General features: G+C 58.7%; 5 protein-coding genes across 16 annotated transcripts; 4 read left to right on the top strand and 1 right to left on the bottom strand.

The window, feature by feature from the left end:
- The first annotated feature begins 157 nt into the window (after positions 1 to 157).
- On the top strand, positions 158 to 3,292 carry PLPP6 (phospholipid phosphatase 6). Its single transcript, XM_030953441.1, has 2 exons — positions 158 to 643; positions 2,348 to 3,292. Exons 1-2 carry the CDS (start codon positions 244 to 246, stop codon positions 2,716 to 2,718), a joined length of 771 nt encoding a protein of 256 aa, XP_030809301.1. The 5' UTR covers positions 158 to 243; the 3' UTR covers positions 2,719 to 3,292.
- Positions 3,293 to 5,875: 2,583 nt separating this feature from the next.
- Positions 5,876 to 10,176, top strand: LOC115906207 (dimethylaniline monooxygenase [N-oxide-forming] 5-like). Of its 2 annotated transcripts, none has more exons than XM_030953256.1 (9): positions 5,876 to 5,980; positions 6,414 to 6,571; positions 6,781 to 6,969; positions 7,046 to 7,208; positions 7,455 to 7,597; positions 7,939 to 8,138; positions 8,410 to 8,759; positions 8,989 to 9,061; positions 9,276 to 10,176. In XM_030953256.1, the coding sequence occupies exons 2-9, from the start codon at positions 6,440 to 6,442 to the stop codon at positions 9,619 to 9,621; spliced, it is 1,596 nt and encodes a 531-aa protein (XP_030809116.1). In that variant the 5' UTR covers positions 5,876 to 5,980; positions 6,414 to 6,439; the 3' UTR covers positions 9,622 to 10,176. The 2 variants fall into 2 exon arrangements, with proteins under 2 accessions (XP_030809116.1, XP_030809117.1); XM_030953257.1 differs by having other exon boundaries at positions 5,895 to 5,980; positions 6,351 to 6,571.
- A 488-nt stretch (positions 10,177 to 10,664) lies between these two features.
- Positions 10,665 to 15,064, top strand: LOC115906134 (dimethylaniline monooxygenase [N-oxide-forming] 5-like). Its single transcript, XM_030953074.1, has 8 exons — positions 10,665 to 10,854; positions 12,039 to 12,227; positions 12,304 to 12,466; positions 13,120 to 13,262; positions 13,500 to 13,699; positions 13,789 to 14,138; positions 14,543 to 14,615; positions 14,707 to 15,064. Exons 1-8 carry the CDS (start codon positions 10,720 to 10,722, stop codon positions 15,062 to 15,064), a joined length of 1,611 nt encoding a protein of 536 aa, XP_030808934.1. The 5' UTR covers positions 10,665 to 10,719.
- PRKAB2 (protein kinase AMP-activated non-catalytic subunit beta 2) lies at positions 15,029 to 23,655 on the top strand. Of its 5 annotated transcripts, XM_030953077.1 has the most exons (9): positions 15,707 to 15,724; positions 17,611 to 17,689; positions 18,585 to 18,762; positions 18,965 to 19,131; positions 19,977 to 20,070; positions 20,645 to 20,765; positions 21,923 to 22,056; positions 22,356 to 22,424; positions 22,774 to 23,655. In XM_030953077.1, exons 3-9 carry the CDS (start codon positions 18,601 to 18,603, stop codon positions 22,849 to 22,851), a joined length of 825 nt encoding a protein of 274 aa, XP_030808937.1. In that variant the 5' UTR covers positions 15,707 to 15,724; positions 17,611 to 17,689; positions 18,585 to 18,600; the 3' UTR covers positions 22,852 to 23,655. The 5 variants fall into 5 exon arrangements, with proteins under 5 accessions (XP_030808938.1, XP_030808939.1, XP_030808937.1 ...); XM_030953078.1 differs by lacking the exons at positions 15,707 to 15,724; positions 17,611 to 17,689 and adding an exon at positions 15,029 to 15,095; XM_030953079.1 differs by lacking the exon at positions 17,611 to 17,689 and having other exon boundaries at positions 15,674 to 15,724.
- Positions 23,656 to 23,861: 206 nt separating this feature from the next.
- LOC115906133 (myomegalin-like) lies at positions 23,862 to 60,740 on the bottom strand. 7 transcript variants are annotated; one of them, XM_030953073.1, is made up of 45 exons: positions 60,661 to 60,739; positions 54,142 to 54,200; positions 53,791 to 53,969; positions 53,237 to 53,347; positions 52,742 to 52,818; positions 51,247 to 51,370; positions 51,016 to 51,170; positions 50,619 to 50,736; positions 44,605 to 44,724; positions 43,014 to 43,133; positions 42,681 to 42,773; positions 42,345 to 42,560; positions 41,689 to 41,847; positions 41,203 to 41,316; positions 40,841 to 40,978; positions 40,378 to 40,557; positions 39,952 to 40,146; positions 39,503 to 39,646; positions 38,434 to 38,512; positions 37,817 to 37,905; positions 37,519 to 37,635; positions 36,925 to 37,062; positions 36,497 to 36,612; positions 35,733 to 35,860; positions 31,322 to 31,410; positions 31,056 to 31,204; positions 30,634 to 30,934; positions 30,374 to 30,542; positions 30,150 to 30,266; positions 29,597 to 30,071; positions 28,806 to 29,041; positions 28,532 to 28,583; positions 28,041 to 28,258; positions 27,718 to 27,912; positions 26,973 to 27,179; positions 26,693 to 26,818; positions 26,471 to 26,590; positions 26,205 to 26,382; positions 25,999 to 26,123; positions 25,689 to 25,790; positions 25,360 to 25,547; positions 24,970 to 25,113; positions 24,760 to 24,898; positions 24,612 to 24,658; positions 23,862 to 24,414 (listed from the first exon to the last, which is right to left on the bottom strand). In XM_030953073.1, the coding sequence occupies exons 1-45, from the start codon at positions 60,678 to 60,680 to the stop codon at positions 24,382 to 24,384; spliced, it is 6,399 nt and encodes a 2,132-aa protein (XP_030808933.1). In that variant the 5' UTR covers positions 60,681 to 60,739; the 3' UTR covers positions 23,862 to 24,381. The 7 variants fall into 7 exon arrangements, with proteins under 7 accessions (XP_030808933.1, XP_030808931.1, XP_030808932.1 ...); XM_030953071.1 differs by having other exon boundaries at positions 24,970 to 25,547; positions 60,661 to 60,740; XM_030953072.1 differs by lacking the exons at positions 50,619 to 50,736; positions 51,016 to 51,170; positions 51,247 to 51,370; ... (3 more) ...; positions 54,142 to 54,200; positions 60,661 to 60,739 and adding an exon at positions 48,123 to 49,510 and having other exon boundaries at positions 36,497 to 36,609.
- Between the last annotated feature and the right edge of the window lie 208 nt (positions 60,741 to 60,948).

Raw genomic sequence — 60,948 nt, forward strand, 5'->3', positions numbered from 1 at the left:
GCGTCACGGGCGGAAGCGGAACGGGAAGCGGAAGCGGCGCCGGGGCCGCCCGGTAGCGGGGGACGCGCCGAGCGGGGCAGCGCGCCCCCGGCGGGGCGGGAGCGCGGGGCGGGGATAACCGGCAGGGCGCGGGGGGGGAGAGGGAAGCGGCCCCGGGCAGGGGGACATGCAGGGCCCCGAGCGGGCCTGGCAGCGGGTGACCGGTGACCGGCGCCCGCCTCCCGCAGGCCGCCCGCCGTCGCCATGCCGAGCCCCCGGAGCGGCCGCGAGCGGCGCGCCGGCAGCGGCGGCCGCCTGGAGTTCCTGTCGCTGAGCCAGCGCGGGCCCGCCGCCCCCGACAGCCCGTCCCGCCGCAGGGAGCCCGCCGGCGCCGCCGCCGCCCCGCTGCCCGAGGAGGACTGCATGAAGCTGAACCCGTCCTTCGTGGGCATCGCCCTCAGCTCCCTGCTCGCCATCGACCTCTGGGCCTCCAAGCGCCTGGGGGTGTGCGCTGGGGAGGGCTCGGCCTGGGGCAGCGCCCGCCCCCTCATGAAGGTCATCGAGGTGTCGGGGCACGGCATCCCCTGGGTGCTCGGCACCTTCTACGGGCTCTGGCACACTGACAGCTCCGCGGCCAGGGAGGTGCTGCTCAACCTGCTCTTCGGTGAGGCGGGGGCCCGCCCCGGGGCTGGGGAGGGCGACCCGAGGGATGGGGCACAGCTGGGCAAGCCGAAGGCCCGAGAGCAGCGGCTGGTTTTGAGCAGCCTGTGCGGGCGCACCCGGAGTGACCCCGCGGCTTAAGGGCGCGGCGGCAGCGACACGAGTCACCCGGCACAGCTGGCACCTCGCACCGGCAAACTCCCGGCTGCAAACTGCTCCCGCGGTTACAAAACGCTCTCGGGGCTGAAGCCTCTCGGCTCCCCACGCCTGTCACAGCAGCACGCTCCAGGTGCAGTGTTGAGACACCAGGCCTTTCCCTGCAAATCTGCTCTGGCACACAGACCCTTGGCTTCCTGCCCGCAGGGCCTTCGTGGATTGTTCTGTTCCAGCCAGTGAGGAAACCTGGCTTCAAGCACGACTTTTAATCCTGCGTGCTGTAGTATTTCACACACACAGCCTAGGTCTGTTTAAGAGGATTAATTTTTGCATATTTAGAAACTGTTATAGCTCTAGGCCACCAGACCTTCTCTCTCTTGTTAGTCTTGTATTAAGTTGCAAATAATTAGGATCTCACACTTCAATTTTGAATCGAAATTTGCTTGGTGGGAAACATAGGTTTGTGCATCTTTCCCATCCAGCAGCACGTGGTTAAATTGGAGCCCCACAGCAGAGCTGGATGCCTCCAGCCGAACCTTTGCTCCAAGGAGAGCTGTCCCAGCACCTCAGTGCTCTGGGCAAGAGCCACCCGCCTCCCTGGGGATCTGTCCCTGGGTTGCAGCACCCCTGTGGGGAAGAAGGATTCCCTCGTGTCCAACTTGAATTCCCAGATCCTGTGTAGAAAGAGAAAAAGCAATTGATCTAGTTTTACGTCTGGAAAAAAAGAAAATTTGGTCTTAAATGATTAACCGAAGGAAATGAACTGAAGTGACCAAAAGATTTGGTGTCCAGAAATGTGTCTTAGGACAAACAGAAGTTGGTCTCTTACACAGCAAGAAGTAGCCCTGGCTGTGGGTGCTGTGCTAAGCTGAGCTAACAGGGATGGAGAAAGCACCCTCTGCCCTACATGAGAAGATGCTCTTGCCAAATACTGGCTGAACATTTATCACAGGGCTTTGCCTCCTCTGTGACAACAGCCTTTAGCCCTTGGGGCAAGCCACCATAACTTATCCTTGATTCATCTCTTGAGAACTAGAGCAGGGTTAACTTTCCCCCAGCAGCAGGGAGCAGGCAGACCCCAGGAGCCCTGGCAGGCCACCAGCCCTGAGCATTTCCCGCTGACCTGTGGCAAGGGGAGTGGGTTGATCATTCACCAGGCTGGTTTGGCCCTGGTCAGCAGGGCAGACAGCAGTGCAGAGTCAGCACTGCCAGGAAGGGAGCTCTGGGGACTTCATGCCTCTGCTGCCCTCAGATTAAGGAGCAGACTGGGCCTAGAGTCATGGAAGATCACATTCTGCACAGAGAGAAAAGCCCTGGGGTGCAGGCTGTGGCAGGCCAAGGGGCTGCTGGTGCAGGAGGGGTGTGTGCAAAGGAGCAGAATTTGAGGATGTGCTCCTGCTGCTGCAGAAGGCCAAGAGCAGCTGTGTGCTGTGCTCTCCCTGCCTGGGTCTTGCAGCCATGGGGAAAAACGTCACCTTCAGGCAGCTTTGACAGCCGATGGCCCTTGGCTGATGGTTCTGCTTTCAGTAACCCCTGTTGCTGTCTCTCCCAGCGTTGCTGCTGGACCTGGTGATGGTGTCGGTGGTGAAGGGGCTCGTCAAGCGGCCGCGGCCCACGCACAACAAGATGGACATGTTCGTCACCATCTCAGTGGACAAGTACTCCTTCCCCTCGGGCCACGCCACCAGGGCCGCTCTCGTGTGCCGCTTCGTGCTGCGCCACCTGGTCCTGGCCGTGCCGCTGCGCGTGCTCGTGGTGCTCTGGGCCCTCATCGTCAGCATCTCCCGCGTCATGCTGGGCAGGCACAACATGACGGACGTGCTCTTCGGGCTGCTGCTGGGCTACGCGCTCTACGGCGTGGTGGAGCACTGCTGGCTGTCCCCGGCCACCGCGCCCGCCCTCTTCGCGCTCTGGAGCCGCTGAGCGCCCGCGGCCTCGGCACACGGCAGGAGCCCTGTGCTGCCGTTCTGAGCACGCACGGGACGGGATTCTGGTGCTGAAGGGGCATCCTGAACCCCGTCAGTCCGGCCAAGACTTCCACACGAGCGGTGCTGCAGGCTCCAGGGCCTGCACTCAGATGTCTGGTGCTGTCCTGCCCTCCCGTGGGCTGCCAGGCGGGGGCTGTGCTGATTGTTCTCTGGTGACCAAAAGCAGTCTCTGCAGAGCCTGGGGAGGGCTCAGCACACCCAGCCGGCAGCTCGCTGCTCATACTGTGAATCTGCATGCTCTCGCTGGGCACCTGCAATGGCCCGTGGTGTACGTGGTAGCTGTGACTCTGCAGAGTTTCTCTGCAATCACCCCTGTATCTGTATCCTATAAATACACTGATCGTGCTGCTGTCACAAGCATACCCTGCACAGCCTGCTCTACAACACTTGCCTGGAGGGGACCCACAGGGCTCTTTCCTCAGACTTAGACAGAGCTTTGCCTCCCTAAGCAATCTCTTCCCTATTGCTCTCCATTTAAGTGCTGCACTAATGCTGCGTGTCGAGCACATGGCCCCCAGAGTCATTGGGAAAGGACAGTGGCACTGAAGGGTTGATCATTCAGTGGGCAGCAGTGAGCAGCCCCCAGCAGCAGCCTGCTCCTGAACCTCTTGTCCAGAGCTTCCCAGTTCCTTTTGCCCTCCACAGGGTTTTCAGTTTCTGAGGGGTTACAACGCACTCACAGCAATTCCTGATGAATAGCATATTCCAGGCTGCAGAGAGAGTCCTGCAGAGCCAGCCCCTTCCCAGAGCCCAGAAATACACCCAGCCCCAGGTCTGAGCCTTGCTTGCACCTCCTCCAGCAAGAGGCCCTGGCTCTGCCAACCCTGGCCACGGCTCCCTGTGCTCCAGGCAGGCTGGCTTTCCTCCCCTGGCACCACTGGCAGCCTGTTTTTCACAGAGGGCTGCTGGTCCTTGGCAGGAGGGGACCACAAGGAGCCTCTGTAATGAGCTGGGGCCAAGACTGAGCCAGAAAATCATAGAACACTTCAGCCAGGCAGGGAGTGAGGGCTCTAGACTGAGCTCACATAATCGGCTTCAACAGTGCTCCTGGCACGTGGGTAAAGGGACTGGGCCCAGGTGACGCTCTTTGTGGTCATTGAGGTCTATTAGTGCACTCAGGCCGTGGCAAGCACCAATTAAGTCATATTAAGAGCAGGTAGCGTTTAAGTGTGCTGTTCTCCTGGGTGGAGTGTGCACAGGAGCAGCCTGATGGCTGCTGGTGCAAGCACCCTGTCGCTGTCACTTGTACAGGGGCTGAAATGGAAGTGCTTGACATGACAAGGTTCCCCTGGAGATGAGCCCTGACCCACTGACAGGGTGAGACAGTGAAGCTTCCACGTCTGGGTTGGTGCTGCAATGACCAAAAAATAATCCCCTGGGTTGCAGTGCAGGCCTGGCAGCCGGCTGGGCCAGTCTGGCAATTGCAGAGCAGCACCAGGACACTCCGGCCAGCCCTCCTGCCCCAAGGCAGAGGACCTGCCCTGTGGTGGCTGTGGGAGCACAGGCAGGTGGCACACTCTGGGTGGACAGGGCTTGTTGTACATCTGTGGCTCCCACACACGTGTGTGCCAAAAAGTGGCTCTTGACTCACTTGCATGACACTCCATGAGGTCCTGGTAGCACCCACCATCACCACTGCACAACCCTGCTGGGTCACAGGCTGCCTGGCCACCCTCTCAGCTCTTCTGTGCTTCTCTGCAGCTCCACCAGAGAGACCTTTGCTCTCCTGTGCTTGTCCAGCCTGGGTGCAGCCACGATAGGACAGAGGAGCTTTCTGCTCCACTTGTCCCACGGCATTTCTGCCCGTTGTGGAAGCCCAGAGCAGACACTGTACAGCAGGCACTGCTGCACACAATCTGCATCCTGGGTGCTTGCCAGGTATCAGGAACTGTGAATTTCCACAGACATCAACCAACCAAATACCAACCTAAACCAAAATGGCATGGCATGCCCCTGCTGCCCAGCAGCACAGTTTGTACTGAGTCCAGCTACAGGGGGGTAAAGTCCAAGGCTATGCAGCCTCCTGCAGGGAGAAGGGCAAATTCAGAGGCAGCCTGCACAGAGGTTTCATAGCAACAGCAGAGCGGTGGAGAGCTCAGAGAGGTCCCCTGTACCTGTTGCCCTCGGGCAGTCTGTGCAGAGCTTGCAAGAGCCAGAAGCCAGCTGACAGCAGAGCAGGAAGAGTGGCACTGCCTGTGCTGCCAGCTCTCCATTCCTGTGCTGATCCCTTGCTTGGTAAGATGCTTTTGATGCTTTTTGACAGGCAGGCACAGAGCGTGGGTTGGCGGCTCAGCATCTCTGCCTCGGGCAGAGATCAGCCCTTGCTGGCAGCAAGGGACAGAAAGAGCTTTATTAAGCTTACTGCAGACATACTATGAGTTTATAAGGTTAAAACCACTTCAGCTGCAGAGCTTGGCCCCTCTGCCTTGCTCAGCTCTACAGCAAAGTTCTCTGCATATGGAAGAGCAAATTTCCCCTGCAGCCTCAGGGGCTGTCTGGCTGTGAGTGTGCCAGGAGCCAGCAGCAAGTCTGGATCCACATGGTCTGTGAGGCACAGCCTTTTCCTGGCTGGTCCCAGCACCCTCACACCAGGGACACCCCAGCTGCGTGGAGCTCCTCTCACCAGGGTTCCACTGGCGCCAAGGACTCTGCTAGCCCAGGGGTGAGCCGTGACTATGGGGACGCTGTGCCGACACTATGCCCAGCCCAGGGGCACAGGGGATGTGGGCGATCCAGTGCCGGCTGCCACTGGAGCAGCCAGAGTGGTGTGTCACCCCGGGTACCAGAGCGGTGTGACACCCCGGGTACCAGAAAGGCGCGTGGGCTGATCCCGGTAATCCTAGGGCCAAAGTTCAGGACAGCGCTTGTTTACCAAGCACGCAAGCACAAGGATGGGCTGCGTGTCCGTGTCCCCACGCAGCACATGCCCTGGGACGGCTCCTGCGGCCGCCGGCCGAGGCTGCGGCCCCGGCGCTGCCGGAACAGCCGTGCAGGCGGCCGGGAGCCAGCCGGGTCCGGCCTTCCTCTCCCGCGCCCGTGGGAGGAGTGACGGAGGGGGAGGCCCCGCTCCCGGACGCTGCGCACCACCGAGCCAGGCCGCGGGCCGGCCTCACGGGCCGGGGCAGCCCGGCGCAGAGCCTCGCACGGCGCAGTGCCCGCCGCCAGCCTTCCCTGGGCTGCTCGTCCCACGGCCGCAGGTCGGTGAAGGGGGTCCCCCGAGCTGCCGGCACCAGCGGGCACCGCGACCCACAACTGCAATCTCCGCGGGGAAGGGAGAGGGCAAAGGGCAGGCAGAGGGGCTGCCACCCACCCGGGCGGGAGCTGTCGGTCCCCACAGCAGGGCACAGCACTCAGGGCACCTCCATCGCCGGGACTTGGCATGGGCGCGGAGATTTTGTGGCTCCCTGGCACTCGGTAGGATTTCTTCTCCAGGCATCCAGAGGCAGCACCACAGTAGCTCAAAACCCAGCACTGGCCAGGTCCACTTGGCAGGGGACAGCAGTGGCTTTGCAACCCCAGACAAACTTTTGAGGGGCTGCCTCTGTTGCTTGGGACCGCTTTGAGCAGGGTCAAAGCCTTGCACAGTCGCAGCCCTGGCAGCTCAGGCCCGCAGTCCGACGCTGTCCGCAGGCAGAGAGCCGGCGCTGGAGCGCAGCATGGCAAAGAAGGTGGCCATCATCGGCGGGGGCAGCAGCGGGCTGTGCGCCATCAAAGCCTGCCTCCAGGAGGGGCTGCAGCCCGTCTGCTTCGAGAGGACCGGCGACATCGGAGGCCTCTGGAGGTTTGAGGTAAACCCTGCTGGCCTCGTGTCCTGCTTGGGGTCAGCACGGTGACCCTCAGGGGCCCGTGGTGGCTATTGGGGGGGCAGCCGGCTATAGGTGGGATCCTCTGAGTGAGACTGAGGGCAGGGGCTCCATGAAAAGCAGATCCTCATCAGCCCCAGCCATCCTTCCCCATCGTTCCCCGGGCAGCGCTGAGCTGAGCCCCCCTCCCACAGGAGCACCCCGAGGACGGCCGTGCCAGCATCTACCGCTCCGTCATCATCAACACCTCCAAGGAGATGATGTGCTTCAGCGACTTCCCCATCCCCGAGGACTTCCCCAACTACATGCACAACTCCAAGATCATGGAGTACTTCCGCATGTACGCCCAGCACTTCGACCTGCTCCGCCACATCCGCTTCAGGGTGAGGCCTGGGGCCCGAGGGGGAGGCGGCAGCGGGAGCGGGGCACAGGGTGCCTGACACCGCTGCCCTGTGCCAGACCAGCGTGTGCCGCGTGTCCAAGCGCCCCGACTTCGCCAGCAGCGGGCAGTGGGAGGTGGTGACGGAGAGCGAGGGCAAGCAGGAGGCGGCCGTTTTCGACGCCGTGCTGGTGTGCAGTGGGCACCACACCAACGCTCATCTCCCGCTCAGCTCCTTCCCAGGTACTGCCCTGTACGCTGGTGTGAGGAGACACCAGAGATGCTAGAAAGCTAATCCATGCCTGTCCCTATTCTCCCTGCTGCTTTCCCCCCTGGCCCCAACATTTCCCTGCCTTGCTTTGACTCCAGGAGAGCTCCTGTGCTCCCCAGGAGTGCTTTGGTGGGGTAATAGAGCGTCTCCAGTCTTTAGGGGCTGATCCTCCAACCTGGCACCAGGAAGCCAAGCATCCCTCCTTCTTCTGCTCACAGGAATTGAGAAGTTCAAGGGCCGCTACCTCCACAGCCGAGACTACAAGGATGCTCAGGCTTTCACAGACAAAAGGGTTGTTGTCATCGGGATTGGGAATTCGGGGTCAGACCTGGCTGTGGAGATCAGCCAAACAGCCCAGCAGGTAAGCAGGAGTAGGGTCTCAGCAGGCAGGATTGCCCCTGTGGGACACTGTCAGCTCTGCAGGGACACCAGGACCAAGGCACTTGCACAGCTGCTTCTCCATGCCAGAACTCGCTGTGTTTGGCAGTGCTGGCTCCTGCCAATCCCAGCTGCCAGGCAACTGAGACCTGGTCCCACTCCCCTGCGAGATGCCAGTCACCAGCTCCCTCTGCCCTCTGGGTCTTTACCCAGTGCTTGGGCAGCAAAAAGCAGAGTGATCCCAGGGCAAGGGCACGTCCCCTGCAGGGCAGCCCTCCCAGGACCACCACTGCCTTCAGGCAGCGATCCTTCTTCCTTGTCTAGGTGTTCCTCAGCACCCGCCGCGGTGCATGGATCTTCAACCGCGTTGGAGATCAGGGCTACCCCATCGACACCATCTTAACCACCCGCCTGAAGACATTCCTGCAGGGGCTGCTCAGCTCCTCCATCACATGTGACTACATGGAGAAGAAGCTGAATGCCAGGTTCGATCACTCACGTTACGGCCTCAAGCCAAAGCACAGGTATCACCAAACACTCCCCCTGCCCAGAAGGGATCGTCTGCCTCCTTCTGTGTCCTGCCCAGCTTGGCCATTCCCTGCTCCCTGTGCTTGGACTGGGTTATTATTTTGTTGTGCCCAGGCAGTGCTTGAGGGAGCCACCACTGCCCCTTCCAAGGACTCTTGGAGACAGCAGTGTAGGGGCAGCTGCCCCAGAGTAGGGAGCAGCAGCTGGAGCAGAACACGGAGCAGAGACACTCCCTTCCCAGCCCTAATGGCTTCTTGCACCTTCCAGGGTCTTTCAACAGCACCCCACTGTCAACGATGACCTGCCCAACCGCATCATTTCGGGCAGGGTGCGGGTGAAGCCAAACATCCAGGAGTTCACAGAGACATCTGCCATCTTTGAGGATGGCACCAGGGAAGATGTCGATGCCATAGTTTTTGCCACAGGATACAGCTTCTCCTTCCCGTTCCTCGAGGGCTGCGTGAAGGTGGTGGAGAACCAGATTCCCCTCTACAAATTCATGTTCCCCCCTGAGCTGGAGAAGCCGACGCTGGCTTTCATCGGCCTCATCCAGCCCCTAGGAGCCATCATGCCTATCTCAGAGCTCCAGAGTCGCTGGGCCACCCGTGTCTTCAAAGGTAAGTCAGGCAAACCTGCCCTGTGGATGCAGTCCTGGAGTGGGGGCAGTCAGTGAGATGTCAGTGAGATGGCCTCTTCTCTGAGAGGCACAGGCACATCCATACCCTGAGCTCCACAGGCTGCTCTTTTCCATCCCGTGGCACTTGGACATGCCCCAGGTGCGAGCCCACACACCACGGTGGTGCTGGCAGAGGCACAGCACCCAGGGCTGTGTCTCATCCTCCCCAGGGCTGAACGAGCTGCCCCTGCAGCACGACATGGAGGCTGACATTGAGGAGAAGAAAGAGGCAATGGCAAAGCGGTAAGATCCCTGCAGGGTGCCTTAGGCACAGCTGCTCATGGGCATCCGTCCTGTCCCATGGATGTGTCCTGGCACATTTGTGTGTGCCAATAGAGGCAGGGATGTGGTTGGCCACACTAGCCAAAGTCCAGTCTGTGCAATACAGCATTCCTGGTGTGCAGGGCACCTGCCAGCTCTGCTTCCAGCACCCACCTCCCTCCCTCGCTGCCCGCAGGTACGTGAAGAGCCAGCGGCACACCATCCAGGTGGATTACATCCCTTACATGGACGAGCTCGCCCGCCAGCTGGGGGTCAAGCCCAACCTGCTCTCCCTGTTCCTCACGGACCCCAGGCTGGCCATGGAGGTGGCCTTGGGTCCGTGCACGCCGTACCAGTACCGGCTGCGGGGCCCGGGCGCGTGGGCGGGTGCCAGGGAGGCCATCCTCACCCAGCAGCAGCGCATCCTCAAGCCCCTGCAGACACGGCCCGTGGAAGAGAGCACCTCAGCCCCTGCCATGCCCCTCATCTTCAAGCTGATCGGGGCCGTGGCCATCCTGGCAGCCATTTTTACTTACTTGTAGGTGCCCTGCAAGCACAGGAAGGGAGGCTTTTGTCCCGGGGTGACTCCCTAAACCAGGACAGCTTTGCAATGTGCTGTGGGACTGGCTGGCCACCCCTGCCCCTTGGCAGCCTCTGGTGGCAGAAACCTTCCTCCTGCCTGGCACGGCCCAGCTGTGACCACACCATGAACTAGGGATGCATAGAGCCTCCCCAGCTGCCAAAACAATGCTTGGGCTCCTGCTCTGCACCTCCCCTTGGGGGATGCTGTCATAGACAGAGGAGGAAACCTGCTCACTTCAGGCTAAATTCCAGTCCCTCTCAGCCAGCGCTCCGGGCTTTTCTGTCCCCTGTAACCCAGCCGTGCCAATTTTGCCACACACACACCAGAGCTAAGCAGCAAAGGCACAGCACATTTTCTAAGTGGATAAATGCAATAAACAGCCAAGTGTCTGTCCTGCTACTGACACCATCACAACCCTCTGTGTACTGTGGCAATGCTCATGGGTTTGAGATCAGCCTTGTAGCACTGGCCTATTACACCACAGGCTGACACGCACACACGTGCTCCACAGTGAGACAGCCTGTCCCAAGGTGTGTCCTGCCACAGTGGGTCCTGGTGGTCACGTGGCACAGCTCAGTGCCACCCTGGTCACCTGCACACAGCTCCTCCAGAAGGTGGCTGGGTGGGCTGGGGACCCAGAGTGGGTAAAGGGCGGGGGTCCTGTCCATCAGATGCCTCGACTGGTCATGCCAGTCCCCCCGCCCCATCCCCTAGGTTTGTCTTCCACGCCACAACCTGCTGAAATGTAAAGCATAGCCACATCTCTGCCCTGCCCAGGAAGTCCTGGGGCCCTGTTGGCATCATTAAATGCTTAAAGAACTTAATGCACCTCTTGCAGAGGGCAGGGCAGGCCAGGAGGTTTGGCAAGGAGGTAAGAGAAACCTGTAGATCGTGTCTGGAAGAACATCTTGTGACACCTTGGCCACCCACAGGAAATATAGGGACAGTCACCCTCAAAACGAGCAGCAGCGGGCAGCCTCCCTTGAGGGACACGCCTGCCTCTGCACCTCCTGGCCACAGCTTCTCCCACCCCCCTGCCACCACTGCACCGGGGGACATGGCTGCTCGCAGAGTGGCCATCATCGGTGCCGGCGCCTCCGGCCTGTGCGCCCTGAAATGCTGCCTGGATGAGGGGCTGGAGCCCACCTGCTTTGAGAGGAGCAAGGACATCGGGGGGCTCTGGCGCTTCGAGGTAAGCCCCGAGCAGCCAGGCTGCTCCTTGGCAGCAGCACAGACGGGCTTGGGATCGGTCCTTGGCAGGTAACCACGCACCGTTCCCCTGCTTTGCATGCGTGCGGCAGGCAGCTTTCCAAGGAAAACCAAGGAAAGTAAAAGGGATTTGGCAGCGTGGTGCCAGCTGGCATGCCAGGCACGTAGGACCCAGCTCCCGCTCACCAGCAGCAGGATGAAGCCTCCCCAAAGACTTCACTCCATGGCTTGCTCCCCCAGCGCAGATTTCCCCTTTCCCATTCCTCCCTTCCCAATCTCATCCACGTCTTCCTCTGCTGTTTTGCTCTTGGTCACTCCCAGCCCTTGCCTACCTATCTTGTCTTATCTGACCCCACTGTCTGTTCCTGTCCTGCCCAGCCCTTGCCTACCTATCTTGTCTTATCTGACCCCGCTGTCTGTCCCCATTCTGCCCAGCCCTTTCCTGGAATCATGGTTCCTCCTCTTTCTGCTTCTGTGCCACTTGCCCACACAGAGATCCCGTGTCCTGCCTTCTCTGTGCCTTGGCTCTCCCTGCCTTGGAGCAATCCTGGAGCTCATCTCTGCCCCCACCTAATGAAGCTCCTGATTTTAATCCCATGGACCCACCAACAAAATGACCAGTGTTCCCGCCGTGCCCTGATAGGCATGTGGGAGAGCCCTGGGGGGAAACAGGTGGCATCATGTCAGAGTGGGGTCTGGGGTGGATCTGTCACAGTCCACTAGTTCTACCTGTGATGGGTCAGGGACAGGGTTGGTGGAGCAGAACCAGAGCAGCAGCATCCAGCTGTCAAGGCACAGACCTGGTAAGCAGGAGCAACCACTCAGCAGGAAGCCCTGGAGCTGCCTCCACAACTGGTGAGACCTGATGTGGCAGCCAGGGCAACGGCACCACAGGAGCTTTGGGAATGCACTGCCTCATAGGGGCGAGGAGTGGAAGTGGGGAAACTGAGGCACAAGGCCACCATGACCCACTGCCACCACTGCCTGGCTCCTGCCAGTCCAGAGATACATCACTGTTTTTTCGGGGGAGGGTCTCAACCACAGGAGAGTTGCTGGGTGGAGGGATGGGTGCTACAACCACCTGTGGCTTAATCCTGCACCCACGGGGGAGGTGCCAGGCGACCCTTTGTTCCCCTGGCAGCGCTGAGCTGAGCCCCCCTCCCACAGGAGCACCCCGAGGACGGCCGTGCCAGCATCTACCGCTCCGTCATCATCAACACCTCCAAGGAGATGATGTGCTTCAGCGACTTCCCCATCCCTGAGGACTTCCCCAACTACATGCACAACTCCAAGATCATGGAGTACTTCCGCATGTACGCCCAGCACTTCGACCTGCTCCGCCACATCCGCTTCAGGGTGAGGCCTGGGGCCCGAGGGGGAGGCGGCAGCGGGAGCGGGGCACAGGGTGCCTGACACCGCTGCCCTGTGCCAGACCAGCGTGTGCCGCGTGTCCAAGCGCCCCGACTTCGCCAGCAGTGGGCAGTGGGAGGTGGTGACGGAGAGCGAGGGCAAGCAGGAGGCGGCCGTCTTCGACGCCGTGCTGGTGTGCAGTGGGCACCACACCAACGCTCATCTCCCGCTCAGCTCCTTCCCAGGTACTGCCCGTGGGCTGCTTGCCCGCTCCCTGGCATCCCTAAATGCCCCTGCAGGTTAACACACCAGGCGGGATTACAAGTGTCCAAAGCATCCTGCTGGCAGATGTCACCGGTGCCAGCGTGCTTCTCCCACCTGAGACAGGCTCTCTCCCCATGCTGCTGGCCAAGCACCTGCTGGGCCCTCCAGCTCCTCACCAAGGCTGGAGGGCTCAGCACAGGTGGTGGTCTTGCCTCTGGGTGCCAGGGGAAAATGCCTGGAGAGCTTTCAGCTGTGGACACCCTCTTTGTCTGGGGAACAGGCTGGAGCACACTGTCACCAGGGTCTGGCATGATGGCACAGACCCTCGTTGTTCCTCTACTGGCAATGGATAGCACCAGACAGCATCTGCAGCAGAATTTTGGGATGGAAGCATGGAATTCTCCAGTCCAAGCCCTGTTCCAAGCCAGGCTAGTCCCAAAGCCAGAGCAGGATGTTCAGGGCTAAACTATCTTCCATGCTGGTGATGCCACCACCTCTGGGCCCTACCCCAGGGCTGCATAACTCCGGTTGGTCACACTGGTGCTAGCTTGTCCCCAAAACACACCACCAGTCTGAACAGGGGCCAGCCACCCTCCTGCTCCACATCCCAGCATGGCTTCCCTCTCTCTTCCAGGGCTGGAGAAGTTTGAGGGCTGCTACCTGCACAGCCGGGACTACAAGAACCCTCAGCCTTTTTCTGGAAAACGGGTGGTCGTGGTTGGCATTGGGAATTCAGGCATCGATATCGCAGTGGAGCTGAGTCACACAGCCAAGCAGGTGTGCTGGGAGAGCCCACAGGGACGGGACCCCCGAGCGGGGGGATCATCACCCACCGTCCCCTGTGGGCTCCCAACCTCCAGCACCTGGCACAAGCACCCTGTCCCCTCTCTGTGGAGGTGGCTCCTGTGGTCCCAGTAGCTGTGCTGGCTTCCCTGTCCCTGGAGCACAGCAGGGACCCAGCCCAGTATGAGCATGCTGCCGTGCTACCATCTCTCTTCTTCACCTTCCTTCCAGGTTTTCCTCAGCACCAGGCGTGGGTCCTGGGTGCTGTACCGGGTGGCAGACAATGGGTACCCCTTTGATTTCAGCTACCTCAGTCGCTTCTTGCAGCTCGTCCAGAACCTGGTGCCTACAAGTATCCTGAATTTCTTCATGGAGTGGAAGCTGAATGCCCGCTTTGACCACACACTCTATGGCCTAAAGCCCAAGCACAGGTGAGCGCCCCAGCAGCACCCCAGGTACCTGCTCCAGCAATGCCCATTCCCCTGCCAGGACCTGAAAGAGGTCTGTCTGTGCCTTCCAGGATCCTTGACACGCACCCCACTGTCAACGATGACCTGCCCAACCGCATCATTTCGGGCAGGGTGCGGGTGAAGCCAAACATCCAGGAGTTCACAGAGACATCTGCCATCTTTGAGGATGGCACCAGGGAAGATGTCGATGCCATAGTTTTTGCCACAGGATACAGCTTCTCCTTCCCGTTCCTCGAGGGCTGCGTGAAGGTGGTGGAGAACCAGATTCCCCTCTACAAATTCATGTTCCCCCCTGAGCTGGAGAAGCCGACGCTGGCTTTCATCGGCCTCATCCAACCCTGGGGAGCCATCATGCCTATCTCAGAGCTCCAGAGTCGCTGGGCAACTCATGTCTTCAAAGGTAAGTCAGGGCAGTTTGGGGGATGCAGCTGGGCTCCCCCAGCCATGCCAAGACTGACTTACTGCTGGTGGCATTCCCTCACATGCTGCCTCTCCACACTCACCTTTTTATGCTCCTTTTGCTTCTTCATGAGGACAAAACCCCGCTTTGCATTTTCCCACGACTCTTGCACTGTTCTTCTCTTGTGGGGGTCACTAACTGGTCCTGTTGCCTGCAACCACATTCTCCCTTTCCTTTCCTGCTGTTACTTTCTTTGCCCCCGTCTTCCACTTTGCTCCTGACGTGGTGGTGGTGGCACGTCCCAAAAGCCCCACGTGCAAACAGGAGCCAGGCTGGGCTGCAGAGCCATCCAGACTATGGCAGGAGCACAGCCCACCCTCCAACTCCAGCCTCCTTTTGCCCAGGGCTGCAGGGCCTGCCGCCCCCCGCCGACATGCTGGCCGAAATCACACAAACCAAGCGGAGAATGGCTGAGCGGTAAGGCCCCGGCACAGCGCGGCGCTGCCACCCTTACCCCGGGTGCTGCCCGTGCCAAACCCTCCTGCTCTCCCTCCCTCGCTGCCCGCAGGTACGTGAAGAGCCAGCGGCACACCATCCAGGTGGATTACATCCCTTACATGGACGACCTCGCCCGCCAGCTGGGGGTCAAGCCCAACCTGCTCTCCCTGTTCCTCACGGACCCCAAGATAGCCATGGAGGTGGCCTTCGGTCCGTGCACGCCGTACCAGTACCGGCTGCGGGGCCCGGGCGCGTGGGCGGGAGCCCGGGCCGCCATCCTGAGCCAGCGGCAGCGCGTGGTCAGCGCCCTGCAGCCGCGGGCCGCCCGCCGCCCCGCCCGGCCCAGCGGCCTGCCGCACGTCCTCACGGCGCTCTTCAGCATCGGCATGATCGTGGCCACCCTCGTCTACGTCTCGCTGTCTGCTTAGCCTAAAGGGAAGGAGACAGCGGCTGCTGCTGGTAGTCTTCTCCTTTTCCTTTGGGCTTTCCCTCGCTAGCTGCGCCGGAGCACGGAGGGAGCCGTTCCTTGAAGGTGCAGCCTGGTCTGTTGCCCTTTCCTGCTGTGATACCACCGAGCCTGCTCACGGGCTCCTCTGGAACAGCTCCCTAAGTCCTGGCCCGGCAGCCCCACGAGCTCTATCTACGGGTTAGGTCACAGAGGTGGTGGAGAAACTGGGAACGTGCCCAAGCGGGGGCCTCGGGAAAAGGCAATAAAGCTTGCCGCCGTGCCGCGGGGACCGGACAGCACAGTGCCTGGCTGCGTCAGTGTGAGTTCCGTCCTGGGGGTCCCGCCGGCCCAGGGGCAGCACCCCGGCACCCCGCAGCCGCCGTCAGCCCCGCCCGCAGCAGACATGGCCGCCGGCGGCTGAGGCGGCGCGGCCCCGCCCTGCGCGCCCCGGCCAGCGGCGGGCCGGGCCGGCCGCCCGCAGCAAACATGGCGGGTGCCCGGCGGCGGGGCCGCGGGGCGGGGGCGGGGCGCGGCCGCGGAGCGCGGCGGGGGCGGGTCAGAGCGCCCCGCAGCGGCCGGCGGGGGGTGGCGCCATCTTGGACGGAGGCGGAGAGCGGGGCGGCGGCGGCAGCGGCGGCAGGTGGGGTCGGGCCGGGCCCGGGGACAGCGGGGCGGGTGTCACGGGTGGGTGTGAGGGTGTGAGGGTGGCGGCTCCCCGGGGCCGCTGCGGGAGGCGGTGGGTGAGGCGTGGCTGCGCGTCCCCGCGGTGTAGCGGTGTCCCGGACCCTGCAGCGGGCAGACCCAGTCTGTCAGCCCCTCGGGAGGGCCCGGCCCTGCCGGTGTGTCCCGCTCCTCCCCCGGGCCTCGGCAGACCCGCGGGTACCCGTGGGCCGAGCCCGCCGTGACAGCCCCGCCACCGCCCCCGCCGAGCACAGCCCCAGCCCCAGCCCTGCCTGCTCGGAGGCAGATTTTCCGCCCCCGCTTTCCCAGCTCATCCCCTTAACCTTACGGCGAGCTCAGGACTCAGCTCTGGTTCCCGTCTCCGAAAGAGAGAGAGTCCGGGCGGATCGGGCTTCCCCGGGTGGTGTCAGCCCGGCTCCGTCCCTCAGAGCCCCCGGGAATGAATGCCTGCCATACTCCCGGACAGACCCCATCCCTCCCTCAGAGCCCCCGGGAATGAATGCCTGCCATACTCCCGGACAGACCCCCCCCCCCCCCAGACCCCGAATGCCACTCCCGGAAGCCTCCCTCAGAGCCCCGGGAATGAATGCCTGCCATACTCCCGGACAGACCCCATCCCTCCCTCAGAGCCCCCGGGAATGAATGCCTGCCATACTCCCGGACAGACCCCATCCCTCCCTCAGAGCCCCCGGGAATGAATGCCTGCCATACTCCCGGACAGACCCCATCCATCCCTCAGAGCCCTGGGAATGAATGCCTGCCATACTCCCGGACAGACTCCATCCCATCCGTCCTGCAGAACCCCTTCGGGCTGCCTGCCAGTGCTTCCCAGCGCGGTCCCTGGCCGGGTGGGAGAGGCAGCAAGCGTGGCACATCCCGGGGAGGGGTATGGGTGTAATTCACATGTCGTTTTCCACATGAGGAGCTGGGGCTGGCTGGAGCCGAAGGGCCCTGGTGATGGGGCAGGCAGGCAGGCACCTTGCCGTGGGCTGCGCCTGGCTGGGGCTTGCTGCCAGACTGGGATGTACAGAGATGCCGTGGAGGTTTACTGGGGCTGTGGTGTGGGCAGCATTTCCACCCTTGACTTGGGTGTACCTGTGTCACACCATCTCCCAATGCTACAAGGGCTGGCCTGGATGCCGGAGGGTTTGAGCTGTAAAAGTTAATTCAGCAAAGCCAGGTATTGCAGGCTGTGCACAAAGACCTGTCCGGGCACAGGACAGGTGCCTGTGTGTGTGATGCAGGGGATGCAGATGGCACACGCCAGACAGGAACCTGGGATAAACCTCAGGGATTGTTTGGAGAGCGTGACCTGTAAGGGACAGAGGGACTGGAATCCTTTTAGAGAAGAGAAAGGGAAGCTTCCCATCTGGTAACACCTGCACGTCTCCCAGGTCTGTCCTGCTACAAGGGAAGTTGAGCCTTTCCCACCTTCCTCCCTGTAGATGAGAAGTAAGGGAGCCTCAGTGGAGATGCTGGAGAGGAAACTCCTCAGCAGCAGGTCTGGTGGTACGGGGCAGTTTTTGTTGGAGTTGTCTGAGCCCCTGCAGAGCAGCAGGGGGAAGATGTCAGAGAAGAGGTGTAGCTCATTTGACCTGGATCTTCAGGTGTACTTGATCTGCGCTGAGAGGGGTGAGGGTATGGCTTAGCTGCCCACTTGAGCTACCTTTTAGCCCTCAAGATTTAAGAAATACTGTAGTAATTGCTCCATAATGTTCTAAAGCCTGGCTTTGGCTGGCAGCCTCACTTGGCACTCTTCATATAACTTGATCTTTTAAACAAACCTCCAAATGTCACACGTGAGCACATGAAGCAAGGCTGGCTGTCCCCTTGCTTGCTCTGCAGATCCCACAGTAAGCTGAAAGCTGCAAAATAAGCCTGGAAGTGGCAAAAACCCCAGTCCATCTCAGCTCCTGGAAAGAGGGTAAGGCCTGAAGAGTCCTGTGTAGCTTGCAGTGGCTTTGTTGTTTGTCCCAAAAGGTATGTGGTTGTTCGTGGCTTGGTCAGTTCTGTTTTGCTTTCTCTGAGCTGGGTGAGATTGGGCATGGGGGCCATCTCCAGCTGCAGAGGGACGCTGAGGTGGCCAGGGCTGCCCTTCCCTCACCGTGTCCCTGCAGAGAGCTGGGCAGGTGCTGGCCAGGTGACAGCAAATGGTTCTGCTCACTGTGCTGTGCTGCAGCTGACACGGTGACTTGCCTGGTGAATCATAAGTGAATGCTGCTGAGAGCTGAGCTTTTTGCAGACACCACAGCATTAGCCCTGCTCCTTGGACAAGCTCCAGCCTGGGCGATTCCATTCGGACACTTTAAATGCTCCCCGTCGCCTTTGCAGGCACAAGGCTCTGCTCTTCTGCCTGTGAGCTCTCCAGGACTTGTTGGGGACTGTAAAACAGCTGCTACTTTCACTCCCTGGCTGTTTTCTTGCTGGGTTGTCTGTAGAGCCTGACTGCAGGACTGTGAAAGAGGCTCTGTTAACGCCAGGCAGTTGATTTGACAATAAAGGTTGGCTTTATTTTTCCCATCAGCTCTACTCTGTTGGCTGCCAGGGGCTGATGTGGGACACAGGTGAAGTCGTATTGGTTTTGGAGTCTTAACAATTACCAGCTTAACTAAAGTGATGGTTTTAAGGATGTGGCTATAATTAGGTCAAGCTGTTTGTTTGTTGCATTCCCATTCAGCTCCCAAACTTGGTAGTGGAAATTAACTTGGGACCTTTTTTAGGGTTGCTGTTTGTCTCCACTGGCAAAGAACATTTGGGAGACGGCTCTTTTGCTCCTCTCCTTGCTGCCAAGGCAGAGTGTTGTTGTGTGTCCCTGCCAGGGGCTGCTGAGGGGCCATGGGGAACACCACCAGCGAGCGGGTGTCAGGGGAGCGCCATGGCTCCAAGTCCCAGCGCTCCGACGGCTCCGGTGCCTCCCACCCCGCCAAGGAGCACCCGCACAAGATCATGGTGGGCAGCACCGACGACCCCAGCGTCTTCAGCTCCCACGACTCCAAGGTAGGGGCTGGCTGCTCCATTCCCCTCCTGCCCTCCAGAGCCTCGGCACACTGCCTGTGTGGGGCTGTGTTCCCAGCCATGCAGGCGTCTCTGGGGAGCTGGGGGCCTGGAGGAGCTCTGTGGTGCTCCTGTGTGTGGCTGGTAGAGGCCAGCTGTGGGAATGTGTTCATTCAGTCACCTCTCTCTGGTTTTCTTTGCCCAGATCCCTGGGGACAAGGAGTTTGTGTCGTGGCAGCCAGATCTGGAGGAGTCAGTGAAACCATCCCAACAGGCTCGTCCAACGGTCATACGCTGGGCTGATGGAGGCAAGGAGGTCTTCATCTCCGGATCCTTCAACAACTGGAGCACCAAGATCCCACTCATCAAGAGGTAGCCAGTCCCTCAAGTCATTTACTCTATGTTCATGTCTGCTCCAGAGCAGAGAACATTTTCCTTTGCTCTCTTGGCTTTGCTCTGTTCCCTCAAGCTGTGGTCTGAGGCAAATACACAGTCAGCTCCATCCCTGCGTGGTGCTGCAGGGACAGTGGGAAGTTGTGAAACAGGGACAGGACAGGATGGGCCACTTTGCGTGCCCAGCTGGATGTCCCACAGCAGCCAATGCTGGCAGCAGAGCCCTGCCCAGGTATGCAGCAGTCCTCTGGAAGCTGTCAGCTCTTCCCTTGGCTGCAGCATTACCCCATGCCTAGTTGTATGGCTGCCAGTGGGTGTTAGTTGTTTGTCCCTCACATATCTCCCTGCCCTAATGATGTTCTCACTGTTCTGCAGCACATCTGTGACTTACATGGAAGCTGATGTAGGACTCTAGCAGTTAATCTGGAATGAGTTTATCTCATTTTCAGATTTGATAAACAGAGCTGTCCCACTTGCTCCTGTCCTGCTGTGCCAGCACAGGGCAGGAGCTTTGCCCACGTGTTCTTCTTAGCCTGTCTTGCACAGGGTGTCTGTCACATCCACTTTCTTGGGGCACGGAGGGCTGGACTGCCCCTTGCAGCTGGGCTGCCAGGGGTTTGAGCCATGCAATGCTCAAAGGAGCATTGGAGTGCTCGTGCCTGCTGTGGCCATGCCTTGGGTCACTGATGAGGAGCAAGCCTGACCCTGCATGAAGGTGTTGAGGTAGAGGGGCTGGGCAGTGCTGGTTCCTGGGGCCCCATGGAAGAGCAGCATTCAGAGCATGAACAGGCTGATGCCTTTGCACATCTGTTCTCTCTGCACAGCCACAATGACTTTGTCGCTATCCTGGACCTTCCAGAAGGAGAGCACCAGTACAAATTTTTTGTGGATGGCCAGTGGGTTCACGATCCATCTGAGGTAATGCTCCAAGCTTTATTCCTCCAGATCTCGTCTTCTTCAGGGAACTAGACAGATGTAAGTTCAGCAGAGGGGGAACAGGGAGAGCAGAGACTGTCTCCTGAAACAAAAGGCACACCTCCATCCCCTGAGTCATTGCAGAGGCTGGTTCCTCTGGACATAGTCATGATTTATGAGGAAGCATTGGGAAAGGGCAGGGAAATGCCAGAAGACCCTCAAGTCCCACTGAGAATTGGCAATAGGAAGATGGGCCATGAGGTCAGCACTCACGTACAGGTTCTCTTCCAAACTGAATCATGGGGGAGCAGCATGGGAAGGACAACACACCTACCCATGGGCATGTAGCAGGATGGAGGATGGAAATAGGAGGTGATATAGGAGCCTGTGATAAAGGAAAATCCTCCCAGGGTAAACAGCAAAGGTCTGTAAGTGTAGGGCAGAGAGGGACACCAGCCTCCTGTGCTCGGAGGTGGTGTTGCAGCAAAGACAGCTTGGGCTGGGAGGATCTAGGAAGCACTGAATGTGCCTCAGTTGGAGCTGAACACAGGAAGATTCTCACTCCAGTTCTTTCCAGCCTGTGGTTACCAGCCAGATGGGGACGATAAACAACCTCATCCATGTCAAGAAGTCTGACTTTGAGGTGTTTGATGCGTTGAAGGTGGATTCCTTGGAAAGCTCAGAAACCTCAGGTCGGGGTGAGTTTTGTGGCATTAGAGCTTTGCATGTGCTATTTCCCACCTCCTCTGCTCTGAGACTCGCTGCTCTGGGTGCACAGATCCCCTGGGCAGAGCTGTGGCCTTCACTGGGGGTGTGAGCAGTGTTGGGCAGCGTGTCCTCCTCAGCCCACAGCTGAGGCCTCATCCCTCTGGAGGGGCTGTGTTGGTGTAACTTGTTCTGTGCTAGCACCATCCCAGGGCAGAGCTGCTGCAGTGCGTGGCTGAGAGAGCCATTTCGGACTGGGAAATGCCAGGAACATCAGCCCTTTCTGTCTGGTCAACTGTAAGTCATCTGATCCAGGGTACAAGCTAGGTGATAGCAGGATCCAGTTTATTTTCAGCAGCTACTCTTAGTTTTCATGCCAAGGTAATTTGTACCAGTGCTAGCACATTGCAGACCTCCCTGTCTGCTTGTGTTACAGCAGCAGGTTAGGTTACCACACAGGCACTGGTGGTGCTGGCTGTGTGAAATGCTGGCAGGAAGCTCAGTCGTGTGTGTGTCCCTGCTACAGCCCCATCTCAGGTACAGCCCAGCTCCATGTCCTTTCCCAGCTTCTCTCTGCTGGAGAGAAGCCAGCAAGCAGCAGCAGCCCAAGGAGATGGAGCCCTTCTGGGGGCTGGCTGTTCCCAAAGGTTCAGATCCCATGTGGCCATTCCAGCTTTCAGTGACCACGAGCTCCCGAGGTCCCTCTTGTGTTTGGAACAGCTGCTCAGTGTAGAGTTCCTGTTTGCCTTCCCTGGACCTCCATCAGGCAGTACCCAGAGCAGCCTGCTCCCTGTGCCCCTGCTGCTGAGGGCACAGCTCTGGAGCAAGCCAGCTGCTTCCTGCAGGGAGAGGGACCTGGCTGAACCGTGTGCTTGAGGGGTCTTGTGGTGGGTAACATGGGGTGCCTGTGTTGTGTCAGTGCATGTACCAGCTTACAGCCCTGCTTGGGATTGCCATGGGCTCACCCAGCTGCTTTTTCTGCTGTGAAAAGGCTGACCTGTTGCTATAGAATAGATCCCTGCCTGTGGCTTGTGGAGGATGCTTGTGCTTGAAAGACCTTGCTGAGTTCTCCTCAGCTTCTTAGGAGCTGCTTTGTGCTCGCCCATCCTGCTTCAGTCATTTCATGTCTCTGCCTTTGTCTTGTCTCTAGATTTATCCAGCTCCCCACCGGGACCTTACGGCCAGGAGATGTACGTGTACCGGCCCGAGGAGCGCTTCAAATCCCCGCCCATCCTCCCGCCCCACCTCCTCCAGGTCATCCTCAACAAGGACACCAACATCTCGGTGTGTACCAGCATACTGCGCACTGACAGAGCCACACTGGGGTCAGAAAGGGAGTCCTGTCTGCAGGGAGCCTGGGCCCCCTTTGGCTGGGGTCTAGCCCTTGGCATTTCCTAGGAAAAGTGTCACTTTTCCCGTTTGCCACACTGGTTTGGCCTCTGGTGCTTAGCTGAGCTCTGTGCCTGTTCAGAACAGCCAGAGGTGGTGGCAGCTCAGGCTGCCTGAGGCAGCAGCTCCCTGTGCAGGCAGGGGCGGGGGGATCAGGGCTCTGCCGTTCCCCTGTGACGCTCCTCTCCTCCTAGTGTGACCCAGCCCTGCTGCCTGAGCCCAACCACGTCATGCTCAATCACCTCTACGCGCTCTCCATCAAGGTAAGCACAGGTCCTGTGATGCTGCAGGTGAGGAGCTGCTGTGGCTCCCAGGAGCCTGCAGCACCTGCAGGGAGCAGAACCTACTCAGCTGGGGCTGCAGATGGGAGCTGGCTGCGTGGTGAGGGGTGGCACACACGGGGGCAGAGGGTGAGACCTCCTGACAATTCCCTTCAGCTGCCTCCCTGCAGCGTTGGGGAGCTAAGCATGTATCAGACCCTGCCCTTGCTGTGCCCCACTGCCTGTTGTGCACTGGACTGGCTGTGGGACTGGGGACAGCAGGGACAGCCCGGGGCAGCTCCCTGAGCCCCAGGGGTGCCCTGGCCCCCCATGCTGACGCTGTCTCCCTCAGGATGGCGTGATGGTGCTCAGTGCCACGCACCGCTACAAGAAGAAGTACGTCACCACGCTGCTGTACAAGCCCATCTGAGCCGGGGCCTCACACGCTCCCCACGCAGGACACCAAACGCCGCTTGTCTGCACACACTGGGCCACGGGACTGTGTGACACCTGGCCACTGGCTCCAGCCTCCAGCCTGGCAGGGACACGGGCCCTGGCAACAAGCTCAGGGCCACTGGGGCCTGTGATGCTGTCCCATCCTACCGGCGTGGTTCAGCCCTTGGTTCCCACCCACCTGCAGCTTCCCTTGGCTTCTGTGAGTCTCTGGGACCACTTTGCTGCTCACCAGAACAGCCCTTCCTCACGCCCAACATGAAAAGGGCTTCACCCTGCCTGTCTTCTCCAGCCTGTGAGGGCCTCAAGGTGGTCCTGGCACTGCACCCAGTCCAGGCTCCAGGAACATATCCTGTTCTTCTGAAGGTTGTGCTGCTATCCTGGTGCTCAATCTCCAAGGCCACCTTGCCTGCTAGGGGCTCTGTGACACTCCAGCCTGACACCTGCTCCCTGTTCCACAGCCCTGGCTGTGGGGCTGCCCCCCTCAGCTTTTTTGAACCTCTGCGAGGTTCAGCGTCGAGCCAGCACGATGGACAGCACAGCTGGACACAGCCACTCTTACCTGCTGCTGTGAGAGCACCATCAAGGACTGCAACGCCCTGTCCCCAATATCAGCTGCTTCTGTGGGACAGGGCTGACTTTGTCACAGCCAGAGGGGCACTGGCACATGCCCTGGGAAGAGCAGAGCTGGGCAGGCACTCCAGGACCCCGGCTGCACCGCCTGCTGCTGCAGCAGTGCCGTGGGACAGGGGGTTCTCTATTTATTACAGTATTTATTGTTCTCGGTGCTGCTTGCCTGGTGTTGGAGAGGGGGTCCAGAGGAGGAGGAAAGGGAGCACCCAGTGCAGCATAGAGCTGCCCTTGGGTTGTTAGGGTAGGGCACTGAGCCACCCCCTGGGGACTCAGCCAGGGCCTTTAGCACCCTGTGCTGCAGGTGGTTTGGGGAGGGGTAGCACAGCTGCAGAGACAGGCATGCCAGAAACACCACAACCCAAAGGAAACCTTTATTGGGGACTCTTCAGCCACTGAACAGAATATGGCATTTCTTACATCTTCCTCCTGTGCTGGGGCCCCGACATGTGCGGAGTCCCCAAAGCACATTTCCAGTACCTCTGTCTATATACATATACATACATCCACAAGCAGGGACAGGGACTCATCGGGGTTACAGAGGGGACCAGGTCCCAGGGCAAGCTGTGCTCAGCATGGGGGGCTGTGTCACCCCACTCTGAGCACTGAGGGTGGAAGGGAGCAAGTGCTGAAGCATGGGCCAGACAAAGGCCAAGCCAGCAGCTGCTGCTGCCATGCCAAGCAAAGGCTGGTGGAGGGCATGCAACCACTACAGCAGCCCAAACCCACTAACTGTGTAGCTCTGGACACCCCAGACCCCTTTCACCCTGGCCCTCAGAGCAGCAGGGATGGGGTCCACTCCAGCCCTCTGGCACGGCTCGGCTCAGCAGCCAGTGGGCTCTTCCCTGCTGGCCATTGCTCCTTGCCCTGCACGGGCTCACGCAACAGGCAGGGCCTGCTGGGCCTTCACCTGGCAAGAGATGACACATGGCAATAAGGAAGAGCACTACTGTGCCCTGGGGACATGGACATGCTAGCTGAGGATAGACAAGGAGAATGTGTCCCTGTGTCCCCCTCAGTCACCCAGCTAGCCCTCAGCACTCCAGGACAGCCACCACAGGGTGTGTGCCATCTGTGTCCATCCCCAGGGCATCAGGGCAAACTGACCTCCAGGTTTGTCCTGGCCTTGCGCAGCACACTGTGGGTCCTGGTCACTGCAGGAGAGAGAGATGGGGTCAGTGAGGTCCCTGTGCCACAGAACCACATTGGGCACATGGGCACCAGGCTGGCTTGGCCGTGCCACCAGAGCACGTACACTGGCTGACGATGAACTGCTCCATGCTGTCCTTGAGCTGGGCTGTGCTGCGCAGCCGCCTGGCCGTGCTCTGCAGAGCATCCTCCCTCTCGGAGAGCCGGGCCTGCAGCGCCGCGATCTCGCCCTGGAGCACCTGCTCCTGGGACAGGGGAGGGGGATGAGCTCTGAGCACCCGGCCCCGGTGCCCCGCCGGTCCCCAGCTCTGCTCACCTTGCCCTGGTGCTGGGCCGGGCTCACGGGCAGCACGGTGCTCCAGAAGGCAGCGAGGAGGGACACGCACTCCTCCAGGATGCCGTGCAGGGTGCTGGCGCTGCCCCACAGGTGGCCCTGCCCCGTGCCCGTCCATCCCAGGGCCTGCGGGAGAAGGGTGCGGGAGCAGCTGCTGCCGGGGCACCCCCATCCCGCCGCAGCCGGGGCGTGGCCGTGCTCAGCCCGGCACAGCTGGGAGGTGCCGGCAGCATTCCCTGGCCTGGAGATTCCCTGCCTCCAGCTGCCCCTGCAGCCCTCGGGGCTGCTTCTGGCCTCGGGAGCCACGTAATGCACAGAGCACCGAGGGCCTGGCCCCCAGGTGCTGCCTGCCCCGTCCTGCCCACGCTTTACCTCCTTTGCCGGGAGCGGGCAGCTGGGCAGCCCGAGTGCTGGGCGTGTCAGACACATCAGCTCCCGGGCCAAGGCCTTTCCCTCCACGATGTGCTGCTCCAGGGCTCGGTACGTGTCCAGGCGGCCGACGATGTGAGCCCCCGTCAGTCCCTCGCTCTTCCTCGGCAGCACGTCTGCCCCACGTGGCTCTGTGGAGCAAGCTGGGTTAGGTGAGGACCGCTGCCCGCTCCCCTGGTGACCCGCCCTGTCCCATCCCGGGCGCTCGACTCTGCTCTGAGCTCTCCAGGCTTGCTCAGCAAGGGTGCTGCCACGAGTTCAGCAGAACCCACCGTCCATCCGCCGGAGCACCGACGTGCCGGAGGCCAGTGGGGACAGGAGGGGAGCTGCTGAGTCAGTGCCAACATCACGCACTGGAGGAGATGGGAAGCAGCCTGGAACAAGAAACATCTGAGCCCCTGTAGGTAGATGTGGCTCCGTGCCTGAGGCTGCTGGGCTGCCCTCCCTCTCTGCCTGCCAGCAGGGCCACTGTGTGCAACCTGCTGCCCCAGGAGAAGTGTCTGGGACCACCCAAGGGTTGCAGAGGGGCCAGGCACCCCAAGGGCCGGGGCTGGGCAGGGATGCTGTCCATGGGTCCCATACCTGCTCGTGTCTCAGCAGAGGGGCCCGGGAGGCTCTTGTAGATGTGCAGCTCCGCACGCAGGGTCTGCAGGAGCAGGCGCTGCTCCTCACTCTGCTGCTGCAGGAGCGTCACCGAGTGCTGCAGCCTGCAGAGGTGACACGTGGGTCCGGTGCCAGCCACCCCTCCCAGTCCTGCGGCCCCAGGGCCACAGTGCCCCAAACCTTACCTGTTGTTGTCCTCCTGCAGAGAGCGCCGTTCGTCCCGGAGCTGCCGAACACTCTCTTGGCACTCGGAGAGCTCCTCCGCCAGCCTCCGCTGCTTCCCACGTCTCTGGCCCAGCTCTGCCTCAGCCTCCCGTGCCCGGGAGCAGGCAGCCACCAGTGTCTCCTGCACCCGTGCCAGCTCTGGGGACAGAGAGCAGGAGGTGTCACCACCACTGCACTCAGCCAGTGCCCGCTGGGGCTCAGCCCCAGGATGCTGGCCCGGCCCTACCTTGGGAGAGGTGGTCCCGTTGGAGCCGCAGGGTCCGGTTTTCCTCGTGCAGAGCCTGGTTCTCCCTGCTCAGCTGCAGCCCCAGCTCCGGTGTCTGGGCATAGACATCACTGGGCAGTCCTGTGGAAGGGAGCAGTGCTGAGTCTCTGTCCCAGCGCCCCGCTGCGCAGGGGGTGAGCAGAGGGATGTGCAGAGGCCTGGCCCCGCAGCCCCAGCCCGTACCGCTGCCCTTGGAGGCCAGGCGGCGCTCCAGCTGCTCCCGGAGCCGGTCGTTGGTGCAGATGGACTCCTCCAGGCGCTGGCGCAGGTTGCGGATCTCCACCAGGTGCTCCTCCAGCAGGTCTGCCCCTGCCACAGCCAGGGACACAGCTCAGGGCAGGAAAGGCTGTGCCTGCCCCTCTCCACAGCAGAGCCCTGTCCCGCAGCTGTTGTGGTGCCAGGTCTCCTCCCTGCACCCCACAGGCAGGTGGGATGCCCCAGTGCTCTCCACCACGGACCATACCTGTCAGCTTCTGCCCGCAGGGGTACCCCGGGGGCAGGGCCCCATAGAGCAGCTGGCCGGGCGGGGGCACGTCCCAGAGGCCACTGGGCAGCTCAGCTGGGCCCTGCAGGGCTCCGTGGCGGCAGAACGGTGCTGGGGCCTTGCTGCCCTCTCCAAAGGGGCCCAGTGGCACTGTGGGCTTTGCTGGTGCCATGGGCAGTGTCACACCTGCACACGCAGGACAGTGGGGAGGAGGAGAAGGACAATGAGCCGGTAGGAAGAAAGGGGCAACGAACTCCCTCCATCTGCTTTTCCCCCCCTTGTTGCTCTGCTCAACAGTGCAGTCCAGTGTCCCCATCACTGACCTCCTGTCCCAACCAAACCTATTCCCCCCGAGGAGCCGGGGCTCTCCCAGGCCTTGATGATTACATGACACAAGGTGGAGGGTCTCAGCCCCACTCCTACACAACACCTTACCAAATCAGCCTTTCCTAGAAGACCTGGGATATGCCAGTGTCTACACCTAGGGGCTAATACTGTCTTGGGATGGGTCCCTCCAACCCACCAGGTCCTCTCTACTTGAAAGCCACATGTTCCCACTGTCCCCCAGCCAGAGCAGTGGGACCCAACCTCAAAGCCATAGCCCAGAGAGGAAGGAGAAGATCAAGGGCAGGACATGCAGGTCAGAGAGAGTGGAGATGATGTGTCACAGCACAGCATGCAGGGCAGGCAGGACCAAACCCAGGCCAAGAGGCAGGGTGCTCACTTTCTCCCAGTTGCCTCCGGAGCACCTGCAGTTCCTGCTGTGCCTCAGCCAGGGAGCAGAGAGAATTCCCACAGCAGCCCAGGAGTGGCGGGGCCGCAGGAGGAGGGGGCCCGGCAGGGAGGAAGGGGGACAGCCCGGGGGCCAGGGCAGGCAGGGGGGCACTGACGGGTTGGGACAAGGAGTCAAAGTGAAGGCCTAGAGACAGGAGAGAGATGGAGAGAGTGAGGTGTCACAGTGGCTCTGGCTCAGCCTGGCAGAGAGCCCTCCTCCTGAAGCCAAGTCCCTGTGCCCAGGGGCACTGCAGTTGTGGCCCCTGGTGGTACCTGTGTGTTGGGCAGGCTCCTCGTGGCACTGGCTGTACTCGCTGGCTGCATCCCCATCAGAGCAGGGCTCCAGCCCCTCGGAGGTGAAGGATGAGCTGCTGGCAGAGTGGGATGACTCCGAGGGCGGGCAGCTGCTACCTGGGGACTCGGAGCGCTCCTGCAGCTTCACCTCCAGGCTCTCAATCACCTTCTCCTTCTCCTGGAGCTCCCGGCTGAGCCTGTGCAGATGGCCCATCACCAGGTCTGAGCTCCATCCCACAGCCCTTTCCCACATGATCCGCCACATGCTGTGTCCCACTAGTGATGCAGGGCTGCTCAGAGATACAGAGTGCCCACGGGGCTTGCCATCCCCAGAGCAGAGCAGAGCAGCCCCAGGACATCCACCTGGGGCAGAGACCCCGAGGGCACCCTGGGCCCTCACCTAAGAGCAGTGATAACCTCAGGGTGCCCATGCCAACACATCCCACAAAGCCTTCCTTGGGAACAGGTACCTCTGTGCCAGGAGTTCGTGACTGGTTTTATCCTCCCCGTCTTGTCGATCTCCTGAGAAAGCAAGGCCAGAGAAGAGCCAGTCAGTGTCTCCATGCCCCAGGATGCCTGGTCCCGCACAGAGCCATAGCAGGGCAGGACAGCCCAAAGCAAAGCAGGTATCCCACACAGCACATGATGTGAGAGTGCTCCTGCTCTTCACCCATCAAAGCATCCCTTCCTGACCCATCCCACGCCCATGACACCCAGCCCCACTGCCCCCCTAGAGGTGCTTACTGATGCCCAGCTTGTCGCTGAGCCTCTCAGCCAGGTGCCTGCCCTGGGCCAGCTGCTCCCTGAAGCCCTGGCCCAGGTAGTAGTCGATGTCAGTGCCCCTGAGGAGGTCCTCGAAGGAGCGCAGGGCGTCCCGCAGGTGCTGGGCCAGGCTGCGGCTCAGCCCACGGCCCTCCCGCAGCACCTGCCGCAGGTGGGAGAGCTCCCGAGCCTGGGCCTGGATCAGAGAGTTGTATTTCCTAGGAGAGATGGGCGAGCAGGGTGTTCACAGGGCAGCCAGACCCGCTGGGAACACAGCAGGGATGAAGTGCCATGGTGTAGGGACCCTGGGGAGCATTCCCTGGTCTAGGGAGACACAAGAAGTTTCCCTCAGAAAGCTGTTAGACCCCATTGGCTCCTTCCCCTGTTCCTATGTCTGTTCCTATGTTCCTGAGCCACTCCTTCCCTACTCCCTGATTGGCCCTCACCTTTGTACTGCCCCCAGGCCCCCGTAGAGAAAAAGCTAGAAGCTCTGGGTGTGGGTGCTGGGACCTGAACACCTCACTGAATAAAACATCTGTGGATATTATGCAAAGGTCCTTTTTGCTTCCTTACTCTGGACTATGCTAGCAACAATTCAGACTCCTACACCGTGGAGGGAGTCTGTGCATCATCCACTGCTGGGACTCTGCCCCAGCACACAAACACCCCAGGAACCTTCCTGCAGGGAAACCAAGCAACAAGGAGCCACCAGCCTCGGGCAGCTCCTGGAAATCACTGTATCTCCCCATCTGCTCCCAGCCCCAGGGCCATACCCGGGCCAAGTGGCAGAGTGCAGCTCCTTGGGCAAGGTGGCTCCGTGCTTGGCCGCGGGCAGCTGTGCCTCGAGCAGGGTGACGCGGTGCACCAGGCTCTGCAGGTCGCGGTGTGCCCGCAGGGCGGGTGGGCACAGCGCGCCGTGCCCGTCCGACTGCCAGCCCTCGTCCTCGTCCGTCAGGCTGTGCGCTGGGGACGCCAAGGCCTTGGGAGCCGGCAGGGGCCGCTCAGCGCCCGAGGTGTAGCCGCTGGTGACAGAGATGGAGCGGGCACGGCGCTGCAGGCTCTGGATCACCTTGTTGGCATTGAGCAGCTGGGCCTTGAGGTCCTGGATGTGCTGGTGCAGGGCCTCCACATCCTCCAGGGCCATGGTTTTCCGGGCAGTTTTGCCCGCTCTGGACATCCCTGGCTGGCAGGGAGACCCCAGCTCCTCACCCAGGCTGGTCTCACTGAACACATCTGGCTCCTCGCACTCTGCAGGGAGCACAGCAGGTCACTCCTCTGTGCCAGGGGGCAGAGCACAGGGATCCCTGGAGCCCTGGCTCTCCTTACCAGGGCTGGTGCTCTCGTCACGGTCTGCCTCGGTCTCACTGCGCCCACAGGTCTCATAGCCCAGGTCCTGGAAGTCCACCTGCACCTGCTTGCTGAGCTGCTGTGTCTGAGGTTCACCTGCTGGGCAGCGCCATCAGCTCAGAGCCCCCCGGGCAGGATTCATCACCCCTGCCCCATGCACAGGGCTCAGAACACGCCCCCACCCCACCCTGGCTTTCACTCACGGAGCAGGACGTGGTATTTCTCCAGCTGCTCAGCTTGTGCCCGCACCGTGGCCTCCGAGGCAGCGAGCTTGTCCTGCAGCTCCTGGCACTGCCTTTGGCCCTGTGCCACCTGGGAGCGCAGCTCTGCGCCCAGCCCGGGCCAGCCCCCGCCGGGAACCGAGCCCTCCACCTGCGGGAGGGGAGATGGACTGTCAGCTCTGCATTTCCACCCTCATCCCCAGCTCTATTCTCATCTCCATCCCGGTTCCCTGCGCATTTACATGGCTCCCGTCCCCTCCACCGGGGCTGCCAGGGCACGGTCTCTTGGCCATGTCACCCTGGGCTCGGGTCTCCAGCGCCGGGCGCTTGGTGGGCACCGCTCCCCTCTCTGCCGGGAGCCCTGGGCCATCCCCGCTGCCTCCGAGGGACCCGCGGCTCTTCCGCGGCAGCCGCCGGGGCTCAGTGGCCACAGGGCTGCCCAGCCCCGGCTCCTCCTGCTCCCCGCTCTCCAGCAGCGACGTGGCTTCACCCATCCGCTCCTTCAGCTCCGCGTTTTCCAGGCACAGGCTCAGCATCGCCTTCCTGGGGGCACAAGGCACGGTAAAGGACGGGCAGAGGCCGGCAGGGATTGTGTCACAGGGATGATGTAGGGTGTCCCCTCCGGCCACTGGCAGCCCCGGCTGCAGAGCCCCAGAGCTCTTGCCTGATGTGGGAGACAGAGGAGAAGCCGGCTTCCTCCAGCTGCGCCTTCAGCTCCCGCAGCTCCTGCTCAGCCCGCAGCTCCCGCTCGGGCGCGGTGGGCGCTGCGCTCCTTTCGGTGCTCCCATTCTCCTTGCGGGCCCGGGGGTTGCTCTAGAGGCACAGAGGGTGACAGGGACGTTTCCCAAGGGCTGGGACGCGGTTTGGAGGGGGCGCAATGCCCAGCTCCGCCACCCCCGCTCCTCCCAGCGTGGCGCTGCCCCGACTGACCTGCTGGGGTGCTAAGCCACGGGCTGCCTCCTCCTTCATGCTGTCCGTGAAGTTGGTGCTGCCATCGGTGTGTGAACCTGCGGCCTGACCTAGGGGACAGCACAGCACACGGGGCGCTCAGAGCAGCGGCACTGGCAGCGCTGCCTCTGTCCCCTCCTCCTGCTGGTCACTGCGGGCAGCCCCAGGCCGGTGTCTGCTCTCACACACACCCGGTGCTGGGACACTCCCGGCTGCGCCGAGCTTCCCCTGCCGTCCCTGCGTGCTGCCACCCCCGCCCTGCACACTGCACCCTGCGCTGGCCCATCTCTGAGGGACGGGACAGCCCCGGGGATGGGAGCCCGGCAATGGCTCCTGCCCCATCCGCGCCTTGTGCTTGCTGCCCTGACAGACAGACAGACAGACAGACACACCACCCACCCTGCAGCCGCTCCACACGCCACAGCCAGCAGCAGCAGCAGCAGCACAGGCTTGGGCAGGGAGCCCCGCTGGACTGCCCCAGCCCGGGGGGAGGATTGGGGCGCACACCCCACATGCCCTGCCCAGGCAGGGGCAGCTCGGGAGCAGCCCCGCTACCCTCAGTGCCCGAGCTGCGCTGTCAGGCATGGCCGGAGCTCCCTGCAGCCCTGTGCTGGCTCTGCAGAGCTAAAGGGACACTCGTGCATGGAGAGCTTGGGCAGAGCTGGGGTCATGCCCTTCTGCTTGCACACAGCTCTGCTCCTGCCCCCTTGGTGCCAAACCCTGGGTGAGGACTCGAGCCCCTTGTTTGGGCAGCTGGGACATGGCTGTGTCCACAATCCCAGGCACAGACATCTTTTATGAAAAATCCTTTCCTTAGGATTTTTCCTCCTGAGAAGCTGAGAGGCCTCAGGAACAAAATGTAAACAATGGTTATCTGCTGCTGTGGAATGCAACAGGGGCATCTGTGATTGGTCTCATGTGGTTGTTTCTAATTAACAGCCAATTCACAGTGAGTTAGCTCGGACAGAGAGTCCGAGCCACAAGCCTTTGTTATCATTCTTTCTTTTTCTATTCTTAGCTAGCCTTCTGATGAAATCCTTTCTTCTATTCTTTTAGTATAATTTTAGTATAGTTTTAATATAATATATATAATAAAATAATAAATCAAGCCTTCTGAAACATGGAGTCAGATCCTCGTCGCCTACCTCATCCTAAGACCCCTTTGAACACGGTCACAAATCCTCCCCTCCCCAGGGGGAGAGATGCTTAGACAGAGCTCAAGACTGTCCCCTAGAGCTGTGAAAGGCCAGGTTCCACAGCTGCCCGTGCACCAAAGGAGAGGTAACTGCTTTGTCTGTGGCCAAATCCATCAACTCTGGAGCTGCCAGGCAAGGCAGAACACAGAGCAGGGGAACACAGAGAGATGCCAAGCATCACTGCTGAAGGGGAAGCCAACAGGGATGCATCTGGCTCTCAGGAGGAATAGCCAAGGAGCAGCCAGGAAGGTGCCTTGCAGCAGGGCAGGCGTTTGTACTGTGCTCATAGCTGGGGACACACTAAGGAGACCCACGTGTGCCATGAGGCTGCAAAAACGTGGGGAACCTCACTGCTGAACCTGGCCAGACACCACCCTGCACGGTGGAGCCTGTCCATGGAAGCAGACGGGTCCCAGGGGGCACAGAGAGCCATCACTGCCCCGGGGAGCACAGAGAGCCATCGCTGTCCCGGGGAGCAAGGACAGCTATCACTGCCCCGGGGAGCACAGAGAGCCATCGCTGTCCCGGGGAGCAAGGACAGCTATCACTGCCCGCTCCCGGGGAGCACAGAGAGCCATCGCTGTCACACAAGGGGAAATGCGGTTCTGGGAGCGAATGGCTGAGCGGCAGCAGCAGCGCAGGGAAGCAGCAGCTCCTGTAGGCGGCACTCGGCACAGCCAGAGCTCAGCCCCGGAGCCCCAGGGACAGAACCAGAACCTGCCGGCGGCTGAAGCAGCCGGGGCCGCAGCAGTGCCGGGGGGCCCGAACGGTGAGGGGATCAGACCGTCGGCCGCAGACTCTGCTGGGGGCTGAGGGGCCACAAGGCTCTCGAGGTGGTCACCGTGGCAGAGTGACACACAGTTGCTCTGGGAACATGGGAGAACGAGCCCTTGTGCCAGGGCACAGCATCCCACTTCTCACCACTGCCCACAGCTCCGCACGGCTCCCAGTGCTCCGGGGCTGAGTAAAAGGAAAAAGGACCCCAAACCCAACTAAAACCAAGGGGCAGAGCAGGGAGCGGCTGAGGAGCAGAGATGTGTGCACGCAGGGCTGCTGGACCCTGGCTGGTGCTCACCACGTGCTTGAGCCCCCGTCACAGCAGGAGCACAGCAGGCTGCTCAGCTCTGTGAGCGCCACCAGCGCAGGAGCCAAGAGATGCAGCCACAGCTCTGCTTTCCCACACACTCCTCAGGCTTTCAGCCCAGCCCGAAGGCACACAGAATTAGTTACATGCTTGCAGATTGTACACGGCCCACGAGCACGGGACACTCGGGTACAGGGCTGCACAGGAGCCTTCACACTGCTGGGAACAAGGGACTGGAAGCAAGGTCCTCAGGGAGGTTCAGAGAGGAAGGAATGCCTGTCACAAAGAGCTACGAGACAGCACAAAGCACTGCACAGTTTGACAGAGGGGGAGCTCAGGCAGGGAATGCTCAGCCAGGACTATCAGAGATAAGAGGAGGCCTTAAAGAAGAGGCCGGAAAAGCTGGGGGATGTGAGCCTAGGATAACACTGCCCCTAAGGGGCACTGATCAGGGAGGGACAGACCTACAGCAAAACAGACACAGGTGGAGAAGGGAGATGCCTGAGCTCCAGACATGCCAAGACTCCTCTCAGCCATGCCAATGAGTCTGGGCTGGATCCTGGGCTCCATGGCACCCAAGGGACCAGGGGGCCAGCTGGGCATCAGTGCCAGGATGGCAGGGGGAAAATGGAAAGGGTAAGAACAGGGACACAAAGGCTTCTACAAAGTGAGAAGCAAAAGGATGAAGAGAAGATGGTGCTACACAGAGAAGTGAAAAGAAGGGAATGAGATGAAACAAAGAAAGGAAAATCTAACAAAGTCCAGAGCTGCCCAGCAGCTCCCAGCTGTGTCCCTTCAAGCCACAGGGGAACTGCTGCAGTCACAGTGCAGCTGAGTGCTGACCCAGAGGGGCAGAGCTGCCCTGCTGGGTGCCAAGGGGAGCTCTGCTGCCTCCCAGCCCCGGGGGCACAGGGAGGAGAACCCCCCAGGGCAGCACAAGGCACAGGTGGTGCCAGCTGAAGCAGCTGCAGGGAGCCACGCAGCAGAGCAGGCTCAGTCCAGGTGTGCAGCCCAGCACCACAGAGCTCTTCTGCTCCGCCTGCCCCTAGCTCAGCCTCCCCAGCAAGCACAAACAGATGCTCAGAGCTGCAAAATTTGCTCCTGCCATTTTGAGAAGTGAGTACAAGACAGCAGATCCACAGCCCACTGTGCACAGGAAGCCCTGGTCATTGGAGAGTTGTTGCTACTGTTTTTCAGCTTTCACACCAGCTCCCACATTCCCAAAGAAGGTGGAAGAGGGCCTGGAAAAGGTATGCAGTGGTGCCAAGGGGGACAGACACCTCAGAAAGAGGGTCCTGCCCATGGCCCAAGGGGCACATGGAGCATGTCAGGGATATGTACATGTATGAGTAAGGGAGCAGACCCAGCCCAGACCCTGGGAGCAGGGACAGGTCTCAGTCCCCCCCAAACCATCTGTCTAAAAGAGGAGGAAACTCTCCCACAAAGGCATTCACAAGTTAGGTTGAAACAACTTACAATCAGGAAAAAAGGCCAGTCAGTAAAATCATTAACACTGGAGTAGGATTTGGTCTAAGCATAAACTGAACTTCTGGTTCTACACTCAAGTCTTGTGTAAAAGGCCCAGGCAAGTGTCCCCAGGTCTTGAATTCTCCATCTCTGGAACACACTTTTCCATATACACTGTCTCCCTTGGGGCCAGCCACCATCAACCCAAGGGGTGGGTGTCACTGAGTAAGAAAAACGGTGAGGGAATACAAAAACTCACACTCATGCACTTGGGAGATGATAGAAAACATCTGGTGTTTCCTTCAGAGATAGGGAATCTTTATTTGGCCCACGGTGGTTGGAAAACAAGGGAGATAGAGGGGAATAACTAAAATGGAATGATTTGAATGTGCAAATACATCAGGGGCCACCAGGGTGGGTCAGACAGGAACGTACACGAGACACAGGTGGATTGCACTGATCGCCGTTTCCAAAGCAGCTCAAAAATAAAACAAAAAAGAAGCCCTGCACCAGTTCTATCGTACCACAGCAAGTACCCAAGCTCAGTCAGTGAGACAGGTTAGTGAACCGTTTCCGTGGCAGCAGGCCAGCGCCAGTGCTCAGAAGGCATGCTGGGGTAGGACTCTCACACGCTCCTGTTCCCCACCTCCTATGGCGCCCTGCGTCTCCAGCCTGCTCAAACACTCCAAGCTTCTTCCAAGAGCTTCTTCCAGCTGTCCCCGCAGCTCGTGGACCCCTTCCAGCTCCACCTGCAGGGCGTGGTCTCTCGCAGCGCTGAGCGGAGCGCGGCACAGGAGGGAAGAGGGTTAGACCGGCCCCGCCCTCGGACACCGAGCCAGGCTCGGCCACCTCCTGCCTCACCTCCAACCTCCCCAGAGCACAGCCACCCCCAAAAAGGGCCCCAGCCCGTGGTAGGGGCCTCGCAGTCGCAGCTGTTCTCCAGTACTTTCCCAAGCACTCCACTTATGTGCTCCCTGGCTATCAGGTAGCTCAAATATCCCAGAGGCTGCAGCCCTGTGAAGGGCAGGGGAGTAAATCAGGGGACAGGCCACTGCCTGGATAAGCACCTAGAGGGATCCTTATCAACCCAACAGTTGGCTGAGAATTTGACAGCAGTCTCTGAAAGGTGGCCAAGTGTGGGTGGGAAACTGAGCTGAGAAAAGATAAGCCAAGGAACAGAGATGGAAATCTCATGGCAATGGGGGGAGTTTAGGGAGCCATTAAAGCTGCCCACTGCAGCCCCTTCAAGGGAAAAAGGCAGCCTAAAACTTGGATTCTCAAAGAGGCATTTGGCTGATCCTTTGACTACTCTCCCTCTGCCCCCACTGTAAACTCTCAGACTTGCAGAATGACCAGCCACACCTGCCCTGGCAGAGCAGGGCAGCACAGAGCCAAGGCAGCCTCACTTACCTGTCTGGGTGTGTGTGAAACTTCACCAGGCTGCCATAGAGCTGCCTCTCTGCCTGGAGAGCCTCATTTAACCGATTCCTCTCAGCCACCAGCCCTTCCAGCATCAGTAACAACTGCTTGGAGAGAAGAGACAAGGTGCAGCTCTTAAACAGAGACAGAAACCAAAGGAGGTTATCTAGCTGTCCCTGACAACCTGGGGGTTCCCATTCCTTGCTTGTGTCCATGTCATCCCTGGACTCCCAAAAGCCTCTGCTCTTTGGACAAGTGCTAAAGAAAGCTGATCTTCTCCTCTGTACTCCCACAATCACACACAGCCAGCTTCCAAGAACAAGCACATCCTGGCCTATCTAAAGGCTGAAAACAAAGCCTCATACCTGAGTGCCAGCAGGAGCACAAACACATCCAAGCCTGTCCCACTGGCACACTACCTGTTGCCTTCTGTTTCCAGTAGCCTCCTGTCCTTGGGACTCTGCTACGGCCACTTTCTCCCGAAGCACCAGCACTTCTTGTGTCAGCCTTTCCATGGCTGGAATTTCTTCAGGATCCACCAGCTGCATCTGCAGATCCTGAAACCCAACAAACAGCAGGAGAGCTCAATGAGGAAGGGATCAGTAACAAAGACAGCTGGACCTTTGCAAACCTCCCTGGAATGCAACTGCCAGAAGTTTCCAGTGTTTGGAAAGATCCAGGTCTTCTAAGGAAAAAATGCCAAAGCACTGAGAGTGGATTAGGCACAGACCAGAGTGTTCAGTAAGAACCAAGAGGGGACACAAGAAGGGTGCATTCTGATTAAAGGACTTGAAGGAGGGTGCTTAGTACAGAAAGAGCGAAACACCAAATAAGAACAATCTGGGGGTTTGGGGCCTTTGCCTTCTGGCCAAAGGAACCCAGAGAGCTGTAGGCAAACCAGCAGCAATAGCATCTGGTATAGCCAGCCACACTGCTCTGAGGATGTGGGGAACAAAGAGACTTCTCTGCAGCATTCCCAGGTGGAACTCCCCCAGCCTAGCACAGCATCTCACCTTGATGAGGTCCTCTTTCATCTGGATGGTTCTGGTCAAGGACTCAATATCTGAGGCCTGCACCTGCAGCTCCTCCTCCTGTGTGGCCACGACAGTCTGGAGAGCAGTGAGCTCCCGCTGCAGAGGGAAGAGAAGCCCCTCAGAGACTTCTGAAAGCCAACACCCCCCTGCAGGATGCTGCCCCCCATTTCTCACTGGGGTACCCTCACAAGAGCAGGGTCCAAAACCTCCAGTGAGGGGCAGCCCTAAGGTCTCCCAAAAGCAAAGGAGATCAGCACAGGCTCCATCACAAGCTCACCCTGCTTTCCCTTTCCTTCTTTGCCATTAGCTCCAGCTCCTCTTTGGCATTGACAAGATCCTTCTCCAGCTCTGCTGCTGACATTGTAACTGCAAAGACAGCTTGGTTACTGCAGGAACACCGTGTGCCAGTTCAGACCCCAGGATCACAAACAATCCCCCTCTGGCAAGACAGGGCCCTGGTGCTTGTGCTCCCTATCACACCGTTTCTCAGTAAATGCTTTTCTTCCTTGCTTGGCCTTTCAACAGCAGCTGAAAGCCATCGCAATGTCACAGGCCTGCTGTCCTACCCCTGGCAAAGTTCATGTGTCCTGGTGCCAAGGCAAAGCCCAAAACAGATACACACTTGTCTCAGCTCAGCCTGAAACAAAGTCAAAAACTCTCCAGTGGACAGCATCAGATCTTGAGCACAAACACTTCACCTCAAACCCAAGAGCAGCCTTTCTCCTTCCCTTACTCCCATCCTCAGACATCACCCAGAAGAGAAGCAGAGCTTTATTTCAAAATTCTCTCGTTCAAAGTTCCCTACTCTTCCACAGTTTCATGTAATCATATTTCCCCACAGCAGAAAGCCCCAGTCATACTTGGGGACCTCAAAAGATGCTGTCCCACACTCACCTCCCTCTGTCCTGCAGCTGCTGTCTTCCTGTGGGGATCCAGCAATGACTGTAGCTCCATAAGCTCTTTGCAGTATGTCCTGAAAACATAGAAGTCTGCAGGTTTGCATTTTCATGGGGAACACACAGCTTCCCCAGAACTCCAGGACTGCAGCAAAGCTGCTGGCTGCTCTGTTGACACCTCTAAAATGTGAAAAAACAATGAAGGGGATGTAGCCTGGGAGCAGGAACAAGTGAATTGCACTCAGAAGTTGTACTTGTGGGGAAGAGGGCACTGGCCTTGTTTTATTTGGCACTGGGAAGCTGCTGGCAGCAAGTGTCTTCACAGTAAAGACTAAACAGGTTTCATCAATTGCAGCAAGACACCTTTCAACTGAGACTCAGCTTTATCTCAGATGTGGCCCAAAGAGACCATGCAAGAAGGAAAACACATCCCTGGAAGTCTCTAGAGCTGGGAATAGAAACCTGTTTACAGCTGCTTAAAAACATTCAACAAGTCAGCTCATCAGCAAACCATTAACAGCTGCTCAAGTAGGAGCCATGGCATATGCAGCCTTGGAGCTGTGTTCAGCCTCAAAGGGGGTTTTAGCAAAGCTGCTTTAAAAATACCAACTCCAATTGTGGAAGAGACAGCAAACAGCCAGCAGGCTCTGCCAAGAATTAGTGAGACCTAAATTTAGCTCTCTTGTCCCCTCCAGAATGTGACAATGTCAGGGAGGGGATTACAATACAGCAAGGCAGCCCAGCCCAAGGAAGGAGTGGGTCAATGCTACAAGGTCAAAGGGTGGATGTCTTTCATACTCTCATGTGCCCCGGGGATTCAATTACTGCTCCATCAAAACAAAAAGAGACACTGAGTGACAAAGGCTGGTGAAATCAAGATCAGAACACTCAGGCAGCATTCCTGCTGCTCAGTTTCTCCTTCTCCTATAGGAAGACTTTTTGGTAATCCCACTTTCATTTCTATCATTCTCTGCGGTGCTCTTCTCTCTCCTATTTACTTCGGTGGCAATCAGCTCTTTCTGAAGCCCCAAGGCCACAGGCAGAGAAACACAGTGCATGATTCTTACTTGTATGGGTTGTTTGTCCTGCTTCAATGGCCTGGCACCAGCTGACTGGGTCCCAACAGGGTCCTTCCCCACCATGTGCTGGCGCAGCAGCTGTAGCTCACTGCTCCTTTCAGCCAAAGCCTGTGCCATCTTCTCTGCAGCCACCTGATTGAGGGGGAAAATAGGGACAGGGCCATGACCAGGGTTAGGGTCCTAGTCCCTCTTCTTCCTCGGAGACTAAGGGAAATCACCTCAATATTCATCTGACACTGGAGACTCCAAGTGCTCTGAAAACCAGCTCCTGGCCCCCCACACTCCAGTGGAACCCTCCCATCTCTGCTCAGCAGCCTCTCACATACAGAGGAACCAACTCCTCTGTTTCTCTCAGTCCACTGCAAGGCTTCTCTTTGCTTAACAAAAGGCAGTGCCACCCACCTCAGCCTCCCACTGTGGCACTGCACAAAACTCACTCTGCTCTGCTGCTCCTTGGTGCTCAGAGCCTGCAGCAGCTCCCGAATTTCAGCATCGTGCTCCATGGTTTGACGGTTCCGGTCACTGAGGAGATCCTGCAGCATCTTCTCCTTGTGCTGGAGGCGCAGGCACAGCTCCTCTGCTACCTCACTCTGCCCGGGGCCCAGCTTGCACAGCAGAGTTGCTGTAAGCTCCTGAGCAAGGGGGAGGAAAGGAATGAGACTGGGAGTTGTTCAAGGACTCTCCAGCCTGGGTGTAGCTGAGGGAGCACTGTCAGCAGGTACAGGTATGTTCAAGTGCCAGAAGCAGCCAGCCTCCAAACGCTGAGCACAGCTTCAGGTGAGGCAGGCAGCAGCCTCTGCTTTGGCACCACTCCTTCTATGGACAAACTGGCTGAAGGCTCAGGAAGCCAAGCTAAGGCTTACCTCCACTTCCTTGTTCCTGTCATGCAGGCAGGTCTGCAGCTGTTGGATGATCCCCTCCTGCTCCTTCTGCCTGCTGCCAGATTTGGCCTCAATCTCCTCCTTGAGCCAGCGGAGGTTTTGGCAGGTTGCTGAGACCTGCTCCAGTTCCAGGGTTTTGGCCTTCAGGAGGCTCTCCAGGCTCTGAGTACCACAACAGAAGCAGCTCAAGCAGGGACACAAACTTAATCCCGAATTAAGCAAAACTGGAAACTCTCTCTACTGCTAACAGAGTCACACAGGTTCACCCACCTGCTCCAGGTAGCCTCTATGCCCAGCCCAAACACGAGTGCCCCAGGAACCTATCCCACCACAAGGCCAGAGGAAGCCAAACACCTGCAGACACTGTCCCCAGAGCACTGACAGGAAGGTGTGTCTGACAGCACGTCCCCAGAGCCCTGCTGGGCTGTGCAGGCCCAGCACTCACGTGGATGGTGGCCTCGTTGCTGCAGAGGACACTGCGCAGCCTCTCCAGGTCGCTGCCGCGCTCCCGCATGGACACGCGCAGCTGCTGCAGCTCCTGCTCCTTCTTCTCCAGGGCACAGAACTTCTCATCTACTGCTCTCTGCATGACAGAGGGCATCATTCACAATGGGGGCATGGGGCTCTGCAGCCAACACCCACTGTACGTTGGACTTCAGCTCCCCCTGCCAGAGGAACTCCTCTCAAAGGATGAGCCATGAAGAACATTCAGAAGATATGGTCACCCCTGGGGTCAGCCTGGGCTGATGGTAACCCAAAGGCTGAGCCTCAGGGACAGCTGGAACACTGCCTACAACATGTGCTCACCTCCAGAGCAGCATCCCTGTCGCTGACACGCTGCTGCAGTTTCTCCAACATGGCATTCATGGCTGCAGGGCTCTTCTCCAAGCTTTGCTGGCATTGCAGAAGCTCCCTGGACTCCTAGAGATCAGACACACACCCCCTAGTACAACTTACAGTACAGAAACCTCCCCCATCCCAAGAGCAGCACACAGGGATAACTTCCTCCACCCAATGCTTGCTCTAGCCTCCACATAAAAGGGTGGTAGTCCCAGCACCGGGGGCTGGCTGACTAACTCTGCCAGGGCTCACCAGGCATTGCTGGGGCTGAGGTACATGGATATCTGTGTCTTATTCCTCACCCTGGGGGCCCAAAGCCCTCTCCTTCCTTCCCTTCTTTCCTCAAAGGACATGCATGAAAGCTACAGACAGACTTTTGCATGGCCAAACACCAAAGCAGGATCAGGGACTCCATTTAATTATGCTCAAGTCAGATCTTTCTGCTGATCTCACCTGCAGAAGCTGCTCCTTGTGAGCCAGCTGCTGAGTCAAACGCTGAACCCTCTGCTCCTGGGCCTGCAGCTCACGGCTTTTCTCCCACTCCAAAGTCTGGAGCTGCTGAACCTTGTCCTGCAGCTCTGCCTGCAGCTGTTGTACCACAGCACGCAGCTCCTGCAAGGAAAAGGCAAATATCTTGGAATTCAGTCCTCAACACAACCATACACAGTAGGCCAGTCTGAGAATAGCTATCTGCAATGCTACAACTTTCACATCTCAAAACACACTGCCATGGTGTTTGAATTTATTTCATTGCCCAGGGTATCCATCCATCTAAACCCCTTGCTCTGGCCACAGGCAGAGCTTTAGTCAGCCACACCTAAGCTGTGCAGCAGGGGACATGAGCATCACAAAAAGAGATGGGACATTTGCACCAGCCAGTGATGTACAAGTGACAACACACCCACTATCAAGGGTCGTTGCTGATTCTTAATCCTCAGCTATGACACTGAGGAGGCTGGAGAATTTTCCCTGCCACATGTGACGAGGGGTTAGGCAAGTGTGCCCAGTCTGCTGTCAGCAGAAATTATGAAGGAGAGAAGAGTATTGACCACCTCAGTGCTCCTTAGTCGTGCAAACCCAGAAACTTCCAGGCTAAGTGTCTGTCATACCTGGTTGTGTTGCCAGGTTGCCTCTTTCTGCTGCTCCTCCTCGTGGACTGTGGTCTCCAGGAGGTGGGCTGCTCTCTTGGCTTCAGCCAGCTGATGCTCCTTCTGGCGCTGAGCTCTCTTCAGTTTCTGCACCTCCAGCTTGGCGCAGAAAAGGGCGTTCTGAAGATCGAGCGGTGACATTTGCTGCTCCTGGGGTGACAGTGGGCTCTCCGACACCTAGCAAAAACCAAAAAGCAGGGTTCACAGAAACTCAAGAGATTCTCTTCATGTAAGGGATTAAAAACCAGGATCCTTGCAGAATGAAACCTGATGTACCTGAGGCTTCCCAGGACATACCTGCTGCTGTCCCAGATGGTTTCTGTGTAACATGTCCCGCAGCTTGGCCATGGTCTCATTCTGCCCTTCGATGATGTGGTACAGCTCCTCTGTCTGGGCCCAAGCACAGGAAACCCAGTCAGTGGCAAACCAAGCACAAACTCTCCCATCCCAAGCCTCCAGCCTGGATTATGACACCTCAGCACCACATGAAAGAGGTTTTGCAAGAAATAATTTAGTGAGGTGCAGGATGCCAGGCAGTGGCTCAAGCATTCCTTCTCAGGCACTGCCCACAGGGCTGGAGCACAGTTCGCTGTTTTTGTGAGCACCAGCCTGCCCACCCTGAACTATTACCTTACTCTCTTTGCTCTTCAGGGCCTCGTTCAGACTCTGGATCGTACGATCTTGCCTTTGTGATGTTTCTTGAACAGATTTTAATTCAAAATTCAATTCATTCAGCTTTTCCTGTAACAACTGAAGACAGAAATAGGTTGGGTTTATTTAATCCTGCTTAATGCTCTATGTAAACACCCTTAAGACTCCCTCCACTCCTTACTCCATACAGCCCTGGTGTTGACCACATCGAGATCAACGTGGCTCCCTCTAGAGTCTGTAAACACCGTTGGAGCTGGGTGGAGACCAGTGAGTAAACACAAAGGCCCTTCACAGGACTTACTGCAGTGCTTCTGCTCCCTCAGGTGCAGGGCAGAGGTTCCAGGCTTGGTTCACAGACCACACTGCCTCCCACATACCCCAGGAGAGCCTCACTCAGGCTGCCCCACAGCCCTCCCTCCCAGTTTCTATCATTTGTTTCTCTTTACTCAAAAGGAAAGGGGCTGCTTCAGCCCAAAATCCTCCCAAAAATCTGAAAGAAAAATACCAGCATGAAGAAGCTACACATTCACTGATCAAATCAGTGGCTTATTTAGCATTAAGTTCTGGCTTCAGCACAAAAGACCCTGGCCACTGCCAGGAACCTCTCAGCAGTCTCCATGGCTGGTTTACAACCTGAGAAACCTTTGCCTTTGACACTCACCCTGAAGAGAACACTACCACTCAGTTTCAGGAGAGTTTGCTGCTTTCACCATAAAGCTCATGACACAGGACGTGTTGTGCAGTTAAACAAGTGCTTATTAGCATTTTTAAACGTTGCCTATTGCATTCTCGAAATTGGATGATACACCCCTTCCTGTGAGCTTACTCAGGACTCAACTTCTAGAGTTGGAGCTGGTGCTGCCACATAATTTCCTCCTGTTGTTCATCTGTTGACACACCTGTCCTGTTATCTCTGACCTGAGACACTCCCCCTAACCTGTTTAAACACTTCTAACTGGGCCCTGGGTCTCCATTTCTGTCAAGCTTTGCAGTCCAGGCAGATGCAGCACCTTATGGCCATCCCCAGATTATTTAAATAAATATTCCATCCCAATTTTTTTTCCCCACATTTAACCTGAGGATTTTTCCAGAGGATATAATTTACCTTAGAGTTCAAGAGCATAATAATTAAGAACATATACCCTTCTCAACATGTGTTACTATTGATCTGCCTCAAGAGAACTCAGATATCTGTTTCTTTCCCAAGTATTTAAACAGAAATGAAAACAGGACTCCCTCTCTCCTAGACCAGGCTCAGCCCATGCAAATCCAAGAGACAGGAAACAGCCCTGTGCATCTCCTTCACCAGCTCCTGGCAGGCTCACCAGGCAAGTGGAAAGTTCCGTCAAAATAATGATTTGCAAAATTAAATACGGAAAATTTACACAACCCAGCTGCAGAAAAAAAAGCAAATACTTTTAATTGAATCTGAGAGACAATAGCACTGAGAATCACACACCCTTGCTGGGAGAGAGGTGCAGGTACCTGCCTCCAGCCAGGCCAGGAGGCACCCTCTGACACTAACCACATCAGACTGATAGCACTGGATGTGCTCTCCATGAAGAAATACCTTGTTGGCAGCTTCAGAGTGCTGGAGTTTGCCCTGCAGCTCTGCTGCACGCACATCGGCCACGTGCTCCCCTGCCGCAGCGCTGCCTGGAGCGGCCTGCTGCCCTTCATCCTGCAAATTCTGCAAGGAGAAACACAGTGAAAAACGAGAGAACGGCCCAACTCCTGCACTGGCTTCTTCTCTTCAGCTGTCAGCCGTCACAGACCCTGCAGCAGGGGTTTAAACACGCCCCATGTGCTTTCCTAACTGGCTCTGAGACATCGCTCTGCTCGCGTGTCCCTGCCCCGGGGTGGCAGGCTGGCACCTGGCAGCTCTCTGCCTCAGCTGCCACAAGTGCCCCGGGGTCCCATGGCTCTGACTGGGCTCCCTGTCTCCCCTCACTGCTGCACCACGAGCCCAGCAGCTTGTTTAGCTCTAACCACTGTCTGTGGGCTAATGATGGATCTTCTCCCCACACCCAAGCCATATCCCTGAAACCTGCTCTCCTTCCCATGTGCCCTGCTGGCATTTTATAAAAGCTTCAAAATCTGCACTGAAATGGTTCCCATGCTCTGCTGAGCTTCTGCGTCTTTATCAAGGCTACAACCTTCAATCCTTCCCACCAGCTCCCCTCCTGCCATGACCTAGCAGTCACTCCCTGCTCTGAACCCCTCCATTTGTGATTTTCTGGGCTCTCCTTCACCACTTCCCGTGCTCCAGCACCCATTTCATGTACAATTCCTTGCAGCTCCTCAAACAGAAGCGAATTCAGTGCCACAGCTGAGATTTTTTTTTTCATGACACATACCCATTTATTGGGAATGTAAACAGCCTACTTTGTGCCACGTGGCCTGCCAGAGCCGGCTGGCTGAGCACAACACTAATCCCTTGTCATCCCTCCTTACAATTTTGCTGTCCCCCGCCCAGTGAGTTAACTCCTTAGGGCAGCACTCCATCCCAGCCACCCTCTGCAGCCCTCACAGGGCTCCTTCAGCATTCCTGAATATTATCAGCAACACAAGACTGACTGCACTGCTGCCTGCTAGAGGTGGGAGCCCTGGAAGGGCTGCTGGATGCAGCACAGAGGCTGTGGGAATGTGGCAGGGCTTTTTGGAGCACACACAGGAGCACCAGCTCCAGGCAGTGCAGCACGGCCAGAGCAGTCAGTTCCAATTTGCACTGTCAGGCTGAATCCCCATCCTCAGTGGCCACAGAAACGCTGTCTGTGGGGAAGCCATCAGCACAGGGGAGCTCCCTCAGATCTGTGCACTGCCTCTCACAGACAGAAGTAACACCTCCCTTTACCCTGATGTTTTGTTAGGATTTCAGTGAACGCTTACAGTCGTGGTGATTACAAATTTTCTCTGCCAGAAGGCTTTGGATGAGGCAGGGAGAGCTGCTGGAATCTGTCACAGCAGCTTATTTTGAAACAAGGTTGATTAAAACCGAGAGAGGGAAAAAGGAAAACACATTTCCTCAATTTTCACATTAGAAAAAGAGCTGAAAACTCGGAAAGAGCTAAGAGCAGGGAGGGCAAATGCAGAGCCAGCTCCAGAGTCCAAAGTTCCAAAGCCCAAGCTGCCTCCCTTGTGCCTCCCTGCAGCCATGTCGACCTCTCCAACATCAGCACTTTACTGCCAATCTCTCCTCAGCACAGCCGCAGCAGCCCCAGCACACACTGACCCCACAGAACACTTCTTTGAAAATGATAATCACGGCACTCTCTGAGCCTGCCGAGCTCAGAGGGCCCAGCACAGTGGGGAAGAGCCTGGCTGTCAGGACGGCACCGCAGGCAGCTGCGGGAGTGTCTCACAAAGCCCCCTCTGGTGCCAGCGCCCTGGGGCAGTGCTGGGGAAGGGGAGGAATTGTTGCTTCAAGAAAATGCCCGGGAAGACGGTACCTACAAGGTCACATGCCCTGACACCAGAATGCTCCACAAATTTAAAGAACTGCAAAGGCAGTAAGAGAACTGTGGTCCTATATATTCTAGATATTCCTTTCACATTTATGCACAGGAATTGCTGGACAGCAGCAGCACCTGACTTATAGGAAGGGTGTTGCTTTTACAAACCGAAAGAAAAATCATTTGTGCAAGAACTATTCAGCCTACTAGCTGCATCTGCCTTCCCAGTTTTGCTCTTAAAGCCATCTGAAGGATTAAGCCCTTCCCCCTTCAGCCAGACCCTGCGCTGAAGAGCTGCTGCTGTCACACCAAGGAACCAAGTAAAAAATCCCACAGGATAAAATCCTGGCAGGGCCAGTCGGATGGCAGAGGCTGGAGAAACTCCTCAAAACACAGCTCCTAGAAGAGAACAGCCATGTGTGACACAAAGCCAACCTGCAACACTCCACGGTGCTCAAGAAAGCCCATTTTTATCCTGCAAACACACCCCAAGCAGTGAGAACCATCAGCAAATGAGCCCCAATGCCCTGGCTCACATCCTCGGCTGCCAGCGCGATGCCTTTGTGCTCCAGATGAAAACTAGTTCTCCTACGTTCCTCCCTAGAGCAGGCTTTTATGGAAAAAAGCACACAGCTCCGGGAAACGCCCGAGCAGATGGGACAGCAAGCCGGCTAAAGAGCAAGAGCAATTCAGCACTGCCACAGTTGCCATAGAAATAAATGAGCATTTTCCTAATCCCCGAGGCTACCTACAGCATTAGGCAGCACTAAGGCTGCTAATGGGAATGCAATTAGGCTGACACGGATATTCCAGAATTGAACCTGACTGAGGCCTTCTATTCATTACTGGACGTGGTAAAGAAGTGAGTTCGGCTTTTTGACTGCATACTAAAGGACATTTCATTAAAGGCAGCTAAACAGAGGCAACCTGGAGCTAGGACTGCTATCAAGAGATAACAGCATCCCAAAAGCAGGAGCTTTCATCCCCTCTCAGCAACACCTGCCACTAATTGGTAGATCTTTTCAAAGGATCAGAAAATAAACCAATTATCTTGAATACCAACCCTAAAGTCATCCTCTGGCACAAATCCACCTGCGAGGAAAACACCTTTTCCTCAGGGCACACGCCACAGATGCCTGGGTGGCTCTGCACGTTGGGCAGGTGAAGGCCTGACCTGCAGAGGCAGGGCTGGAGGCAGGCGTTCCCCACGCTCCAACCATTACTCAGGCACAAAGAAAACGCACCTGCTGGAAAACACATGCCCAGAAGCTTAAAATACTCCCTTTAGTTGTGGATAAAAGCCACGCCGACTTTAAGCTTAAAGATGAAGTGAAAGTGGTGTTTTCTCAGCAGGAAAATGACAAAGAGCTTAGACCCACCCAGCAGGCTGCATTGTCAGGGAGGACTGATGGAGGGGGGGAAGGTTCATTTCCCAGAACTCCGGGAGGAAACAGGAGACAAGAGAATGACTGAGGAGAGAGGCAGCACACCTAAAAAGGACCGAGTTGCCTATTCTTAGCCCCTGATCAGCCACACGTGGCTGTCTGCATTATCTCAGCACAGAAGAATCCCCAGTGGGCTCAGCACTGGACCACGAGGACAATGCTCAATGGAAGGGCGGCACCGTGACCTCTACCTGTACCCGCAGCGGCATATAATCCTCATAGAGGTCATCCCACAGCTCCTGCAGCTCTGAAATTTCCAGGGGAAGGCCCAAAGGAGCTCTGGAAAACGATTTTCTGTCGGTGTTCAGGAAGGCAGAACTAGCACATGCTAAGCCAGTAGAAGCATTGCCATCTGCCAAGTCATGGCTGAGCTTGGGAGGGGGCAAGCTGGACTTCACAGGAATAGGCAGTCGGCTGCCTCGGGGGCTCTGAAGGGGTTTGTAGTCCAAAGTCTTGATCAAATTGAGGGCCAGCTCCAGCCTGTTCCCACTCAGTGAAGAGCTGGGGGTCATGCGATCATCCGAGAAATCGTCACATTTCCCATTCCCTTTCAGCCCCTTATCTGCATCTTCATCCTTCTGCTGCGGAGGGCTGGCCTCCACGGTGGTGTCCAGAGACTCAAGAGAGGACGCAGGTGTGCCTTCCTCCATGCTGTCCCCATCCACAGCCACCCTGGAGCTGGTGGACTCGGCCACATCACACACAGACGACTCCTCGTTGCCCATGCTGGCCGACCAGCGGCTGGACAGCCCGCAGGAGATGCTCCTGGCCACTTTTCGGGGCACTTTGCAGATGGCTTCATAGTCGGCGTCGGCCACGCGCAGGGCAGCACAGCCCCGGCAGCGCCGCGGGCGGCTCCCCGGCCCCTCGGAGCCGTGGCAGCTGTGCGGCTCCAGGCCATGCTCCTCCTGATCCATCCAGTACTCAAACCCCGAGTAAGTGAAGTCCTCCTGGAGGAGGGCAGCGTACCGTGCATCAGGCAGGTTGGAAAGGTCCATGGTCCCCTCCCCAGCCCTGTCCTCTGTGCTGGAGTCGTCGTTGTTCCGGCGGTACATGCTTGCGATGCAGAACTTGAGACGGTCCTTCTCCAGCAGCAGCTTCTGCAGGCGCTCGATGGAGAGGGCCTCGATGCGGGCGATGACGGTGTCGAACCTGTAGATGCGGTCCAGCATGAAGGCACACTTGCTGCAGGCGAACTCGGACCTGCCGTCCCGGCACAGCTCCCTGCCCAGGACGTGGGAGAGCAGCACCTGGAGGTTCAGCTTGGCCGCCGTGTGGAAGATCCATCGCCGCTGGTTGCCGCACAGCTCCCGGCCGCAGATCCGGCAGTTTTCCTTCATCCTCGCCCCCTCCCGGCACACAAACCCACTCCTGCGGGCTCTCAGGAGACCTTCCCGAGGTCAGCACATCTCCCTCGATCCCTGAGCCCGCCGGCACGTCTCACCGCACCAATCCCCTCTTTTTAGGGAGGTCACACGCCGGGACTCTTGATTCAATAGAAACATCCCACCCTACACCACCTTCTTCACATCGTCACAGCCACACCTGGGCTGGCCCCCCCGCCCCTCCGATGCTGCTCCCTCTCTTCACAGCTCAAGCCCCCGATGCTGCCCCCTCTCTCCTCACGGCCCCCGTCCCCGGGGCTGCCCCTCACCGCGGGCTGCCCCTCCCGTCCCGCCCCGGCCCCACCGCCCCGAGCCGAGCCAAGCCGAGCTGAGCCGAGCCAAGCCGAGGATGCTCCTGCCACGGCGGCGCCCGGCTTCTGGCTCAGATTTCAAGATGGCGGCCAAGCCCAGCCTCCCACGCATGCGCACGGCCCGCAACGCCGGCCGGGATATGTAGTTGCCACGCCCGCTCACGCATGCGCAGTGACGGCTTGCGCCACGCCCGGGCACACGGGCAGTGCCGGGGGTCGCGACAGAGGCGACGGTGATCGATGGGGACGCGACAGCGCAGGGACCCAGTCTCAGTGCCAGAGACACACACACACACACACAAGCACACAGACTAGCGCTTGGCTCCAATGCAAGTGCCTGTCCCAGTGCCAGGTCCCCACCCCAGTGCCTGTGCCACGTCCCCATCCCAATGCCAGCACCTGTCCCAGTGCCAGATCTTTGTCCCAGTGCCCGTCCCAGCGCTAGGAGCCCCCGCAGTGCTGTGCCCCAGTGCCCAGCCGCAGCAGGCAGTGTGGGTGGGCACGTCCCCGCAGCACAATGCCACCAGCACCTGCACAGCAGCCCGTGCCACCTGGCGGGCAAACAGCAGGGTCCCTGCAGGAGCTCTCGCACTGACAGCCCGCGGCTGCTGGGGACAGCGCCGTGCCACCAACACCCAGCGTGGCCAGAGCTGTGCAGCTGCCAGGAACATGCCGCTCTGATCTCTCACAGCCCCGAAATCCTGCCTGGCACCACGCCAGGCTGCCAGGGGTATTTTAAGACTTGGGATTTAAATGGCAGACAGGAGCAAGCAGCACCAACAGCCTCAGAAGGACTGCACAGGCTGGTGGCCTGTCCCCTGACAGCTCACACTGTGTCCTCCGAGCCCCCCTGCTCCTCCCAGCTCCTGGCAATCAGCCCTGCCACGCTGAACACGGCACAGCCCTGGCCACAGCCCCAGAAGGGGACAGGGATGACAACAACCAGCCAAGCCCGGGACGGACGAGCTCCTCCCCACCCTTGCCCACTTACTTGCCCCTCCATGACCGGAGACCCCTCCAGGCACTGCTGCAGGTCACGCTTCTCTGCTGACAGCATTTCCACGAGCTGGTTGCTGGCAGCCAGCTCTTGGGTCAGCTCTTCGATCCTCCTGAAAGCGACAAAAGGGCATGCGATGCTCAGGGACTGCGATGGCCATGGAATGACACTGGGGACAGCTGACAAAGGTCAGTCTCTGGGGCAAAGCAGAGCAGCCTCGGGACTGCTCCCCCCTTCCCACAGACCAGTTCTCCCCGATCAGGGGACCTCTGCATCCCACCAGGTATGCACAGCCCCTCAGTCACACACACCACGAGCCCCTCAGTAGTCCCCAAGAACTGGCACAGCACACAGGCTGGCAGCATAGAGGAGACATGTCTGAGACACCTACCTCTGGGCCATGGAGCCACAGCCATTGTCGCTCCTGTCCTCCTGCTTTGTCCTCGCCGCTTCCTTCAGCTTCCCTGTCAGCTCCCGGCATCTCTCCGCCTCAGCTCTGGCCAGCGCCGTGGCCTGCTCGGCCTCACTCCGTGCCAGCCTGGCCTCCTGCATGGCAGCAGGGTGAGCCCCCAGGCAGCAGACCCTGGCTCCTGCCTGGCCCCCACCATCCCTCGAGACTCACCTCCTGCAGGAGCTGGATCTTGTTCTCCAGGAGCTCGTAGACGTGCTCCGACTCCCGCTGCCGCTCCTCGTACTGCTGCCGGAGCGCGGCCTGGCTGCGGCTCGTCTGGCTCTCTGCAGCCACCCTGCCGGGCACAGCACGGTGTGCCACAGGCTGCTACGGCATGGCCTGGCACAGCACAGTGTGCCACAGGCTGCTATGGCATGTCCTGGCACAGCACGGTGTGCCACAGCCTGCCATGGCATCTCCTGGCACAGCTCAGTGTGCCACAGCCTGCTGTGGCATGTCCTGGCACAGCACGGTGTGCCACAGCCTGCCATGGCATCTCCTGGCACAGCACAGTGTGCCACAGCCTGCTATGGCCTGGCATGGCACAGCACAATGTGTCACAGGCTGCTACGGCATCTCCTGGCACAGCACGGTGTGCCACAGCCTGCTACGGCACCTCCTGGCACAGCACAGTGTGCCACAGCCTGCTATGGCATGGCATGGCACAGCACGGTGTGCCACAGGCTGCTACGGCATCTCCTGGCATAGCACGGTGTGCCACAGGCTGCTATGGCATGGCATTGCACAGCACAGTGTGCCACAGGCTGCTATGGCATGGCATGGCATGGCACAGCACGGTGTGCCACAGGCTGCTATGGCACCTCCTGGCACAGCACAGTGTGCCACAACCTGCTATGGCATGGCATGGCACAGCACAGTGTGCCACAGGCTGCTACGGCATGGCCTGGCACAGCACGATGTGCCACAGGCTGCTATGGCATCTCCTGGCACAGCACAGTGTGCCAGAGCCTGCTACAGCATGGCATCTCCCATGGCACCTCCCGGCACAGCACTGTGTGCCACAGGCTGCTATGGCATGGCCTGGCACAGCACAGTGTGCCACAGCCTGCTATGGCATGTCCTGGCACAGCACGGTGTGCCACAGCCTGCTATGGCATGGCATCTCCCATGGCATGGCCTGGCACAGCACAGTGTGGCTTGGCAGTGCGCAGCATGGCACAGCATGGCATAGCACACCCTTTGTGACAGGCTCCACCCCAAACCAGCTGGGCTGGGTGATCTGTACCACTCCAGGTGCCCTCAAGCCTGGCTCCCCCCATGTCCTGCCCTGGGGACACCGCTCCTCTGGCAGCACTAAGCCATGTTTAGGTTCTGACCCAGCACACACTCCCAAAACCTGGGCCTCACCAGCTGCTGTGCCACTGGCCCCCCTGCCATCGGTGCCCCATGGTGAGACACCCATGCCATGGCCCCTGGACACGGCGCTGCCCTCCCCCCACAAACAGGTGCTGTCCTTTATTTTTGGCTGGCGCCAGGGCTGTAAGAGGAGCCCTGTGGGTGCCCAGCCCCACTGCAGGTCCCTCTACTGCCTGCTACGGGCAGGGTGCAGGCAGACATCCCCCGTGCCTATGCCCACAAAGCCACCACAGCCAGGGCATGGGCACCACGTCTGCTCCGGGGTGAGGGGCTTGGCCAGCACACTCACCATGTGTTATCCAGGGCTTGTTGCTTCTCCTGCAGCTCCCGCTTCAGGCTCTCCACCTCCACCTTCAGCTCAATGTTCTATGGAGCAGGAAGGAGGTGGGTAGGATGCCCTCACATTTGCCTGGACAGCCCAGCCCCACTGCCCACGGGAATGAAGAAGTGGCATGGGGGACCCCCCTGCCATGGCAGGGCTTTGGGTGCTCCTGTCACTGAGTGGCACAGGTGGCATTTTAGCCTGTCGGCTCCGGGACGGGGTGTACCCACTCCATCTGTGTGCCCCCAAACTTGCACTGTCACCCACCCCGGGCTTGGGACGCCCTCCCCAGCCCTCTCCCCGCTCCTGTCAAAGGAAACGAAGAGCAAACTCCCAACAGCAGCTCCCCCAGCCCCAGTGCCCGAAGCCCTCCCTGGCATCCCCCCGACTACACTCTCCCCACCCCATTCCCTCACAGAAAAGGGAGAAAACCCGCTCACCCCGTCCCCTACAGGCACTCACCCGCCGGTAGACATCGTCCCGGCTGTCCTCGCCCTTCTGCTGGACGCGCTCCTCCAGAAAGTAGATGCGGAGCTTGAGGCTGAAATTCTCCTTTTTGAGGTCATTGAGGTGCTGCGACAGCGTGCGGTACCCGTTAGCCATGGCCGGCGCTCCATGAGGCGGGCATCCCGGCACCCCTCACATGGCGCCGCCGGGACACAGCCTAGGCTCCCTGCCCGCCCGCAGCTCCCGTCGCTGGCCCCGCTGCTCTCCCTTTCCTCTTTTTTTTTTCCGCCTCCCAGAGCTATTTGAGGAATCGCTGGAGCGGGGACAGCGGGTTGGTGAAACCCGAGCCCCGGAGGCCCCCACGCGCCGTAGCCGTGAGGGCGGTGAGGGGAGCGTGGCGCCCGGCCGGGCCCGGCCCCCTGTGCCGCCGCCACCTGCCCCGCCGCCCCTCCTGCGCTCCACACCCCGCCGCTGTCACCGGGGGACCCGGCACGAATCCTGCGAGCGCCCGGCAGTGCTGGGAGGGCCCCGGCGGTGCCATGCGGGGTCCCAGCGCCCCGCGGTCTCACCTGCTCAAAGTCCCGCAGGGTTTGTGTGTGGGCGAGGGGCCCCATCTCCAGGTCCCGGAGGAGACACGTCTGCGCCAAGGGGTCAGGCTGGGGCTGGGCACCCGCGGGGCCGCTGCAACCCCTCGGCTCGGCTGGCACAGGCTCCTCATCACCTTCACCCCACAGCCCTTCTTGGGAAGCTGGCAGGGAGCAAGGGCGAGCAGCAGTCAGACCAGCAAAGCGGCTGCTCCACGCCTCGCGTGCCCCCGAGGAGAGGAGAGACAAGGGGGACGCCCCGGGGCCCAGAAAGCCCCCGGCCATGCCCGGGCGGTGCGGGGCGTGCAGAGTACCGGGGCTCTTGGGGTGCCTCACCTGCCATGCCTCTGGCTCCGGGCCCCACGGCTGGCACAGTGTCACTGCTGCAGGGGTCCCTGCAGAGAGCAGCACACACAGCCTGTCACGCACAGCAGGCCCCCCTGTGCCACCCCGCGCTGTGCCGCTGTCACCGGGGAGGGTGACAGAGAGGGTGACAGGGTGCCACTGGTGTCTGCGCACACGTGGGGACACACGTGTGTGTCCCCACAGCCGCCGGGCAGAGGCTCTGAGTGCAAAGCCACGAGGCCCTGGGGGGCTGTGCAGATGGTGTGTCCCCTCAGCAGCACTTTAGCTCCATTAGCAGCCCTGTCAGGGCCACCTGAGGCCCAGAGCAGACCCCACAGCCCCCAGGGGGGAGCTGGGGCACGAGGCACGGCTGGCCCTGGCTGCTCTCGGAGGGACCCTGTGCCTCCGGGCTGCCATGGCTCGCCAGCTCGTAATTGGGTTTATTTTCAGCTCAGACGTGTGAGTCATTTCATGATTTAAGAGAAAGAAAGACAAACCCGACAAATAAAAAAAAAAAAAAAACAACTGGATTGTTGAGGGTTTTCATCCTTTTAAAGAAATCAGAATGTTTATTTTCTAATCTCAGCCTGACAGCTTTTTGGGGGGTCCCAGGGAGGTGGGCACGTGTCCCAGCATCAGTGTGGGCACAGTGCCCTGCCCACATGCACAAGGCTGAGCCCCAAGAGCCAAGAAGGGCCAGCATGTTCCTGTGGCACAAGCCATGGTAGGGACCCTGGGACCATGTCCCCAGAGCCTTGCACACCACACCAGCACCTTGCAGCAAGGGACAGCACTGCCAGCCTGGCAGGGAGCAGGAGAGACAGACACAGGGTACCATAGACCCTGCGGCAACAACCCGTCATGGAGGGAAACTGAGGCACAATGACTTTAAACACAGCAGCACTGGTCAGGCATGGCTGTGTGCCCTGCCAGACACCACAGTGTGATACCCAAAGCACCCAGAGGTGTTGTACCTGCAGGCACAGCACGCAGAGGTGCAGTGCCCAGGGGCATCTTACCCAGAAGTGTGGAACCCAGAGGCACCCAAATTTCAATAACCAGAAGTGTGACTCCTGAGGAGATCAAGAGGCACAACATCCAGGGAGGTGTGACCTCTGGAGGCACTACACCCCAGCAGGAGCAGTGCCCCAGGTGTGACACCCAGAGGCAAAGCATCCAACACTCAGGATGCACAAGGATGCACAACACTTAGGGAAGCATGGTGCTCAGGGGCATGATATCCCAAGGCAAGACATCCCTGCAGGCAAAATACCCAAAAAGGCACATTAACCATAACATGCAAGGCTTGACACCCAGAAGGGCAATACCCAGAGGCACAACAAGCAAGGAGGGATCACAGCCAAGTACCTGATGCACAGGGAGACACAATGCCCAGAGGATGCACAAGGAGACACAATGCCCAGAGGCAGAATACCCATCAGGCAGTACAACACACCCCAAATCCTGGGGGTGCTGTGGGGTGATGACCAAGGAGCCAGGCAAGGGCTAAGGCTCACCAGCCTACACTGTTAACTATGCACAGGGAGATGTGCACAGTTGACAGAGAGAAAGGATGAGCTGGGCAAAGGAGGAGGTCCTGTGAGATAGGATTGTCCTGCCCTGGCTCTGAAAAACTGCACAGAGCGGAACAAAGCCCTGTGACTGGAACTTTGAAGGACACCATGGCCAAAAAAGTAACTTTTTCCTGATTAAGGATTATTTAAATAATGAAACACACAACACTGCACGGGCAAATAAGTCTAATGAAATACATGCTGCCACATAAATTACTCTGTTACTCAACTCTCCATCTAGATTATGCCACATGTAACATAGGAGGAGGGGGATAGGATTGGGCTATACATAAAGAGGAGAAGAATTTCACCTGGTTAGGAGGAATACCCTAACCAGGGTTAGGGTATTCCTTGGGGACAGTCAATGGGCTACTCCTCTCTCCCTTGTCCCAAGCCAGGGACACCTTGCTAAGTTTCTGCATATTATTGTTGTTATTACTTGACTTAACACAAGTGTGCACCATCCTGAGAGGGAATAGAATGGGCCCAAAAATGTTGGAAAAACAACAATAAAGTAATTGGGCTTGCTGATCTTGTGTGCAAAGGAAATCAGAGCACCCTCTCCCCTAAAAAACGGCAGATGTAGAATATACTGCTTTGAAATTAGAAAAGGAGCAACTTAAAATGTGCTTGGCCACAGCTGAAAATAAGGAAAAGCAAATGCAGAAACATTTAGAGGAAGAGAAGGGAAAAAAAAAATGGAAGAAAAGGTAGAGATGATGCTTGTGTGAGCTCCTGCTCCCCCTGACATCATACAGATTAGAAAACTAATCATATTCCCTGAGGAACAGGATGGAGACATATGGGATGACCCAAATGACAGAAAACTGGGGGAAGATGGTTCTTTGTCTCCTTCAAATCCCCCTGAGGATGAAGGCAGATGCATTATAGAAACAGAAGCGACAACTGAGCCTTGGTGAATCGTGGGGAATCATAGCTGTAAATCAATCCCATTCAATCTGATTCACTTCGAAAAGTGCTGTGGCCACAAGCCAGGCTGGACTGAAATTCAGGCAGGAGGAATCCTATCAGTGCACACATAATAACAGCCCACACATTCTGATTCCAGGTGGGCCTCCTCAACTATTAATGACATTTCTAACAGATAAGGGAACACAAATTCCAGTATTAACAGGGCAGGACACTGAAAAACCGGACAGAGTTGAAATCACTGGAGTGAACAGAGCAAGTGCTACGTGCCAAACCACCAAGGTTAATTTATGGCTCCCAGGCAATAAGCACATGTTCCCCCCTCACTTTGCAGCAAAAGATCACAATGAAAACATTTGGAGTGTCAATGTTCTGAGCAGCCAAACCTGGCAGCTGATGCAGAGCAACGTTTGGTCCTTCCGTTCAACCCTGACCCTAAAAGAAATCCAGATCCACATTCACCCCACAGGGTGCTTAGCCACCCTCATTCAAAAGCTGCTAATGTACCTTATTCAAAAGCTGCTGATGTGTATATTATACATTTATGTATATATATATCAGCTGCAGAGCCCACTCCCCATGTAATTCACTGACTGATAATTCACCAAACTTTCACCCCATGGAATTCACCAGTCTGGCTAAAAACTGGAATGGAGACGGCAGTTACTTGTTGATTACTGGCACATAGACAGGGTGGGACCAGATCTGGAGAAAAGAGAGATGCCAATGCCAATGCTGAGCCTTTAAGCACTGCTGTGCCAAATGTCAAGGAACTGGTAACTCAGCTTCAGGGAGTCCCCCACTCATGGAAGGCAACCCTGGATGTAAAATATATGGGTTTTTTGTGATTCCACTCCAGGAACACAACAAGACTTCATTCACCTTCACCTGGAAGAGAGTGTAGCATGTTTTGAATAGGCTGCTCCAGGGATATAAACACTCTCCCACTATTGCTCATAAAGCCCTGGCAAAGTCTTAGCCACAACTGTGACCCACCAAACATTACAATATATCAGTAGATCAATAATATCATCATCATCATCATTGAATCATCCCAGAATGGTCTGGTTTGGACAGAATTTTAAAGATAATCTCCTTTCAACCCCCCTGCCATGGGCAGGGACATCTTCCACCAGCCAACATTGCTCAGGGTCCCATCAAGCCTGACCTTGAACACTTCTGGCAATGGGACATCCACAGCTTCTCTGGGCACCCTGGGCCAGGTCTCATCACCCTCACAGTAAAGAATTTTTCCATACTATCCAATTCAAACCTACCTCCTGTCAGTTTGAAGCCATTCCCCTTGTCCTGTCACTACATACTCTTGTGAAAAGTCTCCCTCTGTCTTTCTTGTGGGCTCCCTTCAGGAAGGCCACAATTAGGTGGCCCTGAAGCCTTCTCTCTTCCAGGCTGAAGAAGCCTAATTGTCTCATAGAGAGAATTCTCTCAAATTGCCTCACAGAGGTGCTCCATCCTCTAACCAATTTGGTTGGAGAATACCCTTTGGTGGTGTTGCCCACCAGGAAAAATGTGAGCCTTGAGCAGCCCTACATCCCAGCATCAGGGGCCCAAGCAGGAGGTTAGGTTCCTGTGAGTCTATTGGATTAAAGAAGCCGCTTCTGTACTCCTGCAAACCCCAGAAAAAACAGAACATGGACAGAATCTACCTAACATAAAGGGCTGCCAGCAAGTTCTAGGAACTTTAGAATTATTATTAAGAGAACTGAGGTTGTCCCATCAGGTTAATCCCGTATATCTCTGGTCCCATATACCATAAACATATAGCATATATATTTATGGGGAATGCGGGTTCAGTGTACACAGTTCCCTTTTTAATCTGTGTCAAAAGGGGCTGGAAGAGGCAGAGAGAGCACTAGACATTAGCTGCCACTCTTTCAATGACACTGGAACAAGATATTCCTATCTAGAGAAGGGCTTGCTGTCCCTGGTGGGGCAGTGACACAAGCAGAGCAGATAAGGAAAGAACAAAGGGAAGGACAGAGTGAGAATATCTGGGGGAATACCCAACCGACTGATAGCAGGCCATCCTGTGCTGGTTACAATGCTTCAGACTGGGACCCTGGCAGTGCTCTTAACAACCCCAAAATAACCTTACGCCTGGGAAACAAAATGTTACTGCCCAGGGCCACCCTGAGGTGGGGCTATCCCAGGGCAGTGCCCAGCCAGCACCCCCACACAGCCAGAGTGGCAGCCCCCTGTCTGGCCACAGCAATGCTGGCCCAGCAGGAGCCCAGGGCTCTGCCACAGCCGTGGCAGGTTGGGCTGAGTGGGGGCTCCCCCCTCTCTGCCCCAACACTGGGAATTTGTTTGCTGTGAAGGGGCGGCCGCTGCAGGGCTGCCGGGGCTGCAGGAGGACAAGAGCCCTTTCATGGCAGCCTGGAGCACGGAGCAGAGCTGCCAGCACAGCACAGAACGAGGGGGGCTCAGCCCTGGGGGCCCCCACTCGCCGGGCAGCACTGCCCACCCACCCCCATGCACCCCCAAGCCCTGGCATGAGGGGCACCACATGGCCCTGACTCAGAGCACTGAGCCCTGACTGACTCACAGCATCTCCGGGGCACAACACCAGGGCCACTGCAGCCTCTCCTCAGCACTGCACCCCGGGGTGCCATCGGGAGAGGGGACAATGAGGGGCTGGCAGCCAGGGCCAGGGCACCTGGGCTGTGTGAGAGTGGCTGCTGCCCCTGGGGCAAAGCACCCCCAAACACCGGGCAGTAGAACCCAGCAACAGCAACTCACCTCTTTCTGCTGCTGGATCACCTTCTGCGGGGGGGGACAGATGGACAGAGGGATGGATGGAGGGACGGACAGCAGGCCCCAGCCCCGTGCTCAGCAGCAGCCACTGTGTGCCAGCGGCTCCGGGCTGGCAGAGGGGCTGTGGCAAGGGCCAGGAAAGGCCAGGCAGAGTGTGGCAGCTCAGATGCCGAGCGTGGCACATCCAGCTCCCCGCTGACTCGTTGGCACAAATGTCTCAGCAGGGGCGGAGTGCCACCACGGAGGAGGAGGAGCGGGGACAGCCGTCCCCAAAGCCGGTGGCTGCCTGAGTGTGCGAGCACGGCACGGAGCGCACGGCACGGCACGGCACGGCACGGCCAGGCGCGGACCTGCACATGGGCACGGCAACAAGGTCCTCATTGAGCACGGCCGGCCGGGCAGCTGGGCTGGCGCTGCCCCGCTCCGGGCTGGCGCTGCCCCGCTCCGGGCTGGGCGGCTCCGGGCGCGGCCCCGCAGGCGGGGCAGAGGCGCAGCTCCCGGGGCCCAGCGGCGCACACGGCCAGGCCAGCGGCTCGGAGCGGAATCGGGGATGGGCACAACCGGGGAGGAGCAGGGGCGATGAAAACGGGGCAAGCCAAGATCCCCGCACCAACACCAGCACCCTGAGCCCCTTCCTCCAGGGCTGTGCTTGGCCCAGCACCTCCAGCAAACCTCACAAGCCCAACGCACCGATGAGAGCTTAGTGATGGTGCAGGCACCAGCCCAGGATCCTACAGCACCCTACAGCTCCTGCCCTCTCATCTGGCACACACACCTTGCCCTGACACTCACAGGGCCCCATGGCACAGGGCAGCGAACACCAGCGTGTCCCCGGCACTGGACAAGGGGCTCCTGGTCCCTTTCGTGCACACCAGCGGCTCCCGAGTTCTCTTGGGCTTGCCTGGTGCAGGGCCCAGAGAGCCGCCAGCCCGCGGTCCCAAAGCCCCGCCACCAGCCCCAACCCGCGGGACCCCAGCAGCAGGAGGGGACACCCACAGCCCAAAGGAATGGGGCTTGGGACCGCGGTTGTCCGGCCCTGCACAGCCCGAGGGAGCGCACACTGATGCTGCCCGCATCCCGGTGCCGCGGGTTCCTGGGCCTCCACCTGCCGCGGCACCGCCACAGCCCGGCGTGGGCACACGCAGCCCCCGCGTGCCCGGGACATCCCGGCCGCATCCCCCCGGGCACGCACACCCGCGGCTGTCACCCGCGGCACGGACACGCTCCTCACCTCCGCCTCGGGGCTCGCATCCTGCCCCGCCGGGCTGCGCCGCACCGGGCCGGCCGGCACCGGGCCGGTCACCGGGCACACCGGGCCGGCCAGCCCCGGGCCGGCCACCGCGGGCACCGGGCCGGGCCGCCGGGTCCCCCGCAGGCGCTGCCGAGCCGGCCCAGCGTGCGCCGGGGAGGCGGCTCTGCGGCACCGGCCGGCTCCGCCCGCTTCTGCTTCCCCTCCTCCTCTTCCCTGCCTCCATCCTTCATCTTTCCCTGCCTCCCAGCATCCTTCCCTCCCTCCCTC

Source organism: Camarhynchus parvulus, chromosome 8 (assembly GCF_901933205.1).
Source record: "Camarhynchus parvulus chromosome 8, STF_HiC, whole genome shotgun sequence".
NCBI classification, from domain to species: domain Eukaryota; kingdom Metazoa; phylum Chordata; class Aves; order Passeriformes; family Thraupidae; genus Camarhynchus; species Camarhynchus parvulus.

Excerpts from the sequence above, each read along its gene's own strand:
- PLPP6 (XM_030953441.1), top strand. The coding sequence starts at position 244 with ATGCCGAGCCCCCGGAGCGGCCGCGAGCGGCGCGCCGGCAGCGGCGGC. Across the intron at positions 644-2,347 it reads GCTGCTCAACCTGCTCTTCG|CGTTGCTGCTGGACCTGGTG; the intron begins GTGAGGCGGGGG and ends TGTCTCTCCCAG.
- LOC115906207 (XM_030953256.1), top strand. The coding sequence starts at position 6,440 with ATGGCAAAGAAGGTGGCCATCATCGGCGGGGGCAGCAGCGGGCTGTGC. Across the intron at positions 6,970-7,045 it reads TCCGCCACATCCGCTTCAGG|ACCAGCGTGTGCCGCGTGTC; the intron begins GTGAGGCCTGGG and ends GCCCTGTGCCAG. Across the intron at positions 9,062-9,275 it reads AAAGAGGCAATGGCAAAGCG|GTACGTGAAGAGCCAGCGGC; the intron begins GTAAGATCCCTG and ends CGCTGCCCGCAG.
- LOC115906134 (XM_030953074.1), top strand. The coding sequence starts at position 10,720 with ATGGCTGCTCGCAGAGTGGCCATCATCGGTGCCGGCGCCTCCGGCCTG. Across the intron at positions 12,228-12,303 it reads TCCGCCACATCCGCTTCAGG|ACCAGCGTGTGCCGCGTGTC; the intron begins GTGAGGCCTGGG and ends GCCCTGTGCCAG. Across the intron at positions 13,700-13,788 it reads GGCCTAAAGCCCAAGCACAG|GATCCTTGACACGCACCCCA; the intron begins GTGAGCGCCCCA and ends TGTGCCTTCCAG.
- PRKAB2 (XM_030953078.1), top strand. The coding sequence starts at position 18,601 with ATGGGGAACACCACCAGCGAGCGGGTGTCAGGGGAGCGCCATGGCTCC. Across the intron at positions 20,766-21,922 it reads CTCAGAAACCTCAGGTCGGG|ATTTATCCAGCTCCCCACCG; the intron begins GTGAGTTTTGTG and ends TCTTGTCTCTAG. Across the intron at positions 22,425-22,773 it reads TCTACGCGCTCTCCATCAAG|GATGGCGTGATGGTGCTCAG; the intron begins GTAAGCACAGGT and ends TGTCTCCCTCAG.
- LOC115906133 (XM_030953067.1), bottom strand. The coding sequence starts at position 49,271 with ATGAAGGAAAACTGCCGGATCTGCGGCCGGGAGCTGTGCGGCAACCAG. Across the intron at positions 40,147-40,377 it reads ACAGGAACAAGGAAGTGGAG|GAGCTTACAGCAACTCTGCT; the intron begins GTAAGCCTTAGC and ends CCCCTTGCTCAG. Across the intron at positions 28,584-28,805 it reads CAGCGACAAGCTGGGCATCA|GAGATCGACAAGACGGGGAG; the intron begins GTAAGCACCTCT and ends TTGCTTTCTCAG.